Consider the following 72,089-nt stretch of genomic DNA (forward strand, 5'->3'; position numbering starts at 1 on the left):
GGTTGCTGTAAATCAGTCCCTCCAACAAATCTTCAGAGGCGAAGTTATTGGACGTAACTAGGAACATTATTGGCCAACTAGATCACCCGACTTACGCCTTCAGACTTTTTTTGTGGGGTTACCTGAAACAAAAAGTGTACCGAAGTAGACCATTCACTGACATACAAAATCTGGAAAATACCATTCGCGAGTGCTGTGCAAATATAAATCCCCGATTTATTGAAAATGCAGAAACAGATTTTAGTTGAAGGACCATAATTTATATTGAACGTAGAGGACGACATACTGAAATGTAGGCCATAAGTGTTTGACAACCTCATTTAGATCGATAAGTAATTTTTTGTACCCATTTGTATTTTCTATAATATTATTGTTGTTTAAAATTTATAATAATAATAATAGTTCTATGGAAATTATTTGCATTTTTTTTAGTTGCCTCTGTTTTTTCGAAATCAGTTGGCCGCATCATTTTAAGTTAAATTCAAAGCACAAACAAGTGCCGAAGTTAAATGCGCACTTTAATGGTGACACTATATATATATATATATATATATATATATATATATATATATATATATATATATATATATATATATATATATATATATATATATATATAAACAAACTTGGAAATTATTTTTGGCTGATCATTATTCCAATATTTCGATAAAATTTATTATCATCTTCAGGTAAAAGCTAAAAAATTTGTATGATGGTGATACAATATAAAAATTATATTGAAATGTTATGAAATTATATAAATGGAAAACCAGAATTATTGTTGGTTTGGAAATTATGTAGATTTTTGTCGATGTCTGATAAAAAGGGAAAGATTTCACTGAGGTGATCAATGTCTGATTTGTTATTAAGGCAATTATTGGATTGTAATGTGAATGACATTTCCAAAAACATTTTTTAGATGTATTGCTTTCAGTTGATAAACTTTTTGTTGAATTATAGTCCATTTATGACCTATAATTCAACAACAACATTCCAAGAAACATTTTAACAACAATTTTTTCCAAAACCTTTTCCTAAAAACTGAACGTTTCTCAAAAAATAATCCAAACCTCATAATTACCAAGTCTGATGGAGGTAATGTCACTGTGATACTTGACCGTGACCAGTATATTAACCTTTCTACAAACCTTATTGAAAATTGTGATTCTTACTGATCCTGCATTACAAGTTCAACTTAATTGTAATGATTTAATTAAAAAGTTATTTGAAGTCAGTCAGATTGACGAAGGTTCAAAAAAACGTATTCCCAATTATACTGGGACTTTACCCAACTTTTATGCTTTACCCAAAATTCACAATTTCACTCCCAAGATTTTACTTTCATTCAACAATACCTCTTCACTTGTTTTCCTCAAGACTGATGAGGATGTTGTCAAATAATTACCATATTTGATTTTTGGGTTTTTCTCATTGAGTTACTTACAGAAGAGCAGATGTCTCTAATCACACTTGCACCGGAATAGTTCCCTTTTGTTCCATAGTTTTATCATCTACAAACAAACACACCTTTTAAAACTGAATTACATGACAGCTGACATTGTCAATTGTTTTGTGTCTATCTTTGTTCTTCAACCACATGGCTTTTACCGGTAATCCATAATTTTGAAACAAATAACGATTTTTAGTAAATTTTAATTCAATATTCTACTTTGTATCCAGTGAGGTGTCAACCTCTTTTGATTAAATGACTTGTTTATTGTATTGACATGTTTCAATTGTTTAAATGTAACATTCTTTTCGACACGACCAACCTCATCAAGAGTAAATTGTAACCTTTCATAGTAATACTTTTTATATTGTATCACCATCATACAAATTTTGTAGCTTTGTATATCGTGGAAAAAGTGCTGAGGAAAAAAGGTGAAAAAATGTATTTTAAATGCTTGTTGGATAACAAACACAACGGTTGGATCGAAAACGTTGATTTTGTATAGAATTTCATGAAAACAAGCACACTGATATTACATTGGATGGGCTTTTTGTGAAGAAATATTTGTGTGCTTAACAAACACGTGACCACGTGATCAGAAGCTTAAAGAGCGCATGCAAACACGTGTAAAAAAACACAAAACAGAAAACTTGTTCTTAGTTACTATTTATCAACAGGTTAGGTAATTTCTGAAGGGCTCGGCAATAAACAAGGGGCACGCGCAAAATATTGCACGGCAACTCAGTCGGGTATAGGGTGGGTTGAACTCAATCAAACACTCTCTATACCGGATAGAGAAAAATTAAAAATATATATAGGGCGCCACCAACTTCAAAAAAAAATGAGCGAGTCAAAGTTGGAAGACTCCCACTAGCTAGATATGGTTCTGTTTCCCAGAGCCAACATAAGTTAAATAACTGCAAAGAGCCCTTGGATCTTTTCTTATTATTTGTATCTCTAAATTTTACGAAATAAGTATATACCAATTTCATGGAACAAAAATGAACAAGATTATATCACTAGTCCTCAAACACTTTTCATTAGGATCTTATCTAGACATGAATAACTCAAATTTCACCAACTGTTGTTACCTCTACGTGATCACGTTGAGTGTACACTTTTGATATTTTAAATATATGCTGAATATTTGCTTTCCAGAGAAAACTAATAAAATCATGCAGCTTATCTGAATAATTGATGACGAAGATGGTTCCACTGTCCAACGGCACACGGAATAGCAGTCACGGCCCTCCAACTCGGAATCGTCGTTACGGAACTTGAACGTTCAAATAATTCGCAGGGGGTTGCAATTTCTCCAGGCGGTCTCAGATATGGAACAGCCGGTTATGGAATATTGTAGAAATAATCGTTTGGGAGGCCAATTGAAACCCAATAATCGGACGATCACTGAATGGTCACGGTGATACCTGGGGTCATGGGAATCAGGACCAGGACGAAGACTAAGACTAAGAATAGAACTAAAACCCTTAAAAAAATTCCCCGTTATAATTATCTTTAGCCTCACCGGCTTCCTTATTTTCCCTTACCTCTTTGGTTGGTTGAGGGTAGTATCGATTGATGACGTTGTTATCGGCTTGCGTAAATCTTTCGTAACGAAGAGCAAAGTATTCGCTGAGGTCACAACAAAGGGACGAAACGATAAGCAATTAGTCGCTTGAAAGCAGAAGTGCAGTAATCCACAATTTTGTGAGAATTTTTAATTTGAAACACGACAGAAAAATTCCTTTACATCAGCACTGCTACTTCGCAAAATTCGACAAGTTTAATTTTTATCTCTTGAAAAAAGGGTTTTTTTTCTTCTCCGTACCGAGAACTAATAAATGAATTGTACTTCGGCAACCCGTGATTCTTTATGAATATGGCAACCATTTAGCAACCCATTTAGCATCCGAGTTAAATGAACTGTGGCTACGATTTTGAAGCCAACGATACGATTTTGAACCGTTACAGGGTATTCAGTTTGAAAACAAAAATGTCTCTCGATAATGGTTACGGAAGTGAAGTTGAAGTAATATTCGATAGTGATGGTGAAGATTACAAAGGAAGTTTGAATGCAGTAGACAGAGCACTGGAGCAATATGAAACGGCCGCTCGCGAATACCAATTGCTGTTAATGACATTCCCCATGTTATCTTATGAAATTCGATGTGGCCTTAGTCCATGCAGAGACGTCAACCCATGCATAATTTTCAATCAGCAGTTCTCCATTCGTTCAATCAATTTAATGAATTATGAATGGGCCACCATTATTGACATCCGGCAACAAATAAAAGAAAAGTTCTTTGAATCACAAATCGAAGAATATGAAGACGAGTATGATCCATTTACAACAAGTTGCGGGGAATACATTTACGTCACACAATACATCGGGAATAATACCAAAAAAAGTTTTCATTTTAAAGGATACCACGAACATGAAGCTGTCTCACCAAGATGTAAACGATGTCCTGAATACTCACCTTGATGTATTTCCTGACCGTATTGCTATGATGCGATACGGTAAGAGAATACATTCATGGTAATTCAATCATGGTTACGTAAAATCAACATTATTATAACTTCGGAAAAAAATATAGAAGGTTTTTGTCAAGCCTCAGCTTTAGATAATCTGTTGTTATGCCAATCTGTTTTAAATCTGTTTTTTCGTTAATCAGCTGTCGCCTCCATACGAACGACAACTCTCAGAAGTTGAGAAACTTGTGCGAGCTAAGGACTAACGAGGTCTTACCTTTTAACGTGTGATTCCTAACAATGAATATATATTTTATTTTAAAGAAAAAATAGTGTTTGGTTTATGTAATAAATGAAAAAAATTTTGCAACATGTGTTTTATTTCATGTACAAGATGAAAAACCTTCAACTTCAAAAAGTTGTATGATGTAATAGAATAAATTGAATTGGCCGCGGTGGTAGTGAGCCCGACTCACGATCGGAAGGTCGTGGGTTCGATTCCCACCTCGACCAGATATTTTTCTTGAAAGAATTTATCTGGTTGAAGCTGGGACGATTCTGTAACCGTGTTAGGAATCACACGCTATTTTGTTAATTGGTTTCGTCTCCACGACCGAAATCACATTCAATTTTTGTGAATTCTTATGTGACAAACCTCTCTCAACAAAATACAACACAATAAAATATATTCATACCCAAGTATACGTTTTATCCAACTAGAAAGCTGGCTACCAAATGAGTCTCTGGTAACAACATTGCAAATGTTTATATAGAAAACCTATGGTATTATCAAAGGTAAATAGGTAAAATACTCTTACTCAGCTCAAGGTAATTTTCGAGTAAAACTCATAATCATATTTTCCGGTTACGAGGTTGTCATCTAAAAAAAATCAAAACAAATTATACGATACAATCATTCATAGTAAATTATAGTATACGAGAAAAACTGTATTTCGGGATAACCGGTTTTAATCTTTTATTTCAATTATCGGTTCTTATCTTCTGATGTATACAGGATAAACAAAGTAGTCCAGGGTTGGCTCGAGGAATACCTAACTACTTCTGAACCGCTTCGTATTACAAATTGAACGGATTAAGCGATAACTACCAAAAAGTATGCATAAAAATATTCGGGTAAAGCAATTTGAGAATAATTTGGACTGAAAATTTTACAACTCTCACTAACTTTGGATTAAATTACATTAAAATAAATTCATCTGAGAAAAAATCAAACTCAAAACGAATTAAATCAGTGCATTTGTGAATCACTTTCAACTGATATAGCTAACTCATTTCGCCATGCAGGAGTTATTTATAGTGAAATAAGTGACTACATATTCAGAAATCAAACAATAAAACTAAAGAGTTGTTTTGAGAACTACGTATCTCCATATGTTGATTCAGCATTGATATTGATTTACATAAATTTGGATGTGGATAAAAACATAGGTAATGACATATTCTGATATGAAACAAAAGGAATTCAGCATTGATATTGATCCATGTCACCTTGGGTATGAATAGACATAGTCCCAATGAATATGTGAACCGTTGCGGTTTGCATATTTGCTGTCTAGCTTACCTCGACTCAATAACAAATTGTTTATTATATATTGAACTCCTACGTTTCTGGCTTCATAACAATAATTTTGCATGACTGTATCTATTATATATTTTTACCAACTTGAAATAAAACAAGAAATTTACTGTTTCACTCTGAGGCTAAATTATTCGCAATAGATATCTCATTGGAGATAATTCTTGATTGAATATCTAAATTACTCAACTGCTTCAAACATTTTTCTTTCTCTTGTAGAATTGAACATCTTCAGTCAATTGTTGGACACGTCTCTCAAATTCCTCTATTTCACCTGTGTATTCTCCGATCACGAATAAACGCACGTAAAACGACCAAAACGCACGCAAAATAACGTATTTTGAAATGCCATTGTTGAATACTTCGCTCTCTCATTGCCCCCATCTTCCAACGTTAACTTCACAACACGTAACTCCTCGACACCTTTGGGTCCCATTTCCATTTTCTTCTGATGATGCTAACATGCTGCATTCAAACATGTCCTTCTGACATATTGGAACGCACGTTAAAACTTTAAGAATCTTCTAGTTATCATCGTCGTCATCTCATTATAAAGTCCTATTTCTAACTCTTCATGCTTAATTTTGAAACCGGCAACTCTTCAAATGCTACATTGCCCCATAAACAACGATTTATTTCACAACCGACAACGTTGAACCTGTCATACTTATGTTGGCGACGTACCACCTCGATACCATCTCCATCTCCCACACGTGTATCTCACTCTTACAAACACATACACATACACAGAACTTTTTATGAAACATCAATTCTTCCTCAAATCTAAGGATATTTTCGTCTATACTACATGAAAATGACGTCAAAATTTCCCAAAAATTCTACGTCTGAGTCAATTTAGGTCCCGCCAACAGCATATGCAGGAATAACTTCAGTGAAGAATCCTACACAGCCAGAGGACTAGTTGTTTTCTGATAGGTGTCAGTCCATTAACCTACTGTGTAGGGTGTTGAGACTGGTCTGAACGAATTGTTCTTTTAGATGATTTGATTTATAGCCATTCTTCAAGTATGCCCAGTGACTATACGTGAAAAATTCTTCATTCTATATTCAGTATGAGAAAAGCCAGATTGATGACTCTGAAACCCGTGTAGCAGTGGGTTGTACCGCAGTTGCACGCAACGATTCAAATACCCATCTCTCAGCATTATATCAACGAAAAGCTATATGCATTGTATCAAGTGCCCAGAAATGTAATAAATTTGTAAATCAACTGATTCTTTAAGTTGTGTCCAAGCCATAAAGGGTGTATTTCCGAAATAATCACTCAAACCAGTTCGAGTTTCTATTTAAATGAAGAAAGGTTGGTTGGGTAACAAAATCAGTTTTTTCTTGAAGAAACGATTATTTTTTAGCCACTTTCGAATTTGATTACATTCTTCTTCAGGGCTCTACAACATTGAATTTTTATAAACATATCTCCCACAAAACTGATAGGATTATTAATTGAATCACTCACTGAAAAGTAGTTTTTTCGTACTATTTCAAAAACTATCAGACATATTAGATACATATTGAAAAAAATACAAAACATTGTAACAGACAAACTTCCCAGACGAATGGCTTTATCTGTTATTCTGACGAGGTGGTGTCTGTTTTTGAATCAATGTCAGAAAAAAAAATAATAAAAAAGGTAAATTTTTCAGGTATTTTACGTATCAAATTGAAATATGCAGTATTAAGGTCATCGACATCTCTTCTAGTTTTAACACTATCGCATTTGAGGATATGTATCATTTTGCTCGAAAGCCTTTTGGATAAATGTGGTTGAACGTCTAGAATAGTTGGATATTCAAAATAAAAATAATGTCCATATTCTTTTTCATGTTCAACAAGGCTGTGGGGTTTTTTATATTTGATTTCTTAGATTTCCTGATGTATTCTGAAACTCGTGTTTTAAGATACAGTTCAGTTTCTTTTTCAGAACAGCTATCGGTGAAATAATATTAGAAAGAAGTTTTGTAGACGTTAGTTCAGAGGATGTCCCAGGTACTGGAGAGATTGTCCTCTGAATTAGAATTCCGGATGGAGGAGATTCCGGATTAGGCTGATGTGGGAGACTGTCTTGGCCAATTGCGACTTGACTGTTAGGTTCCTGGCCACTTGATGTCAGATAACAATGTTCAGGAATTGCTGACATATCAAGTGGAATAATTTCACAGTGCTGGAATCCACTAACTGCATTTTGAACTGTTGCTGATGTCGCCCATGCTCCCCTCAATAGCTGCCCAAATTGAAGCCTTGTGATTTGTCTTGTGGGGTTATTTCTTACAAATGTATTGCAAGCACTGTTATAGTTGCTTTTCAATGATTTGAAAACACTGCGATCCAGAGGTTGCAGATAGTGGAAGGTATGGCTTGGAAGACTCAGCAAAATAATGTCATTAGTCTCTGCAAACTCAAGCATCTCAACAGATTCACAGTGGGACGTATGTCCATCCAGAATGAGCAGTACCTCACCACTGAGCTTCCTGGGAAAGAAATGATTTTTTAACCAATCAAAAAAAATGGGCGAATTAATGTAGGCAGATTTTTCATTCATAACGACTTGCGATCCTGGGGGCATCCCATCAGTGAACTCAGTTTTTTGTTTTTCCCTTTGAATATGCAGTAGGGTGGTATGTAAGTACCTTCACCGCTGAAGCAACTGACTACAGTTATTGTTTCCCCCTTTTCACCGGATGTTATCGAGTTCACAGTTTTAGTACCCTTAACAGCTATGACCTCTCCAGGCTTGTCATTTAACTGCAAACCGGTTTCGTCCATATTAAAAATATTGCATGGTTTACCTATTGGATCATTATCTATCATTACAGTTTCTAGCAATTTAAAATACGAGCCAACTACGTCTTTATTCATTCCAATTGGTCTATTTTTAGATACCCCTTCTGATTTTCTAATAACCAAAGTCGGGTTATGAGTCATAAATGAGACCAACCAGCCATAACCTGCTGTTTAAGAGTTTGCATCAAAATTATGTTTGATTTTTAATTGCTCGGCTAATTCATTAGCCATTGACCTCACGCAAGGTGTGAAGCTACGAGCTTGCAGCTTTTGTATGTGTAAAGTTATCTCCTTTTCATCCTCTGGCTCTAAAACTGACTGTGGGCCAAGAGAGATTTTTAAGGAGTTGTTGCATTTTATTCTTCTTTTAAGAGTTATCTTAGGAATGTTGAAATAACTGGATGCCTAATTGATACCCATAATTTTATCCTTCACAGCTCGTATCGCCTTGACCAGGTCCTCTTCAGCCCAGCTGGCCCTTGTAGAGCCTGATTTACGCACGTACCTAGTTGGCATCTGTAAAAAAATAAACATTGTTAATATTATGAAAGTATCAGCGTTTCATGTTAAATTCATGTTAAATATATATATATATATATATATATATATATATATATATATATATATATATATATATATATATATATATATATATATATCAGTTACAGAATATTATTTGGTGAAACAGATTTTAACAGGTTGGCAATTGAACTACTACAAAACTTTTCACTTACCTTGAAACAATTTTCAACGATAAATTCAGAAGTAATTGGTGAAATCGAGCACGATCAACACAGCTCAACAAACTAGTCAGCCATGATACCGGCACGTTACCAGGGTGCGATCTAGTGGCTAGTTTTGGAAATACGCATGGTGGTCCGTCTCACCCGAGGGGCCATCTCTCCCGGAATTACCCTACACATATTCAGTTTTGATGACAATACAATTTAATAAATTCTATATCACTGTAAATCAAAGTTGGCCGCAGCTACAACATGGTGTTTCACGACTACGTCAATAACATGAAGCAAATCTGTTAAATTATGAGCACTATTATTATGTTTAATTTTTGAACATTTACTATAGGAATATACTACTTCATTTAAATTGATTTTGTTATTGTAAAGAGAGCTAACACTATGATATATTGATATGTCACATGCTACCAGAATTTTCGGGGATTGAATATTAAGTGTGGTGATTTTTTTTTCAGAGGTATTTTAGAGAGTGACTTTGATGTAATAATTGCCGTTGAGACATGGCTGCAAGAGGGGATACTGAATGGCGAAATAGTAGATTGCGATATATTTAATTTAATCAGAGCCAATAGAGATCTCAAACTCACAAATAAATCAAGGGGTGGAGGGGTTCTGATAACTGTGAGAGAAAAATATAAAACTTTAAAGGTTCAAAAAAACAGTACAACTTTTGAAGCAGTTATAATGGAAATCAAGGTGAGTGTAGTGAAATATACCTTATGTGGCCTTTATGTTTCTCCAACATGCTCTTATAGCGCATTTGACTCGATGTTTGAGTTTATAAAAAATAATATATCGCAGACAAGTAACACTAATAATTGAATATCAGCTCTATTAGTGGTATAAATTATTACTATAGTATTTCAAATACTGTAATATCTAGTTTTCAGGATGAATTCAATAGTTTTGGGTTAATCAATGATGTAAAAAACTTCCAGAACAGAAAATTAGATTTGGTAATCAGTTCAGAAAGTAACACAAATGGATGCAAAGTGAGCAGGGACGAATTACCTCTAATGAATGAAGATATGTATCATCCTACCTTAAGTATATCAATTGATAATGATCTTGAAAATAAACCTGTTATAAATACTCCTAAAGTATTCCTATATAATTTTAAATAATCTGATTTTGAAGTTATGACTCACTGTATCAGAAAAGCTAACTGGAGTAAGATTTTAGGGGAAAAAGTTGATGTAAACAGAGCTTTAGGTGAATTCTACAACGTTTGGAATGCAATAGTTGAAGTTTGTGTACCTAAGTACACAGTATATGAGAATAAAAAACGGTTTCCAATATGGTTTACAGAAGAGATCAAAGATCATTTGAAAGAGAAGGATAGGTATAGAAGATTACGATTTATTTCTGATTTCTATAATGACAGATATAAAAATTTCAGACATACAGTTCGGAATCTGATAAGATTGAAAGAAAAAAAAATTCAGAAACCTTAAATGAAATTTAATAGAAAATATGGCATATTTTTGGAATCACGCGTATAATAAGAGAACTGCCTCTTTCGGTAATGGTGAATTCACATATATGAAGGCATTGAAGTAAAAGAGATAGAAACAGTAGGTAGGTTTGCAAAATTGTTCTTTTTAGTGTTTTCCATTACCGGATCTAAATATGATATGAGTTTTGAATTAAGTAACAATAAAAGTAACGAAAGTTTTTCATTGCATGTAATTACCGATTCAGACTTTGTCTACGTCTTAAAAAAACTGAACCCTAAAAAATTAGCGGGAGTGAATGGCATACCACAATACATTATCAAAGCTTGTAGTGACTGGTTGAAACAACCACTGATGCACATATATTCAATACACATCATTATTCTCTACAAAGTTGGAAACATGCTTCCGTATTACCACTACCGAAAACTTCCCGACCTACAGAATTGTCACACTTGAGGAGTATAAGTATATTAACTGTTTTGTCCAAGGTATTGGAAAAAATAATTGAAAAACAGATGAGGAAGCATATAGAAATCAATGAAAAATTACTACCAAATCAGTCTGGTTTCAAATCTGGTATGCCTTGGATAAAAATGAGGTGAGTGTTTTGGTATCGATTGATTTTTCTAGGGCACACGTTGAATCATCAAATATCAACTGCAATTTTACATTTTATTGGTTTGAGTACTTCTATTTGTTCTTTTCTCAAATCATATTTATCAAACCGAACTCAGTGCGTTGAAATAGAAAATGAAATATCAAATAGCATAGTGGTTCACCAAGGGGTTCCACAAGGTAGTGTACTGGGACCACTTTTAGATACATTGTATACCTTCAATTTTTATAATCATCTGACATATTGCAATTACCACATGTTTGCTGATAACAGGCAAATTTATTGTACATTTAGATTGGAAAATATGATGAAAGCTAATATAGAAATCAATCGTGATTTAAAAATCCTCTTTAATCTTTCTAATGATCATCTTTTATCTATAAATTGTAATAAATCTTTTGCTGTATTATTCGTTAGCGATACTCAGAAACATAAAGCTTCGAGTAAAATGCAGATAATCTTAGCTGATATGCTGACTTTCAGAGACAGTTGCAAAAATTTGGGTTTACTCATAGATTCTAAATTACGTTTTAAAGCACATGTTACGGAAAAACTTCGAAAGGCCTACGCGTCGTTGGTATATCAGCAGAGAATATATTTAAGTTTGGAAGTGAAGACAATGTTGAGGGATACTATGATATTGTCCCATTTCAATCACTGTGACATTGTGTATGGTTCATGTGTAGATTGTAGTGACATACGTCGAATCCAAAAAGTTCGAAATTGTTGTCTTCGAATGATGTATCACATTAGGAGGAGAGAAAGAATTTCCCATAAGCTGAAAGACGCGGGATGGTTGAGTATGTATAACAGACGCAAATTGCACGCTCTCACTTTTTTACTATAACCAGATATCTCTTCACGACAATCTCTTGAATGTTTCCGATTTCTCTACATCAAATCACATTTTCAAAAAAAATGCCAAAAAACATTTGTTTGAGAAGCAATAAAACAGGATATTTTTTTAAAGAATATTTCCTCAATTATATTTGAGTTCTATTTATATCCTGGTGTAGCTATAACTAGAATGTTTATTTATTTTCGTTATGGTTTATGTGGGAGAATTAATTTTGAGTCCTAGCATAATCTATTTATTTACCTCGTTATGTGATCTGAAGAATATTTTATGTTGTGGTAAATAATAAATCATTATTATTATTATTATCATATTTTCAATTTGATTTTATCTACTAACGTGTTTTCTTCTGCATGAAAAACATCATTAGTATCTCCAATTTTCAAATCTGACAATAAAACGTCTATTGAAAATTATAGGTCAATATTTTTTATGCGTGCTCCAGCTAAAATTTTTGAACAAATTTATACAACAGAGTATATCAGTTTGTTGAAAAGTATATCAGGGCAGAGCAAAACGGTTTTGTGAGAAATAAAAATCTATAGAGTCAAACTTGTCAACTTTCACTCACAAAGCAGAAGAGGTACTTGAAAACAAATCTCAACTGAATACTGTCTATACAGACTTTCAAAAAGCTTTCGTTAAAGTATATCATGACATTTTATTGTGAAAGTTGATTCATTATGTGATAACTAAAAATACAAAAGTTATTTGGAAAACAGAGATTCACTTGTGAAATATGCCTGGAGTTCCATAGGGATCCAATTTAGGTCCCTTATTTTTTGTTATTTTTATAAATGATTTGCCAGGAGTAATGAAATCCTCAGAGTGTCTTATGTTTGCCGATGACCTAAAAATTTATAAACAAGTAGAAACAGTGAGGGACAGTGTAATGCTACAAAAGTATCTGGACAGGGTTTATGAGTGGAGTTGTGGGAATACATTATTTTTCAATGTTGATAAATGTTCAGTAATGTCGGTTACGCGCAAGAAAGACCATATTCTCTTTAGTTACGATTTGAATAGGGTCCCTCTTGAAAGAAATATAGAAATAATAGACCTAGAAATTACATATAATACATTATCATTCAGGACTCGCATAAGAAATATTACAAGAAATGTAAATAAAATGTTAGGGTTTATTACCAGGCAAACTAGAAATTTCAGCAGTATTCATTTGATCAAAATACTGTACTATACATTGGTTAGAAGTAAATTGGAATTTGGATCAAATATATGGCGAGTATCACTCCACATTATATGGATTGAAAAAACTCCAGAACAAATTTTTAAGATATTTTTACTTTAAAAATATCACGTATGGCCAGACTACCGATTAGTGAGAACATCTCATTTGAGGAATGAATTCAAGATACTGTCTCTCCAAAATAGGCGCAAAATAAGTGTAATATCATTTCTCCACCGGCTGCTTAATAATAGACTAAACTCACCTCATTTAATATCATTAGTTGATTTTTACGTTCCAACCAGAAGAACAAGATCAAATACGATGTTTTATATACAGAATTTCCGCTCTATAGGTGCCGTACTTGCAGGTTTGTTACGTCTCGCAAGTGAACTATTATGTTATAGTCGATATAGGTTGGACAGATTCTCTAGCAAATTCAAGGAAAAAAGTTATTTTACAGATAGTGGCAATGTCTTTCGACCCCGTCAGTAACTGACTTATTTTGTTATGTGATTTTTTTAGTGTAAAATATTGTATGTAATGAGGTAATCCTTGTAATTAGACCTATGTGGTCTGTTGGGGTAAATAAATAAATTAATGAATAAATAAATATAAATAAATATGGGTACAAATAACAGGGCTAGAATAGTAGTACACTTGAAAAAGATGCAAATTCAAGATGGCCGTAGCTACAAAATGGCGGAATACATATTTCTTACAACTACTTTGATATGGGTATCAATTGACAGGACTCGACTAGAAGAATAGTAGGACACTTTGAAAAACATCCAAATTTAAGGTGGCTGCAGCTACAAAATGGCGGATTACATGTTACCTTGTGATACTGAGGCACTGAATGAACAGAATGAATAACTAAAAAAGGTATATATAAAATGATTTTATTAAAAAAATGAATGTACTGAAAATTACATAGTAATTTGGAATGTCCTAGATAGCAGTCATTATACCTCCTCGAATCAGATGAAAAATAATAAAATCGTTGGGCATCTTTTTTACATATTCACTCAGGTTACACTACGCCCAACGATTTTATTATTTTTCATCTGATCAATACCGTAAATTGCTGAGGCGAGTGACGTGATGAACGCTACCTAGGACCTTCCAAATTATGCGTCAGTTTCTAGTATATCATCTGATCATATTTTTTTTCAATGAAACCGTTCAACTTAATTTTTTTAAATACATTTTTCACAGTATCAACTCAGTGTGACTAGGAAGCAGGAAATAACTTGTTATCACGCAATATAGAAGAAATTATTCAACTCAGTTTCTAGTATATTATCAACATCATTATTATTATTTTTTTTCAGTGAAACCGTTCAACTTAAAAATCATTTAAATAATTTTTTTGCAGTATCAATTCAGTGTGACTAGCAAGCAAGGAAATAACCTCTTATCACGCAATATAGAAGAGTTTATATAACTCAGCCAATAACTTAATATGAATTTTATTGATTATAAGGTGGTATTATGTTCGCCGAACCCGTCAGTTTCAAATAAAATTGAAATTTATTCAAAAATTCTAACATTACTTCTAACTATACTACTGAAAGTAATTTCGTATATTTCATTCCTCCAATTATTATAATGAATAAATACGAATTTAAAACAATCATTTTGGAAACTATATGATTAATGACAGTTGTGAATATTTCAATGTGATGCATGTTCATTTATGTTTCATCCTAAGCTCTTAGCTTTTTATTGACTAACTTGGTTGCCAACTTCCTAGGATAGCTCTCATTCAGTAGCAGATTACAGCCGTTTCTGTGCCTCCCCCCACCACTATGACGTATTAATTGTTTTTTTGTTTTTCAGTAAAATAAAGGCGATGTGACCTTACCAGTCTGGTGCATGGATCATTCAGGATTTTTTTCTTATGTGATTTTATGTGTGTGTGTGTGTGTGACATAATGACGTAATTACATTTGGTTGGTGTGTGTGTGTGTCTGTGTGTGTGTGAGAATGCACGGTACAGGGTTTCATCATGTGCTTGTCTGTGTACAAATATACGTCTTCATACTTCAAAGATCCTCCAAGTAATGAATGTTCCATCGGTGTGAGCTCACCAAGTTAGTAGTGGTGTGACGTCACAGCAGCAACCGTTCAACAGTAGGAGAGCGAGATGTTTACCCCACGACGTGTGGCCGAGTAATGCGTATTCATCGGTGTGTCCTCACCTCTCTCTCGTGACGTCACGCATCGCTCTACCCTCGCCATCGATGGTGACGCGCAGGTGGCGAGGACTGTGTTAACGTCTGCCGTCTACGAGAGCGTAACGACCACTGTCTGTTCGTATCGACATCTGTTAACGTGTCCAGTTGGGAGGTTGGGTTGGCGCATGTAGCTGAGAGGTGGGGTTGGCTATGGCGTCTTGACAAACCCGATCAGACTGTATTTAAGAAGCGGATGAGTTTTGGTTATGTGAGTTTACATCAAGTGAGTTAGTGAGAACGTATCATAGAAAATGTATTCATTCCTGTGACTGTGGTAAATCTTTCACTCGTAATGATGATCTTCGTCGGCATCAGCTCCAGAGTTGCCAAGGAGGGCCTTCAGTGAAACGGATGAGAGTGGACAATGCAACACCTATGTATACATGCAATTGTTGTAATGTGACAATTGCAATGACCCAAGTGAATTCTCACCGGAGAACCATGAGTCATAAAAATAATGCATGTGTTCAATTGTCTGAAGGTGTTCAAATTATAACGAATGCATTCAATTGCCGCATTGCTACATACAGGGTGGAGAGTTCGGTTGTATTCACTGACTACATGTCATTTTTGAATGAGATCCGGCAGAAGGTCATTGAATTACTGGAATCGGCCATCAGGATCCATGAAAGCATCAAAGTGAATATGGAAGTTTTTGGAAATTATATTCTTCAGACTCAAGATTTGAGGGACTCGAAGTCATTCAATTCCCAAAAGAAAATAGTGGACCAATCTTCAGATTTGAATGCTGTTTTTGATGGATTTCGCGATGTAATTGTGGCTCAAACGACTGAATTCCAGGAACGTGACTCAGGTATTTATTTTTTGTGAATTCCAACGAGATTGAGTAGTAATATTTATTTTTTTGTAATTTAGGTTGGACTTGTGAAAAAATAATATTTTTCGAAGTCATAAATACAGTCTACTGGGAGGATGTTCATATGTGAAGCTGCCCGAATGCATTGAATGGAGGAAAGCTGTCGTGAATGTTCGTAACGAAGATCAATACTGTTTTACTTGGGCTATAACATCCAAATTTTTCCAATGTTTTAGATGTCATAGGTATGGATTTTCCGGTTGAAGTTAATAATAAGAGTATCAAAAGATTCGACGATGGGAATGATATTTCAATTAATTTTTATGGTTCAGAGACTAAATTTGAGAAGGGTAAAATAAAGTATGATGTGATTGGTCCATTGCGATACTCACAGAGAAGACTCCGGAGACATGTTAATTTGTTACTGATAACTGATGACTCCGGTAATAGTCACCATTGTTGGATCGAAGATCTGTCAAGATTAGTTTCCAGTCAACTATCAGCTCATGAACACAAAAAATATTTTTGTGATGGATGTTTGATATATTTTTCCAGCGAGAGATTGCTTTTACGTAATAATATGAATGATTTCAATCTCGTTAGTACTATAACACTAACCACCAATTTCAAGATCAATAAATATGGTTAGATGATTGCGGAAAATAAATTGATGTTTGAAAATTTTGATAGACAAATGAGGGTGCAAATATGCTGATTTTGAATCAGTACTTGAAACGATTCACGTGAATGAGCCAAATCCCGAAAGTTCATACACGAATCAAACATTTAAACATGCCCCTTATTCATTTGCTCATTTTATAAAATGTTCATATAATGATGATTTGTAAAAATTTGTTACATATAGGGGTGTAGATGCAGCTCTGAAATTTGTGAGTAGCATTGAAGATGACTTGAAAAAGATATATGAAAATCATCTCAGATACCCTATACCAATGAATGCACAAACCCTCGAAGAAGAGGAACAATTTGCTGCAGCCAGAACTTGTGGTATATGTAATAAACCATTTATTGATGGTGTAGTCAAAGTTAGAGATCATTGCCATGTCACAAAAAAGAAAAGATCAGATGACGCTCATTCAAAATGTAATTTGAATTTCAAAATCCCTAATTTTGTACCTATAATTTTCCACAATTTAAGTGGTTATGATTGACATTTATTCATGAAAAAATTGTATAGGAATGAAGAGAAAGTTGATTTCATCCCACAAACAGAAGAGAATTATATATCTTTCACGAAGCATCTCTTCACACACACCTTTACCGATAAAGATGGTAAGAAGAAATATTTCAAAATGAGATTTATCGATAGTTACAAATTTATGACTAATTCGTTGGAGAAGTTGGGTGCTAACTTGACCTCTGATCAATGTTTGGAGATGCATACACATTTCTCACAGAAAGGTGTATTTCTATATAGTTTCGTTAATGACATTGACAAATTGAATTATCCATTACTTCCAATACGAAAATCAGTCTCAAGACAAACTCAGTTGTGAACATATATCAGAAAATGATTATGATAGGGTTAGAAATGTGTAGAATTTATTCGAGTGTCAGAATTTGGGTGAATACTCTGATTTGTACTTGAAGTCGGATGTATTGCTATCATGTGATATTTTTGAAAACTTTCGCACCACAAGTTTAGAGATTTATAACTTAGATCCAGCACATTATCACACTGCACCAGGATTATCTTGAGATGCTATGTTGAAGTATACGAATATTGAATTGGAATTACTAATTGACATTGATATGATTCACTGTTTTCATAAAGGTATATGAGTTGGAATTAGTCAGTGTAGTGAGAGGAAACATATAGCAAATAATAAATTTTTACCAAATTATACTCCCGATGAACCTTTCATTACATATTTAGATGCAACGAATCTATACGGTCATAGTAAGTCACAACCTCTACCAACAAGTGAATTCACATGGTTAACACCTAATGAAATTCTTAATCTTGATGTGATGAATGTGAGTGCTGATAGTCCGTATGGGTATGTGTTTGAAGTGGACATTCATTATCCACAAGAGTTGCATGATAAACATTCTGATCTTTCATTTTTAGTTGAAAAATTGATACCACCTCGTACACAATCGAAAATTCCCAAATTAATTCCAAATTTTAATGACAAAAGAAAATATATTGTTCATTATAGAAATCTATAGCAAGCCATCAAAAATCGTTTGATTGTAATGAATACACATAGAATATTGAAATTCAAACATTCACGTTGGATGGAACCCTATATGGATCCCAATACAGAAATGCGTAATAGGGCTAACAATAAATCTGTTGAAGATTTATATAAACTAATGAATGATGCGGTATATGAAAAGACAATGGAGAATGTAGATAACAGAATTGATGTTAGACTCGTTACACATTGGGAAAATATAAAGAAAAATATAGGTGCCAGCACTCTCATATCCAGACCAAATTTCAAAAATTGTTTAATTTTCACAGATAATTTTGTTGCCATTCAATTGGGTAAAGTTGAAGTCCATTACGATAAACCATTATATTTGTGATTTTCTATATTAGAATTATCTAAAACAGTCATGTATGACTTTTTCTATGGATGCATCAAACAACACTTTGGTGAAAATGTCTCTTTACTTTACAGATATACCGACTCGCTCATTCTGAAAGTAAATACAGAAAACTAACATAGGTAGGTTTGATACATCCAATTACAGTAACTAATTCAATATTCCAGTAACGAGTTCAATCTTGGGTAACTTCGAAGACGAATTTCCGAATGATCCAATCATGAGCTTTTATGGTACAGGTGCAAAAGCGTATTATGTGAAATATGTTGATGGTGAATTTGAGAAAGCTAATGGGGTGAAACAATCGGTTATAAAGAATGAATTGACATGCAAAGATTACCAAAAAATCGTCGAACATGGTGGTATGATATTCAGAAAGATGAATTCATTTAGAAGCGTTTTGCATGATATGTATACTGAATTGAAGAATGAAGTTGCATTATCATACCATGATGATAAACGATTTATCATTCCGAATACTACCCACACGCTTCCTTGGTGTCATAATGATATTGAATTTTGTCAAAACGACCCGAATGATATCATTCGTTGGATAACTAATATCATTCAACAGTCTCACTGGATCAATTAATCAATTTTTTGTCTGCCGAGATCAATGACTGAAATACCATTCAATTTCTTCAAAACCGGAAAATCCAATATTGATGTTTATGTAGGTATTCATAAATAGAACTGTAATGTGATATCAGTGTATCTGTATCAATTTGATGAATATAAAAATGATAAAAAAATTATTTGTTTTATTTCTATTTTCCTAACCAATTATTGCAATGTATATAGCATAAAGTGAATGAAAGAAATATCAGTTTGAAAAGAATCATCGTGGGTGCACAGTGTCTAAAACAATCGATAAATTCGGTAGAAAAAGAAAAGGGGGTGGTAATGTCATTCGAGGTCCTCCCGGTAATGGATTTAAATTAACAAAAGATAGTCATTATGACATGCAAAGAAAAACTTTGAAAAATACAAGCGAACCAATTGACAAAAGTGATTGTGTAACTGTATCATATCTTGAGGGGAAAATTAATGGAACAAAGGATGTCATACTTCTAGCCCTACAAGCTGCAATTCAATTCACAAAAGGTAATGTTGCTCGCGATGCACGTCAAGCATTCGATGATAAAATTGCAGAGGCTCGGATAACTTTGACTCGTAAATATGACAATCTCAAAAGTGATGTAGAAATAAAAATTTCTGACATAACAACATCTACAATAGAAAAATATGACGCTTTGGAACAGAGAGCTGTAGTTTTGAAGAAAATACATGAAGTCAGTTCATCAGGTGGACCATTACTAGGGTATCCAGTAATGCACATTAATCCAAATGTTTGAATAATAGAACCAAAACCAACAGATGACGTATTGATTGAACGAACATGGTGGATGTATGTATGGATGACTTTCGTGAGTGTCAGGAGGAACACAGGGTTGTGAAGAAAGCACGTCGACAACCTGCAGCAAGGCTTGGTCGTATTGAAAAGTACCGAGTTACTTGCAATAGGACTAATCCTTATGCAGGTAGTTGGCCGACCGCTCGTAAGAGCGGCTGTTGCGCCGCCCGCAACAGCAGCACCAGCAGGGGAAACACCTAGGGCGCCTTCTCCGGAGTGCGTCGTATCGACCCCGTTGGCGGTGCCTCTTTCACCGCTGCTATCAACACCGGCGAATCCCCAAGTGATGGTGCCACACGTGCGACAGCCTATCGGAGAGGTGAGGGAAGAGATGGAGCCTTCCCTACAGAGGTGCAGGGAAGTTGAACTTGCTTCCCGATCTAGTGTGGCCGAGTTGGCTAGCATTTCCCGCCAACAGGCTGACATTGCTAGCCAACGAAGCAAACTAGAAAAACAGATTGCCGAACTAACAAAAGATTTGTCCGAACTAGATCGGAAGCAAACATCTCTGGAGCAAAGGCGACAAGTAGCGACCTCTCCCCTAGAGCGATTTAAAAAATTAAAGACAATGTTGGGAACATTTTTTGTAGAATAATTGTAAATAAAAGATTAGTTTTAGGTTAATTAGGAATTTTAAATTATAGTAGTTTTAAGTTTATATTTGTAAATTGAGAGAAAAAAAAATTAAAAAAAGAAGTGAAATGAAGGGTGTACATTGTTTTGGTACACATTGAACAATGCGATGGTTGGGGCATTGTTCTTCATTTCGTTATATTATTATTATTTTTCATTTCAATTCCAAGCTCTTCTAGACAAATATCTCACAACAATTTTTGTGTTCTCTGATCACTTGTAGATAATCTCTTGGGAAGAAAATGAAAAAGACATGTTTCATAATGAAATCAACGAGTATAATTTCATATAATTCATATTGTATTCTATCCATTCAATTATCTCTTTCATTGAATATAGCTCATGTCATTTTGCAATTCACCCCCACTTCGTCCCACTCCTCCCCCACTCCCTTTCAAAAGTATAAAAGTAGGAATTATCTGATGGAATATTAAGTTGATCACCCACCTTCAACATGGAACCTGATTCAACTACTGAGCCATACAGATTCCCGGAGCCTCAGGTAGCTTACTACATGTCCCTTCAAGAAGGTTTCGTTTACACCCACCACAGCACCTCATGAGCTTGGGTTTGAATATATGAATAATGATTATAGAGTGCAGGTGCAGCATGTTACCGGCGAACCTTTCTGATGGCGAGTATCCGGATCCTAACGGATGGTGGGATCCCGATTATGATGACTCACTGCCCTGGGAAGACGATGACGATGGGTCCGAGGAAGTCGAAGATAGTCCTTCACTATCCCCAATCCTCATCGAGGATAGTCCTCCACCATCCCCCATCCTGTTTGATGAGATCCTCAATTCTGATGACGATATGTAATCGTTTCTCTCACCCTCAATTATTTCCTTCCACGGAGTACACACTTTTTGGTTGGTGTACACGGGACACTGCGAGGTTGGGGCAGTGTCTTCCTCCCTCTCCCTCATTAGTTTTTTTTCATAATAATCACTCAGAGTTTCATGAAGATCGTCATTCTTGTTGCTTTCGAATTTCAAACACTGAATTGTTCTACATTTACACTTCACCTCCTCCATTTTTTCCAATATAAATATAGCATCAATCCCAGTTCTACATCATTCTTCCACCGAACCGATGAGTGTACCAGAGTATTCTATGTCGAGTACAGGACCCATCCAGGTACACGAAATAGATTCAACGCTCGATCATTTCACTATAACCTTTGCATAATGTCTGCAACGCATCTATGATCTTCCTGATGATTTTTCGGAACGTATAGAAGAAGGTATGCAGTAGGAAGTAGATGCAGAGTTAGAGATGGGTGTCGACGAGTTAGACAATCTAGATGATTATGCGGACGATGTCATTAGTATATCGTCTGATTCAGATGATTATGAGGACGACATCATTAGTATATCATCAGATACAGATGATTCAGATGACGACACCATCATCATTGTTTCTGATGATGAGGAGCGTTAGTTCATACCATTGCATGGATTCACAAAAAAAACAGCCCTTTTTAAGGCTACAATTGAAGACTAAAACAAAAACAGCTCTTTCCAGAGCTATCATTGAACTTTCAAACAGAAACAGGTTCATACTATTGTTAACATAAGGTTAACGACATAGTCTTAAACATTATAGCCCATAGCCCTCTTCAGGACTACAATTGAGGACTGAAACAAAAACAGCTCTTTTCAGAGCTATCATTATACTTTCAAACAGAAAGAGGTTCATACCATTGGTAATAATAGGTTAACATTATAGTCTCGAACAAAGTACCATCATCCCACTCTGTAGTACTCATCATTTTATGCATAAATATTCAATGAATGACAAATTACCAACTTCAACTTTCAGTTAAAGTAGTACTCATCATATGCACAGATATTCAATGACTAGCAAATTCCCAACTTCGACTTTTCAGTCAAAGTAGTAATTTGTCATATAATGCACATATATTCAATGACTAACAAATTTCCAACTACGACTTTTTCAGTCAAAGTAGTCATTTGTCACATTATCTGTGAATACTTCTACTACTACTACTACTGTTTCTATTAATAATGTAGCCCTGAAAAGGGCTGTTGTTTTTTTGACCAGTACGTCCACGGTTATTGTGTCACAGGTTTGACATTATTGCATATTATACATGTCGACACTCGGGTGAAGTTTGTTAGGGGTCTCTCGCAAGCATCGCACCAATTCTGTCCCAGTTCCACCATAGAAACGGTGTTGTGGGTGTTGATATGATGATACCACCCTCCATTGTTGTTTCTAATGGAGTCAAAACAAAAACTAAACCAACATAGCTTTTTGATGTTGTCATGAATTGTTCTGATCAGCACATGTGCGTCTATCACGCAATATAAATCCGTGGGATCTTCTAATGTGTCGGTAATGTTGAGCAATCGGACACCGATTCTCAAACCACCATCACCTTCAGATGAATCAACTACAACCCCTTCATCATCGCCTTCATCATCCAAGACCCTCTCAAGCTCCATCATGTCATCATCTTCGTCGCTTTCATTAGCCTCGTTTTCATCTTCGTCGCTTTCGTTAGCCTCGTTTTCATCTTCGTCGATTCCAAGGTCAATCTCCTCTTCATCGACTCCAACATCTTCTTCAACTATCACTTCCTCTAGCGGAATGTTGGCATCCTCATCATCTGCAACTGTTTTTTCAGTTTTCATCTTGACGTTTTCACACAGTTGCAGAGTGAATGAATGAACTTCAGGATCGCAAGTCGACTTATATGATTATATAGGTATTGGTAGTGGTATGACTCCCACTTACCATTTGACTCGTTTTCAGTGGAAGAGAAGGATATTGCATCTCAAAACATAAGTTGGTATGATGAAGTCATGCTTGTGAGGACGAGAAGTTCTCCCACTATATATTCACATGGTGTTAATTTGTATAAATAGAGAATGTCGGTATAGGAGAGAGAAGTCAGAGTTTCTATAAGTCATCTCTTAATATTTCTGATCGAATTAGTAAAATGCCGTTTCCAAAAGAGTGGAATGAAAAACCAAATGTGTGCGTCTACCCAATGATGATTGCGGGTGCTATTGTGTGCTACTTTTGCCAAATAAGTAGATGCACTGGTATGTGCAATGATTGTGTGTCGCGGATTCAGCTATCGCCTCCATCTCATCCACCGAAGAGAACAAAATCAGAATATCGACAACAACAGTCACAGTGCCTGGAGTGTTTAGAACCTATAATATTCTGTAATAATATGGTCTGTTTCTGAAGACAATGAAAGGGGAAAGAAGAAACTGGAGGTTTCAAAGTTTCGAGTATAGGAGCTTTCTAGCTCGTTTCTCCTTCATTTATTTTCTGAAATGAATTTTAGCAGCGCTGTCACCAGATGCAGATTTCTCCGCATCAAATTTTGAATATTAAGGCAGGTCCAAAAAAAAGCTGTAGAGTTCGTGCCGATCGCACGAAGGCCGGTCATTTTTAAATCTGATCATTTGGTATACTTACTTATATTCTCTCTCATTGTGTGGTTCCAGAACTGAATTTTAATCTTAATTGAAATGCTTTTCACTCACTATTCTCTTCTCGGTAGATTGACAAAAGGTCTCTTATTTGTTTGTGTTCTCTTAACTTCATATTACTCTACTAGGATGGTATTTTTCTCAGTCCAAGAGAAAATGAAAGTCCAAAGGTTTCAAATATAAAGTATAATAGTAGAAAAATGACTCCATGGATAAAATAAAAACAATGTGTAAAATATTATATAAAAGGAAAATGTTAATTTCTATAAAATGAAAGAATTAGAACAAAAGAAATGCCGCCAATTTTACCATACTATTTACTATCAATCTAACCTATTTAATAATTACAAATGCGCCAACTCGGTACAAAAATACTCTTAGTTTTACTTTTACTTCAGGGAGAGTGGTGTATAACTTCAAATTTTCACCCCTTTTGTAATTGTATTAACAACTTTATCTTTAACAACAACAATCAGCGCTAGGAACCCCACAATATGCAACTTTCTGCAAATAGGAAGTGGACTCAGATAAAATATTATGTGAACTCTCTCTAAATATCAACTGGTTAGTAGAAAAAAATAACAAACACGCCTCTTTGTGTGGTTTGTGGTCAACCATAGGTTTCGTTGACCCGGTGTGTCTTCTACACCAACACTTTTAATTTAAACTCCCCTGTACCCCATACCGGCTTAAGATTTCACTATCGTTTTCTCTTAAATTTCGCCCCACGTGCTTACAAACAAAATATCTCCCCTATTTAGGCCACCTCCCTCAGCCTCAAAGGCTGAGGGATGAGACCCCCGATCTCGTCTCGACGAGATCCGGTGACCGACCTTTTCTGTCTCTCGCAAGCAACTCCCAAGCCCTCGCGTCAGCTACGCTATCCACAAAACCCTCATATCAGCGTTTTTTAAACCTTCCCAAGTGTATGATCATCGGCAGGATGCAATACATTTATTTGTTTAGTCTAAATAAATTTAAACATGACCACAACGACGCTCGAAGGTTCGACAGTCATAAAGTAATCCAGCGCTTTTTCAACTGGAAAAATATCGACACCGAAGAAACGGGTGATCGACCGCGATCTCAATGAATAAAATAATATTTTATGTTACTCTCGCAATGGCCGTTAGTACAATTCAATAATATAGGTATTCGTAGAAATATTTGTGGTACCTGTGCTGCTGTTCCAGCTCCGCTGCAACGTTGTTTGCATTTTGATAATACTCTATGAATTGTTGGAATCACGTATGCACTACATGTAGAAGTACTTGGGATCTATTTGAGAACGTTGGTCAACTCTACCCCAATAGGAGAATTTATTTTTTTCAATGTTGGTGTCTTACACATGAACAACAAATATGGAGGAGGAGAATCAAAGAACGTTCCACATCAACAGAGACACATTAACACTTTTGATTTTTACTGTCGTTATTGTCTTCTGTTAATAAAAATATATATTTTTTTGAAGTTATTTGTATTATTTTCTCACATTTTAAAATTGCATGCAACACAAAGTGTTCCTCTCAAATGACAATGATCGTTACATGCGTGAACAGTTTAGTGAAAGAGCGCATGTGCCAGTTGATGAAAGAGCGCATGCGCTAGTTTATTTTCTTCTATAAAAGGTGAAGTATCAGTAGCATCATCACCTTTCCTATTCACATTCTATTGCTATCACATATCATTCCTCAGACCTAAATAATTATTATCATGAGCTCTATGCCGCTATCGATTGCTGAAGATGTTTCACCACTTGTCTATATCGATCGCACTGATTTAAAAAAAATATTCCAGTATTACATTTATCGAATCAAGATTCGATAAATGATTTTGATATTAACCACTTCGTTAACTTTGCAGATGTGCCGGAACCAAATGAGCAAATTGTTGAAAATCCAATCGTTTCGCAATTATCACCACTCAAATTCCCTTCATCTACCCTTCCTCTTGGTGTTGATAAGAGATCTAGAACAATCAAGAGGAAGGTTACAAATGCATCTTCATCGATTGTCACTGACTTCAAAGAAAAGAAACAATCGAAAAGTGTTGTGCGAGAGAAAAAACCTACAACGAAAAGTGACAGATCGAAAAGGAAGCCAAAACGTGTACCTAAAGAAATGAAGGGTGATTTGGAAGCTGAATCGCTATCTTCTTTCAGTCCACTACATCGGTTTGGAGAAATGAAAATAAAGCAAAATGGCACCTTGTAAAGGCACAGATGGCTATTGCTGACCACGAAAAAAGTGAGCGAGCTGTTAATGTTGATAAGGAAACTCTTCAAGCATTAGATGTCGAAATTGCATTAGCGAAGGTTGAATTGGCTAAATGTATAAAATGTGTTCAAATATTGTGAAAGATAACCAATTCAATCAACGGTCGAGAATGCTAGCTCAGGCACATCTTGAGGAGTCGACTCAACTTTATGAGACGGCATTATCAGTGAGAGATAATTGGTGGATAGAGTTGGAGAGTGCATTTTAAAGTGACACCAATCAGGTTTGGGAATGGTAATGTGTTTTCAATATTGTGAGTTGAAAAATATAAGCGAGAATGGTGTATACAATTAATTTGGTTTGGTATACACAGAACGTTGCGAATGGTTGGGGCAACGGCATATTTTTCAATTTACATACATATAATTGAAATGAAAACAATAATGAACTTTAACATTAATTTATTCATAAATACATTAGTAGATAGTTTCAAACTATACTTGATTCATCAATCCAAGATTTTTTTTCGCTAGGAAGGCCTAACCACTTTACGTATACTTCATTTTTTCTTCTCTTCAACACCTTCTTAATCAGATATACATCAGGATTTTCGCTTCGTAGTAACTCTTCTTCGTGAAAACATCCTTCAATAGGTTATCCATTCATATCTTCAAGATTATAGGTCGTGGGGGTGGTTTCATTAATTTTAACAATCTTGACTTTTCAAAAATATTTTTGTACTTGCTTAAACGTACAAAATCATTCAATTGGAATTTGGGTTTACTTTGTTTTCCTCCAACTCCTTTGAATTTCAATTTTGTTGTTGAATCAACATTCATGGGTGCCATACCTATTGTACGATGAACTTTATTGTTATATCTACTAGTTAAAGTTGGAAGAATATCAAGCCATTTGTGGTGAAATCTCATCGAAAATTCCTTGTAGAGCCATGCCTCTATTGTACGAATCACTCTTTCTGCTATAGCCGCCTTCTATGTGCTAAATGTTGAATAATGATTGATATTATATTCTCCCATGAGAGATGAGAAGCTTCTATTGAAAAATTATATCCCTTGATCGTTTTGTATATGTTTGGGGGAAAATTTGGCTTCCTTTAGTACATGTTTCATTGCATTGGTTATTGAACTAATTGATTTATCTTAAACTGCTATAGTCCACAGATATTGTGAGTAACAATCAATCACTACAAGTATATATCGGTATCATTTATTACTTTTTGCACAAGGTTGTAGTTCAGCTAGATCTATTTGCCATAGATCTGCAAAACCTTTGCTGGTGTTTATTCTTCTGCGAAAATTACGTCTTGCAGATCTATGTAATTCATTAACATCTTGTCGTTTGACATCACTTATTTCAGTAGTCATTCTATTTCAATATGATTGAAGAGAGAATGTGATAATGTTAATGCATTGAATGATGATGTGACAGTGATCATTACTTGTGGGTTTATTAATATATTAAACCTTCTTCACGTAATTCTTCAATTATTGAAATTATTTCATTGTCATGTCCAGTATGCCCAGCTGACTTTGAAGCTATCAATAGTCATAAGCGAGCAACTAACTCTTTCGGTGAATTCCAGTACACATAATTCACAGGTTGAGAATTATATATTTTCTCCATTTTCACTCGTTTAAGTGCTCCACCAATTTTACTTCTACTTCTTATTGGATATTGTGGTGAGTATAATAGAGGTTTGATAACTTCACGAAATATTTTTAGAATTTGTCTTTTCAAAACCATTCTTCAAATGATATTGTTTATATGAAGCATTCGTTATTTTCAATATTCTGGAATAAACTTGACGAATTTCTTCATTATCAACATTTTGCAGATTCTTCGAAAAGATCATATCGTACAAGTCTGGACTACCTGCGCATTCATATTTTTTTCACTTTATTAGCATCCCAAAATGAAATGTTTCCATCTTCGAAATGTACCACTAGACTTCCCATTTTCAGCTTTTGTGTAATGGGATCCACACGTACACCAAATATTCCATCATATGCTGAATTTCTAGATTTTACATTATTCAAATGTTTCGCCAAAACATCTTCACGACTTCCATTCCTATCAGGTGAGGAGTCACGATCCGAGGAATCGATGTGGGACGATAATGGTGTTTCGAATAGAGTTGTTCTCATCTTGAAGTATGCTCGTGTCACTATTCGCAGATGATACACTCCAAAATATTGTTTTTTTCCTATTGGAGTACTCATGGGATAATTTGAAGTAGATTGAACATTTCCATGGTTAGACGATAAAACTGATGATTTCGAAGTAGCGTTTGATGATAAAACATTCAATGGTTTCATTATGGGCTCATACAATTTTTCGAGTGTCGTACGATTTTCTATATTATCATTCTTGATATAGTTGATTTTCTGCCTGACAGCTTCTATTGTCTCTACTAGTTGACGTTTCAAACTCATTTCATTGTTTGTATTTTCAGAATCATTTTCTGTATTCATATTCCCTTTTTCAAATTATAGCTTAATTCGCTGATGAAGTGACCTCTACAATATTAAGTGATCGGATAAATTTGAATAACAAGATCATGGATATATAAAACTATCGAATCCTTTGCGATATCTATTTTCATCTATTTTTCTGTCCTTATCAACGACTAGAAATCCATATTGGTCCTCCCGGCATTTAACACACATCAATTGCAATTGCTTGAATGTTACATCGGATGATACATTATCTGAATGAATGTGGTGTAAATTCGTCTCATCTTGTTTGAACATTATGATAAAATTGGTATCGTCACGCACTGATTGTTTGGGTACCCGTGAATATGTCTGTGCGAGATAAAAACAATCAACATCCTTATGACGTCCCATACAGAAATATGATCTAATAATATCCTGCTTTTCACATATCACATCGTCGAAAATAAAAACAGAATTAGGCTTAGCGTCGGAGGGTTCCACTATTTCTGTATTATTGCTGAATGTATAAAAACCTAATACTTTTATAGGTTCCAAAACATTTCGCAAGTACTGATATTTAGGTTGATTGAATGATTTCGAATAGAGATACACATTTCTGAATCTCAGTCCTTGTGGATGTGTTAATAGCTATATCATTGCATTCGTCTTTCCACAATTTGAAGGTCCTATAATGAGTCCTCGAACTGATGATGGAAGTAGTGGACCATGTCTGAATATCCTTTGTCCATTCAATCCACAACCAAATTTCTCATCTAGATTATCTACAGCAAACTTTTCTTTCTGTTGAACAATGCGTATCGTGCCATGGTTGGAGACTATATGAATGTTATTAGCTTATTCATTCCAATGTGTACCATCAAACGATACGGACGTATTGGAAGTGCTCGTAAAATTGAAAGAGGTTGTGGTTTTGTTAATGATTTAATAAACAAACTTTCTTTCGAATTACATATACCCGGAGGTTATATGTATATGTATATGGGATAGGGTTAAATCGAAGGACGCGAGTATTGTGGAAAGGGCAGCTGCATTACTTGTCACCAACATTATGAAAGCAAAAAGACATATGGGCATGGGTTGTAGCACCAACAAGAAAAAGAGTGAGAGGAAACAAACGAAGAAAAATAAAATTAGAAAAGTTGCATTTGGTGCTGGGATAGTTTATAAAGCGCGAAATGTATTGAAAAAAGCTGGTAGGGATCAATTTGTGACGAATAATAGCAAAAAAGCTATCACTGTGGCATTGCAGGCGGCACGTAAATATCTCAAAGCTGCCGGTGAAAAGAAGATTCATGACACAATAAAACGTTGGAGGCTGTAGCGATGGGCAAACGCGGAAGTGGAATATACCTTAAACCGTACCGTTAAGGTTTAGGACTATAATAAAAACCATACAAACCCGTAGATAAAACGAAAAACTAATTGATCCCCTACCTCAGAGGCCTCTCACTGATATCGATCTCAGTAATTATGCACAAAAAATGAAAACTACACATTTTCGTGGTATTTTCATGCGTAACAGATTGCCCTCTCCAGGTCCAAGACAAAACGAGACAGCAATTGTCAATTTGGATGGAAAAAGTGGACCAGGAACACATTGGGTGGCATATAAAAAATGTGGAAAAGAAGTTACATATTTCGATAGTTTTGGAGATCTACTCCCACCATTGGAATTAAAAAAAAAAAATCTGTTTTTCCGTTAACCAGCTGTCGCACCCCTACGAACGACAACCCTCAGAAGTCGAAACTTGTGCGAGCTAAGATTAACGAGGTCTTACCTTTTAACGTGTGATTCCTAATTGACTCGATTCTTTCGAAAATGTTCGAATGTAAAAATCAAATATAACTATGATCGTCAGCAGAAATTTAATACAGTTCTCTGTGGTCACTTGTGCTTACAGTTTCTCTCTGAATAATTTTCCAAATAAAAATGGATACAACACCAAAACTGGATCGAGAGGCTATCAAGGGAATGTGGTTTGAATGTGGAATGATGTTTTCAAAATATGGTACCTTGAAAAAAATGGATGAAGTGATTTTTGCAAATATGCCCAAGGAAGTGATACTTGCATGTGTTGCACATGATATTGCATATGTTTGTGAAAAGTGAGCCAAACATCTACAAGATGACATCGAAATAATGAAATATAGATATTGTTACGAACACCATCCCGATGAAAATTCAGATTCGGATGTGAATGATGGTCCTATACCTCGATATGAATATCGGTATCAATAAAAATGATATATACTACATTACAAAACCTTCGAAAAAGTGTAAATTGTCTTAAAATATGCTGTTCTTGTGCACAACAATAAATTGAAATGTATTTCAAAATATTCATCAGTCATGTCACGAAAGTGCGAGCTACCAGCTGTCGGGACAAGTGTCTTGAGTGCGGATTTTTTCCACCTATTGAATTGGATAGGAACAGCCATTATGGATTAGGACTTTTGGGATTCTATGGATGCAATACAATCAATAATATATTTGAAGCTGATAATTTAGTGAGTTTCAGAATTTGTAATGACAATTCATCGATACTCCAAAAGAACACAATTGAAATTCCATGTGATGCTTACGAAATAGAAGAGACCAATGCCGTTATACAGAAACATATTATGTACAGGTTGTTTCATGATAAACAACCAATTGATATCGTTGCAGATGACATTTTCTATCTATGGAATCCAAATTCCATAGCAGACATGATGGGGTTCGCACATGGCATATTTCCACCAAATCAGATACATGAATCCTCAATACCAATAAACATTACAACTGTGAGACTTATCCGCTTAAATTGCAATATAATATCTGGTTCATATATAAATGGTGAATAATCCCATATTCTTTTCTCATTCGATATTGATGTTGAACTTGGATACAATCTTACTAAAGAACCACACAGTATTATATATATGTCTGTTAGTCCAGAAGGTCGTCAATTGATTCACAACATTACAGTGCGTATTTTGGATGAAAAGATCATCGAATAACTATTGTTATGGGTTTCATTTACAATAGACAAAATCGTATTGAACATTCCCAAACCAAAACGAGCTGCACTATCAAAAAGAAAAGTGTGTATAAAAAGAAAAGTGTACATAAAAAGAAGCTCATTCCACAAGTGTATGCTAAACAGTTAGAACATAACGCTCTGTCTATGAGTGATCTTAAATATTTGAAATCGATTGGATTGAAAGTGAGAAAATAACAATGGTGTTCGAAAGACACAGTGAAAAGTTGAATATATTCGATGAACCAGTGCTTGATCATTCTCTCATAAGTTTACATGATCACACATATAAGCCCTATGGATCACCGCTGTTCAGGAATTCAGATAAAATTAAAAATGCAATCAATAATCAAGATGTTGTATTAGATATTGGGGAGAGCTTCATTCACATAGAAGGTAAATTCACCCCCAAAGACGAAGCGAAAACATGCTATCTTTCGAATAATGCAATTGCATTTCTCTTCAATGAAATTCGTTACGAAATAAGTGGTGAATAAGTGGCCGTTGTTAGAAAACCCGGGATAACATCTACAATGAAAACCATGATATCATTTGGACAATCACATGCTAACACATTATTGACATTTGGCTGGGGACTTTCACATTTGAAACAAGATATTTTGGATACAAACAGTCATGTATTTAGTGAAAAACTACCACTGAAATATTTGATGGATTTTGCTGGAGATTACAACAAAAGTATCTTGAATGCTAAACAGGAGTTGATTTTGAATATCGCTCGATTATTCAAAAACTCATATATAGGTGAGGTTGATGCTGATTCAGAAATGAATAAAATCGAATGGAAAATAAGACATATTGTACCAGATGATAAACACAAGCTCAAACTTTTGAGTAGAATAAACAAAAGCGGTCTGAATGCCAAAATCAAGTTGGCTTATCGTAAGTGGGACCTCTATGAACTACCATCATTACGTGGGACTCATTCAGACGTATGGGCCATCAAAACAACTAACGCTCTGTAAACTCCTCGTTTTGTCATCATCGCATTCCAAAATACTACCACATCTGATGATAGAACACACAATATTACAAAATTCACAACTGCCGATATCAATAGTATTCGAGTATACTTGAATTCTGATGTTTATCCATATGAGCGTTGGAATTTGATTTTCGATAAAATTCTTGATGCTCCTGCTTATTATGCTTTTGAGAGTTCCCAGCGTAGTTATGATAAAGATATGAGTGAACCTCTGATGGACATTGGACGATTTAGAGAGAATCCACTATTCATCATCGATTGTTCCCATCAACCGAATGCAACAAAATCATCGACTATTGATATAAAGATTGAGTTTGAGACGAGGAAGACCAAGTTTCCAGATAACACTAAAGTATATGCATTAATTTTGCATGATACAGTTTTAACATACAATGCATTGGATGGTTCAGTTCACAGCAGATATTGACACTCTTTAAATTATTCATACTATTTCATTTTCCACTCTATCTTGTTCAGTTTTATGATCTTTTTTATTTGTAACTGACTTATATTGTGTATTGTAATTTTTTCTAATTCATATATATCATATTTATTGTTTTGTTATCATTTTCAATTGTATATATTGGGATTCAAATGAATAAAACATGAAAATAATGCAAAGTATTTTATTTGACATTATTCATGATTTACAGAAACATACAAACTATCCAAAATAACTTCTTCCTCATAGTCATCATTTCCGCGACCATCTTCAATTTCCCCTCGATTTTCATCATTCAATTCAAAGTGATGAATAATCCATTCAAGCAAGTATGGTTGGAGACTATACAGGAATCTTCTCAGATTCAGTTCAATCATAACCTCACGAAGTTGACACAATTTCATTGTATTATCCAAAAATTTGTTACAAACTTCTGCACCACTCCGATAGTTCTCAGCATCACGAAGACATAATTCGATTTGTTTTTCATCATAGCATACATTCATATCATAATCGCTTGCATGTTCGGCTCCATTACCCAACACCTTCAATTCAGACGACAAATGTTGAACCGATGATTTGAGATCTACAACATCGATCCAATCTTGACTTGCATTCTGCATCCACATCTTTGAATGGTGGAATTGAAATCAAATAAAAAACAATAAGCAACCTCCAACTTGTTTTCATGATATAATACTTACATTCCCATTTCACTTGTAGATATAAAGTGAGTGTATTCAACCAAGTTGGTAATGTTCATATTCCCATATAATTATTATCATCTAAATCATCTTATATATGAATATTATTGAAACAAAAAGAAATTCACTATAAATGATTACTATTATTATTCAATCATATTGAATTTGACAAGAGATCGCGTTTTCATGCCTGCAAAACTTTGCGGGCTCTGACTTAAATACATCACCGTATATTTACCACCCGATGAGTTGATACAAGTTATATCGTCATCACTGAATTGCAACGAAATTCGTTTTGGTAGTCATGTTTTGAATAATTTATCATTGCTTACATTTTCCAAAGGCCTTTTGCTATAGTATTTCAACCTCCTGTACAATCAAATTATTGATTTTATTCAAGTCTACTTTTGAAATGGACATGATGGAAATATGTAAGAAAATATAAACAATTTCCAACAGAAAAATACACTCACCATCTTCCTTCTATTACGAACTGAATAACACTCTACCAATTGCTAACTGCTGCAGATATATTCGTCTACTGATTTCATAGTGTGCCAGGCATTTCTTTTATGTAAAACTGCGCGAGTCACCCCCACCATAAAAACGTACTACATTTCAAAAAGGTGCACACTGCTAGTTGCTATCCACTAGAGATGCCTGATGTCACAGCCAAGCCCACCTCTCAACTGGACGCGTTACCTGAAGTTGATACGCACAGACAGTGGTCGCTGCGCCATCGTAGAAGACAGATGCTAACACAGTCCTCGCTGCCTACGCGTCACCATCGACAGCGAGGGTAGAGCGATGCGTTACGTCATAGACTTCGCGCATCGAGAGAGGTGAGGACACACCGATGAATCGGCTTTACTCAGCCACACGTCGTGGAGTAAACATCTCGCTCTCATACCGTTGATCGGTTGCTGCTGTGACGTCACACCACTAATAACTTGGTGGGCTCACACCGATGGAACAATCATTACTTAGAGGATCTTTGAATTATGCAGACGTATGTTTGTACACAGACAAGCACATGATGAAACCCTGTACCGTGCATTCTCACACACACACAGACACACACACCAACCAGATGTAATTACGTCATTATGTCATACACACACACACACACAAAATCTCATATGAAAACAATTCTGAATGATTCATGCACCAGACACAAGGTCACATCGCCTTGATTCTACTAAATAACAAATAAAAAGCAATTGATACGTCATAGTGGTGGGGGGAGGTCCAGAAACGGCTGTAATCTGCTACTTCAGTCCAACTTGAGTTTCATGAATCTTAATTCTTTGTCTTAGGTAAACTACGATTGTATAAAATTCAACTATTTTTGCGACTCAGCTAGAATTGGATAATAAGCCAAATCACTTCTAACTTGTAATACAAATATAGATAGATAGATACATTTATTTGACTGCAATAAGTTTACATCATGCCATATATCAAAAATGGTCATAGAGAGATGTGGTATATTTAAATCAATTAAAAACTTTCTGTTACATTTAGTTTTGAAAGGACAGCACAATATAGTATAACATACACATTTAAAATATGTTGTAAAGTAACATACTTCAAAAATATGAATATATCAGTGAAGGATTATTGTTCAATTTATTAATCAATAGATTATTAACTATTTAAAAATTCATTAATACTATAAAAACAGTGATCTAAAAGTACATTTCAAATTGCCCTTTTGAATTCAGAATTTTTCAGTGATCGCATCTCTGAAGTCAACTTGTTGTAAAGTTTCAAATCTATGAAGTTTGTTTTGGATTTTGTTAAACGAAATCTCGGCAACGCTATTTGGTTAGCAGATCTAGATCCAGTATGTGAATATCAGAGGTGTAAGAGTAGTTTCTTTTATTTTCGCGTATTTCACAGACAGTTTGGAAAATGTAAATACATGAAAGCGTCATTATTCTCAGTTTGATAAATAAGTCACGGCAGTGCTCTCTAGGACCTACTCCGGTTATCAGGCGTATGGCCTTTTTTTGAGACCTGAAAATTTTTGGGGCATGGCAGGAATTACCCCATAATATTGTGCCATCACTAATTCGGGAGTGAAATAAACCAAAATATGTATTTCTCAAAATTTCTGGATTGACAATACATCGTAGCCTTCTTAGAAGAAACAAGATACTGGATAGACCTTTGTTTAAATTTTCTGTATGCATGTACCAATTAATAGTCATCGATTATAATATCAAGAAATTCACAATGTGCACCTTCTGTATAGTTGTTGTTTGTTGAAATGATTAATTTTTGAGTCTACTGATCATTTAATTGCATGAAGTTGGCGGACAACCAATTTTTTGCATTTTGAATGGATTCCTCTGCCATTTGTAAAAGTGTAGATAGATTTGTAGAGGTGTTGATAAAAGAAGTATCGTCAGCAAAGATAATAGTAGAAGTATTATTGGTAGTATGTAGACAGATGTCGTTTATATATAAGATAAACAATAACAATCCAAGTACCGAGCCTTGGGGAACTGCATATTTGGTGGTTCGGAGATCAGAAATATTTGTACCTATTTTTACTAGCTGTTGTCTGTTATTTAGATAGGATGATAATAGTTTGAGAAGTACACCTCTGATACCGTAACGCTCTAACTTAAGCAACAGAAGGTCATGTGAGACGCAGTCGGACGCCTTGGTCAAATCGCACATGGTGATAATTGCATGTTGCTTGATCTCAAGACCTTTGACAATATCTCCAATGATCTTCAGTGAATCCCTTATTGTTGATTCATTCTTTCGGAAACCATATTGGGTGTTAAACTTATTTTTTTCGAAATAATCTCTCAGCCTATCTTTCAACAATACCTCCACCATTTTGGAAAAAATATTCATGATTGAAATTGGGCGAAAGTTGCTTAAAATATTGTGATCATCTGTTTTGGATATCGGTAAGACTCTAGATATTTTAAATATGTCACTCCTGAGGTGAAGTCACTCCTGAGGTGATTGTTAAGGGTTCAAGCAGTAGTTCCGAAATCTCCTCAACGAGCAATGCATTTGATTTGAATTTTTATTGAAATTGATATTTTTTTTGGTTTTAATAAATTATTTTATTCTTTTATTAGTGATAGTTATTGTTCAATTTTTAATGTTATATGTAGCTTGATAATATTCAGAATAATTTTATCTTTATTCAGCTGTACATTTCTGACAATTAAAATGAAATTTAAAAGCATCTACTGAACTAGAATTTTTCAGCTGTTTGATAGCTGAGAATACTTCAGTTGGTGTGGTTGGGGATAAAAAGAAACTATGTTTATGTGATGGTAATTTTCTTAAGAGATCAGTAGGAGATAAATGGGAGTTCGGTAAACTCTTGATAATGTTTTCTCCAACGGTACTGAAATAATCAAGGAATTCGTCGGGATTATGATCTGAATAATCATTTTTATTGCAATTTTTACGGTATTCAAAATTTATAATTGTTCAGCTAGGTTGGTAGATCTAGTGAGAAAGTTCTCATAGGCTACCCTTTTTGTATATGTAATCGAATTTCTGTAGTCGGTTTTCAGTTTTTTGTAAAATAACCAATATTCCGGATTGTTAGTATCATTGCAAATTATTTTGATAGATGATAGAAATTTTCGCTTTTTTTCCAAATCTTCATTGAATCATTTTACTGGCGCCTTATTTGGGGGACATCTTTTTAGGGGAAAACAATTCTTTACAATGTTATTGTAAGTACTAACCAACCACTCGGCAGATTTGTTCACATCGTTACCAAAATATTCAAAAAATAAATGCCAATTTGCTTTTCTTATCAGGTCACTGAACATTGCTATTGATTTTTTCGTCATCTGTCTTCTGTAATCCACTATTGTTCACGATCCGTTTAAAGGCACGCTTATGTATTGTCCCATGTGGTCTGACAGACAAGGATCATATATTCCTACGGTACGATTTCCGTCAATACCTGTAATTATGTTATCGATACAAGTTGCAGATTGGCAGGTAACTCTTGTATCTTCTTGAATAGTAACTTCTGAATCAAAATATTTTAAGAGGGATAAAAACAGTAAAAATTCAGAAGATTTTGATTTAAAATTAATATTAAAGTCACCAGTTAGAATTCAACTAAATTTCAACTAAAATTTTTAGTTGAAATATTTGATAACAATTCCTCAAGGTGATCAAGATAAAGATGAAAATCACCAACTGTTTTATTGCTAATACGAATATGGTGATGCGACCTTTTCAAATAAAAAAAACCATTTTTTCTACCAGTTATCTCGGAGACAATGACCAAACCTAATGAGGTAGTGTAAGAGAGAAATTTAGTCATCCTCACAAACTTGCTAACGGCGACGTTATTAAGGGAGTAACCAGATTGGAACTTTCTCAAACCTCCCTTTTCGTGTTCTCTCTCATTCCATATTGAAGTGAAGGGAAGTAGTCAACTCACCAGTTAGCTTTTGAATTGGATTTCTCCAAAGTGGGCGATATAGTAAATAATCATGTCGAAGGACATGATACGTAGGTACCAGGCAAGTCTAAAATGTTATTTTGTAATTTTCATATGAAAATATATGGATTGAGATATCAAAAATTGACAAAAACTTATTTTGAATTCCTTTTCAATATTCAATCCTGAATTGAATAATACATTCAGGGCCACTTGAGCCTGAAGCTTTACCTACAAGAATCAAAAATGAAAGTTTCCTCATCATGAACAGTTCCATTAGTAAAATTATAATCAATGATTTCACCTGACTGGCGCAAAATCTCAATTGCTTTACTTCCTATGATCTAATTTTCGACATAATGTGAATGGATTCATATAATCAAATGAAATACATAGGGAGGAGAAATATTCCTGAGTATGCCTAGATACTAAGATATTGATGATTTACCAATCAGTTTCATGGACATGGAGATATAACAAATATCTACATTTTGATCGATCAGAAAAAAAGAAGATTTTTGAAAATGAGAGTTCACATTTATTTGTCAAAAGCCTGCAAAAAACTTTAATATGTTTTTTCATATTCTGATATATGAAATGTTCTGTGACAACAATAAATTTGACGTTTGAATGAAGACTTGGCTTTTGCTGTCGAAAATTTTCTGTTACTGGAAGGTTTGCAGAAGTGCAAAAAAAGAGCAGAAATGGATGCTGACAAGGTTAGTCAAGCACGGGATAGAAACTTAGTTAATGAAGATGAAGTAGCGTCGAATGAATGTCAAACTGTTCCGATTCCTGAAAATCTAAATGAAAAGACCATACCTGATACTTGCATCTTCACTGAATTTTTTATATCCTCGCCTGAGTCAAGAGGGCTCAACGGAAGTACATAAGATAGTGATTTATCAATTCATTTGGATTTTGTTGCGAAAAATAATAGTCAGAGAAGTTGTGGTACCAAATTGTGCCATGTCAATATTTAGGACTTATTGAATAACTTCATTTCTGTTGAATTATTTGTACATAACCATACTATCGAAATAGTTTATTCATCAGAGAACTGGTTAACTGGGAGAAATTATAGATATCATTTTTTTAATAATTTTAAAATGGCAACTAGGGCAGAGTTATTTCAACAATAGACACCACGCTGTACATTCATATTAAGTTAACATCAACTGGTAATGAACTTTGGGATGAACTTAAGTCTGTATTTGCTGATACTGCTGATTCACAAAGAAGATTGATTGTCATCATGCCCAAAAGCTTGTGTCTTAGCCATCTTTCGTAATATTGTACCACCTGTATCACCTAATATAATCATCAATCGGAATTGAATTTCTTGAACAAAATTATTTTCATTTCTTTCCTTTCTGATATGCACATTGAAATCATCACCCAAGTCATAATTGGAAAGTATCAAATTCATTCACATGATCAATATACAGAGTGGTTCAAAGAAAAGTATGCACCTTGCTTTTCTCCTTTTTTTTGTAACTTAACGCAAAAATGCTCGAACAGGTCAATTTTGCTTTTGAGGGGGACACATTTTAGATGTATTTTTCTACCTGTGCCTTCAACACCCTAGCGAGGGTGAGTAACAACCCTACAATTTTAAATGGAAAGTGGGGTCGAGTGATATATCATTTGAAAAGGCACTAAATTCTCTTTTCAATGATACCTAATTTGTTGTATTTACTTGAATAGTTATAAAAAAAGCAAGAACATTTACTCGATATTTTTGGTGTTAATGAAAATGCGGGAAAAACGGCATTTTTATCACTACTACATTCCTCAATTTCTCTCGTGCGTTTTTTGGTTCAAATAACAACAGCAGATGAGTGTACAAAAAGAATTTAGGCAAACGGTCATTGATTCAGTTCGGTTGTTTTTGAAATAATTTCAAAAGCAACAGGTGGTTTATTCCATTCTTGAACGAGTTGAAATTGTTAAACTTTATTATCATTTTTAAACCATTTTTACAGTAAAGCAAGGTGCAAACTTTTCGTTGGACCACTCGATATAATTTGATATAACTCTAAAATGAAATATTTTAAGTAATTTGAAATAATAGGTACACAATTCAATCAGTTCATTTAGGTACTATATTTCATTTCATAGGGTTCAAATAGCTGGGAGAACAATTTTCTTTCATTTTCATTAGTATATTTCGTTATATTTTTCTTGAAGTTTTGTTTATTGTTATATTTTTTATTTCTTCGGGCAGGGTATTTAATAGTTGCTCTTTGAGTTATAGATTTTGTAACATGCGGAAGGATGTGTTTGTTGCGGTTTCGTGTATTGTATTCGTGGTTGGGAATCTCAACTTCATGTTTTTGAAAGTGGTACCTCATGTTTTTGAAAGTGGTACCTGATATTCACACAAAGGTAGAATAATTGCCTGATATCCATAATTTATATTTTTTCATAGAGGCTATTTGAATTGATTTCAAGAACCGTCTCTGTATTGTATTACCTCTAATCGAATGAGATGAGTTTTGAGCCCACAACCCCAAGCTATAATACCGTAGTGGATATGCTTTTCTACGAGGGCGAAGTAATAATAAATAATAATATTTATTTACATAGGAGAGAAGAATACGAACAATGTAGTAAATAGATAAAGGTGAATAAATGAGTACTCGATAATTGTTTTTCACACTTGTTTCGAGAAAATACAAAGCAATAAAACTCATAAATAATAAACATACTGACTGACAATTGCGGAAATATGAAAAAATCCAATGATTATCAAACTTGTCTAAATCTAAAAATAAATATTTACAAATCATTCGCACACACGCATATACATGTGTAACTATAAATGAATATAATGGTTGATGCGTGTGAGTGGTATCAGATTGTTTGTATGATATTCAAATGGCACAAATGTTTAAGCGGTGTGTTAGAAATTATAATAAATGAATAATAAGGTGAAATGGATAATCCTGATGTAGTAATATATAATATTAGGTTCTATTGTAAAGTAATAACAATTTTGTTCTTTCACACACTTTTTTACATTGATAAAAACTTAATTTCAAATATTTTTTTTGACAACAAAATCAGAAATCATTTGTCTTGGCTGTCTGCATATAAATTGCGTCAATGACTCTTTGTAGTGGTGAAATATATTAATTTTTGTATTATTTTGAGAAGAGTATTGAATAATTTTGGAGATAGATGAGTATATGTATGCTGTAAAAGTGATTTTTGTGTTAATGGAATTACATGATAACTTTTTTCGGGTGTTATGATAACTTTTCTTCTTGTGGTACGTTGAAATTACATTGAAATAAAAGACTTGACGAATGTCAAAAACACCGGCTTCACAAAGCAAATTGTCTGTAGGAAAGCGTGAACTTTTTGAATGTATCAATTTCAGAAACTTGTTCTGTAGTAGGTACTTCCAGAGGACGAAGGTGTGTTTGAAATGCTCCGCCCCAACATGCTGTCCCATAGCGTAAATGACTTTCTACTAGTGCGAGGTAAATAATTTTCAGGTGGTGGGTGGGGAATATTTCTCTTGAGGTTTCACAGCTTTTTGCAAATGAACTTTATGTGCTCATTCCATTTGAGATGTGAATTAATAATTCACATCCAGGCAATCACTTGTTTGATTTGATTGCCTGAGTCTATACAGGTGAAGGGTGGTTTGTTAGTGCTATTGCAGCTGAATGGCATATACTGGGTTTTCTTTAAATTTATGGGTAATAGCTTATATTCAAGCCAGCCATGGAGCAATCTTGGTATCCTTTCTTTCGGATATTATATGAATACTACATTTTTCTATGGAATCGAATAGAATATTCATAAATGTATCCGTTGCGGAATCGGGAATGATGGTTTTGAAAACATCGGCCCAAGATATATTAGTTATCAATTTTTTGAGTTTGTTGAGATTTATATGCTTATTGATATTTTTGACATTTGTGCTTTTGTTAAATTGTGGAGAATCTAAAATGATTTGAAGGGCAGTCATATAGTGGTGCGTTATATTTGTTCTTATGATGAGTGGTATCATTTTGTCCAGAACCTCAGGTTTTGCTTTGATGAAAATGTGGTCTATGCAAGATTTGCTTTTACCTTGAACTCGGGTGGGGTTGTTGATTGCTGATGAGTATCCAAATTCACTAAGTGTATTCAGATATTCATTGCAGATATCGTGTCTTTCTTCAATATTTCTATTTCAATGTCTCCTAGAAGAATCGAGTATGCTGATATATGAGGATAACTCGATTGGAAATAACTATATAAATGTCTCTTGAATTTGTATGGATCTGTGGATGGAGGTCTATATATTGCAACTATGGCTTCATTATCTCCCAAATTAACTATAATCTCTATACTTTCAATATTACTTATTTCTACTATCTTGTAGGTATATTTGTGTTTTGAGTGTATATATCACCACACCATCATTTTGGTTAAGATTACCCCCGTTATATAATATATCGTAGCTTGGAATAGAATAAATTTATGGATTATGTGATAACCAAGTTTCAGTTGAGGCGATACCATCAATATCCGAATTTAGATTGCTGAGAAAATTTTTAGTTCGTCAAATTTTTATTCAGACTATGAATATCATTTTGGATGGTTTTGAAATGATTCGAATCTTTGTTGACATCCAAATAATTTTACACTCTAAGTAATCTTGTAAATTGAATGTTTCTATTGTTTTAGAATCAAAATCACCAATCAATATACCAAACACGAGTCTATAATTTTTGTTCTTCAGGCATTAGTTGTATATGACGTGAAATATAAAAATGTATAATATAAAAAAAAATGTTTCCGATTTATTCGAAAGAACGTGTTCTTAGTTCTCATTTTGTTTAGGTGCTAGCGTTTCAATAACTGAGATGGGGCCCCTGGAGGTCTTACCAACTGCCTTTCTAATGCAGGCTGTTTTATTACAGGTGTTGATGTAGTAGTAGGATGGAGTAAGCGCTATTAGGCTTAGCTGAGGGTTTGTCCAGTGGAATGTTTGCAAGATCTTTTGCTTTGTGAGCTTTTTCGTTCACAAACAGTATGTTGCCCGCTATGTAATAATCCTGATGGTTATCATGTTTGGCAATATATAGATGTCTTCTAAGAAGTTTATGTTCGCTTATTTATGTGTGCGTGAAGTCGTGAGCACCTGAAATGTTTTTACCATTTTTTTGCAATTTTGAAAGATTCGCTTCTTCTTGAGGTTCGATTAAAATTCTATTTTCATGGGACACTTTTCTGCTCTTCCCAATGGGTAACAATCGCTGAAGTCGGATTCATTCAGCTCAACGTCAAGTAGTCCGTTTATCGAGGTACAAATATTTTGAAGTAACTTCTTCTCTTTTTTTGCACAGTCCAAAGATTACTATATTTTTCTTCTTTTGTTTTCTTTTCAGGTGCTCCACTTTACCTTTGAGAAATGAATTCTCTTTTTCCAGTTCCGATACTGAATTTTTCAGTGCTTAGACTTTGAGTAGGAGTCGAGTCTCACTAGCTTCAATATAATTTTTTATTTCGCTTCTATTTTTCAGTATCTTATCATATATTTCCTGCAAAAAATACATACAGGTCTATATGTTATCAGTTGTTGTTATCTGTTTTTCGTTGCTTCACTCACATGTTGATACACAAATCACAGTTAACCATTGCACTTCTTAAAGCATGTTGAATCAAATGGACACTTATTAAAGGAAACTATATATCACTTAAATACTCAACAACTACGGAGCAGTACGTTGTCATAATTGTCATCAGTACGCCTTTTACACACTTTTGGTGCGCCTCTGGTAGTGTGCTATCTATCCACTTGTAGTGGATAACTTTCATTTGTTCGATGGGTAAGTCTGTTTAAAATCTGTTTTTCCGTTAATCACCTGTCGCCCCCATACGAACGACAAATCTCAGAAGCTAGGTTGGACGATAACAAGTGAAAATAGATCGTTCAGCCTGGGGCTTGAACCACCGACCAACACGGCGGTCGATTTGAGTGAGTGAACAAAGCACACATGTCGAATCGACCGGTTACCGACCGACCAATATTTTTCCATCTATATTTATTTCTGGTTGGTGAAAGGGAGGGACGCCAGATTTGTTGCAACTGTAGGAAAGAACGTGAGTATTTTCAAAGTTTACTGTTGATAGTTTGTTATCAAACCAATCTTTAATGAATTTGAAATTTATTTCCGTAGTATTTTTCAATTCCTATCATGTTGAAGCCTGATGAAAGATAACAGTATCATCAGCATATCTTATGATGTCCCCTTCACTAGCTATTGAGAACAGTTCATTCACATGTAGATTGAATAAAACTGGAGCCAGAACTGTGCCTTGCGGTATTCCATACTCAATGATTTTCGAGTTGCTCGAGTCATGACCAATTCTTACTTTTTGTGTTCTTTCATTCAAATAGCTCTCCATGAACTCATAACACTTTTCTCCTTTTTCTATTTTTCCAAGCGTCTCTAGAAGAAGTTTATGGGGGACAGTATCAAATTCTTCTTTCAAATCAATGAATGAACATAGACATGGCTTTTTGGGAAAGAAAGTTTTTGGCTTTCTACTACTCCATGTGATACAAAAAAGGGGATAAGAGAATCTTCCAAAGAAAGGAAGGAAGTAATCAATTTGAAACTCTATACATGAATCTGTAGATCATGCAAAGAAGTAACTTTCAGACACAAACTGAAAGAAAGTCCTCCTGAAACAGCTACTTTCATATAAACATTGAATTACACGAAAGAAAATAATTCTTTCGAAACAAATACTTCTATATGAACACTGAATTATACAGAAGATACTTTTCTCTACACAGTTTGTATTTCAAACATTTGTTGTGGAATAAGAATCAGATATCATTCACATGAGTTCTACTTTGAATGAATGGTAATAAATTGTACTCACATGGAACACTGTCACCCTCACTGGTATACACCGATGTTTCGCCTTAAGACACTTGCCCTAAGGCTCTTCAGTACCAAATTGGATAACATTATATAAAATACACACACTTCATTCATGAATTACGATTTTGAATGTCACGGAATAAGCTTGATCTGCTTATGTCATCGATGACATCGTAATGACATTCATTCACCTATTTGATTTAATCCCAGCCAAGAGGAATCTTATTTGAATTGAAGGGGTTATATTTTTAGGAGTGATTAATTTTTTGGGAAAAAAAGTTTTTGGCTTTCTATTACTCCATCTGATACAAAAAAGGGGATGAGAGAATCTTCCAAAGAAAGGAAGGAAGTAATCAATTTTAAACTCTATACATGAATGTGTAGATCATGCAAAGAAGTAACTTTCAGACTAAAACTGAAAGAAAGTCCTCCTGAAACAGCTACTTTCATATAAACATTGAATTACACGAAAGAAAATAATTCTTCCGTGTAATTCAATGTTTATATGAAAGAAGCTGTTTCAGGAGGACTTTCTTTCAGATTGTGTAATTCAATGAATTACACGAAAGAAAATAATTCTTTCGTGTAATTCAATGTTTATATGAAAGTAACTGTTTCAGGAGGACTTTCTTTCAGTTTGTGTCTGAAAGTTACTTCTTTGCATGATCTACACATTCATGTATAGAGTTTCAAATTGATTACTTCCTTCCTTTCTTTGGAAGATTCTCTCATCCCCTTTTTTTGTATCAGATGGAGTAGTAGAAAGCCAAAAACTTTCTTTCCCAAAAAATTAATCACTCCTAAAAATATAACCCCTTCAATAGACATGGCGTTTTTTTTCCAGAGCTTGGTGTATTTTCTCCGCAATGTATAGGATAGCATCTGCTGTGGAGATTTGCTCTCTAAAAGCCAAATTTTTTGGGATAAAGGAGATTGAATTTGTTTATAAAAGAGTCTTTTCTCAATAATTTTTCGAATACTTTTGATACGTTCGTTATCAGTGGAATTGTGCTATAATCGGTAACGATATTTTTGTCCCCACTTTTGTGTATTGGAATGACAACCGAGTTTTTGAAAGTAGTTGACCATATTCCCTTATCTAGACATCGATTATGATATGAGTTCAGAAAGTAAATTCGAGAAGGGTAGAGTAATGTATGAAATAGTTGGACCATTGCGTTACTCTCAGAGAAGACTCGGGAGACATGTCAATTTGTTACTTATCACAGATGATTTCGGTAATAGTCACTATTGTTGGATTAAAGATCTTTCAAGATCAGTTTCAAGTCAACTATCAGCCCATGAACATAAAAAATATTTTTGTGATGAATGTTTATTATATTTCTCCCATGAGCAATTACTATTACGACATAAAATGAATGATCGTAATCACTTGAGTACTACAACACCATCAACCAATTTCAAAATCAATAAATATGGGAAAATGGTGCCTGGAAATATACTATCGTTTGAAAAATTTGAAAAACAAATGAAGGTATCGATTTTGAATCAGTACTCAAGCCGATTCAAACCACTAAGCCAAATCCTGATCACTCGTACTCGGTCAAGACATTCAAACATGAGCCTTATTCATTTGCTTATTGTTAAAATTTGTATCGTACAGGGGTGCGGATGCAGCCCAGAAATTTGTTGGCGGAATTGAAGATGATTTGAAAAATATTTTTCAAAATCATCTCAGATTTTCTATTCCTATAGATGCTCAAACTCCTGAGGAAGAGAAATAGTTTACTTCTGCCACAAATCGTGGCATTTGTTTTAAACAATTCAATGATGGCGAAGTTAAAGTTGGGGATCATTGTCACAGGAAAAAAAGGTTTCCTGCTGCTCATTTATCATGTTATTTGAATTATAAATTCATTTCTATTATTTTTCACAATCAGAGTGGATATGATTGTCACTTATTTATGAAAGAATTGTATGAGAAGAAAGATAAAGTGGATGCCATCCCTCAAACTAATCAGAAATATATATCTTTCACGAAATATCTCTTCATACACTCCTATATGGATAAAGATAGTAGGGTGAATAATAATTATTTGAAAATGAAATTCATTGATAGTTTCAGATTCATGTGTAGTTTTTTGAAGAATTTAGGTACAAATTCAACATCTGATCAGTGAATCGAGATGCGTAAACATTTCCCACAAATGGAAAAATTCAATTTATTGAGGAAGTAAGGTGTATTTCCCTATAGCTTTGTTGATGACATCGACAAACTGAATTATCCAAGACTTCCAACCAAAAATCAATTTCATGATAAACTCGATTATGAACATATATCAGATAATGATTATGGGAGAGCCCAACTTGTATGGAATTTGTTCGAGTGCCAGAATTTGCGTGAATACTCTGATTCATATTCAAAATCAGATGTGTTACTATTGTGTAACATTTTTGAAAACTTTAGAAATATATCCGTTGATAAATATAAATTGGATCCGGCACAATACTTCACTGCACCCGAATTATCATGGTACGCCATGTTGAAATATATGAATATTGAATTGGAATAACTCACTGATATTGATATGGTTCACTTCTTCCAAAAAGGTATACATGGTGGAACTAGTCAATGTAGTGAAAGGAAACATTGAGCAAACAATAAATTTTTACCAAATTATGATCCAAATGAACCATCATCATTCATTTCATACTTGGATGCAACAAATCTATATGGTCACAACATGTCACAATCATTACAGTTGAATTTTCATAGTTGACACCTCATGAAATTTCAAACTTGATATATTGAATGTGGATGTTGATAGTCTTTATGGATATGTATCGGAAGTGGATATTCATTATCCCCAAGAACTTCACGATAATCATTCTGATTTTCCATTCTTAGTTGAACATTTGATACCTCCATGTGCAAAATCGAAAGTTCCCAAATTAATTCAAAATTTAAACGATTAAAGAAAATAAACTGTTCACTATAGAAACTTACAGCAAGCTCTTAATCATGGTGTGATAGTGATGAACACACATAGAGTATTGAGGTTTAGGCAATCATGTTGGATAAAGCCCTATATAGATTTGAATACTAAAATGCGTCATTGGTCTAATAACGAATCTGCAAAAGATTTCTATAAGCTAATGAATAATGCAGTCTATGGAAAAACAATGGAAGACATAGACAATAGAATTGATGTTAGACTCATTACACATTGGGAAAATATAAAGAAAACTATGGGTGCTAGTTGTCTCAAATCGCGACCAACTTTTAAAAATTGCTCCATTTTTACAGAAAATTTTGTTACTATTCAATTGGGTAGGGTAAAAGTTCATTATGATAAACCACTCTATTTGGGGTTTTCCATTCTAGAATTATCCAAAACAGTCGTGCACAATTTTTTCTATGGATGTATCAAACAACAGTTTGATACATCCAACAGTCCTTACTCTACACTGATACCGACTCACTTATTCTCAAAGTAAATACAGACGATTTTTACGAATTTATCAAAAATTGATAATATAAAAATTGCACACAAACCTATATTAACAATTAACTCCCTTTTTTCAAACTTAAAAGATAAAATCCCAAAAAAATTTCAATCTCAAGTGGTTTATAGTATCCCTTGTATAAGTTGCAGTGCTGAATACATTGGTCAGACTGCCAGATTATTAAAAGACAGAATATCTGCACACAAAAGTGACTGTAGACTTCATCCAGAAAGGTGTGCCCTTAGTGAACATGTTTATAATAATGGACATGTAATGGACTTTAACTCAGTAAAAATTTTGACCAAAGAGAGGAATGTTTCTAAAAGATTATTCCTTGAAATGACTTACATTTCGCAATCACAAAATTGTCTGAATAAAAAAACAGACTTACAACATTTAAGTGAAATATATTCCTATTTACTTTTTATAGACAAAAATTGGAATTCCTTCAAAGACAACTCATTTGACATTACTTAAATTCATTTATCAACTTAATAACAAAAATTATACAACAAAACTCTTTCTTCTGGAGGCAACTGTAACTCTTTGATTAATTGCACCAGCGGCAAATGCCAAGTCTACTTCTTCTTCAAAATTTAATAAATTGACAAGTGATGTGTTTCTAACCTAAGATCACCACGTTCATTCTCAAATTTAAAAAAACATTTTATGAATATTCCTCATTTAACGTATATATTTTGTAGCTTTCACTTACTTCATATGTCTTGTAATTTTACAGTTGTTACGTGTTTTTATCATGATCACAACGTTCATATTTTATTTTAACTCAAGTCAATTGCGACCAATCTCACTAACATTGTAAGTATTCGTCTGTTAACTTAAGTTCTGTATTAATTCAAAATCTATCATCTTAGCTCCCTGATGATGACAATAACCATTGTCGAAATATTGGAAATATAATGTTATAAGAGTACACTTGCGCTTCGCTGCTATCCCAAATAACTCAAGGAATTGTTCGTAACTAGTCAGCAAAGACTACCTCTCTCTCTCTCTCTCTATATATATATATATATATATGTATATATATATATATATATATATATATATATATATATATATATATATATATATATATATATATTTATTTTTTCTGATACTCAATCATCGCCATGTATGAAAAACAATATAAATAAATGATAGTTTGTAAAATCATCAGTGTAAAAAGTACCGTTCTGTAGGTATTATGTACAAGACAATTGATGAATTTGGTCGAAAAGGAAATGGGGTGGTGGTGACATTGTTCGAGTCCCACCAGGTATAGGGTTCAAATCAACATCAGATGGTCAATATGATATGCAAAGGAAAATATTGAAAAATACAGGAGAACCAATGGAAAATAGTGATGGTGTATCGCCATCATATCTCGAAATAAAAATCGAAGAAATTAAGGAGCTCACCCTCCTGGCTCTCCGAGCTGCAATAAAATCTACGATAAGTAATGTAGAACGTGAAGCCCGTCAATCATTTGATGATAAGATAGCTGAAGCGAGAATAATATTGACTTGAAATACAATGATCTGAAAAGTGATGTCGAAATAAAAATATCCGACGCTACTACTACAATGACACAAAAATATAATGCATTGGAAAAAAGGGTTGCAATTTTGGAGAAGAAACATCCTGGCCAAGGGACAGATCATTATTGTGGTATCTAGGTATAGATATAGATCCAGGTGTTAAAAAATAAATATATCATTGTATTGGGTGACAACAAATAGAATGCTATGTATTATATGAAATGAACTGATCCATACTATACACATTGGGATAACTGTAATTCATTTGTTTCCGCTCACTATACAGTATACCGTTAGATACAGAGAAAGAATGAATAGGGTGGTGATAGAGGGATAGTGGGTTGGACTAATTGGAGTGGGAAGGGTGGGGGACTTGGCTACAAATAATGACGAGAGTGGAGATAGAGAGTGGGGGCTGGAGTGTTTAAAACAAGGCTCCATTCAGAATATCTTCAGTGTGACTTTCAGCTGCCGATCAGTTACATTGCCTGTTCCCGGACCAGGGCCACTTCATTCACTACGTATTTGTATAACAATTTGCAAAACAACCACCATTAGGTGATTTTGTCTTGATTGTATGTTTTCTACGTGTTTCAGATATGGATTCCTCCAACTTCGAGGTCAACGCTACCATTGATAGCATCATGTCGGATTCTGTGGAGGCTGTCACGACTGCTCCCATCGAGCTTCCAGATCCTAACTACGAGGATGTCATGAGTATGCTAGGTGAGGGAATCATCCCGGATATGCTCCTCCAGATCCGGAATGATGAAAATCCAGACTCAACCACGGAGATGGACAAGGTAGTGGCTCCAACCCAGGAGGCGTGTACATCATCGGCGAACTCATCGACATTGTTGACGACCCCATCGACTTCAAAGGTGCCATCCCAGAAGGCGAAGGTGCATCGCCAGAAAAGTGTAGGTGGAGTTAAGGAAGGTGATACTCAACCAAAAAAGGCGGAAACTTCTTTGGAAAATATCGACAGTAACGACGAGTTCGAAAACCCGAAACCCTCGGGCAGTCGGTTAAACGAGCGCCAAAAGCTAAAGTTGGTGTCATTGCGAAATATCGCAAAATTTGCGATGAAACCAATTCTAAAGCTGGAAAATGGCCTGCATGCAGAAGATCACCATCCAACATATTGATTCCACTTGCTGCAGCCTCCAGTGTCATAGCGGCTTCACCACCACTTCCTACACCTCCTGCAGCAGCCGCTACCATACACAATACACCCGCTGCGCTTATCGAAGGGGTTGACTCTTCAGGAGAGGAGGACATTCGAGTTGAGCATATCTCCATTTCTCTCTTCTTACTAAGAGTGACCGGTTAGAAGCTGAGCGTCATAAAGGGAGGTATGCTCGATTCAAACGTATCAAGAGGATAATGTCCAAGTTACTTCTTCCCTTGGGCGACCTTTTCGATGAGTTGAAGTAGATTGAGTTTATGATCTGTTTTTTGATTTACTAGTTTCAAGTTTATTTGTATATATATATATATATATATATATATATATATATATATATATATATATATATATATATATATATTGCTATAATGAATAATTTGAAAAAAATCAAATATGAAATGAAAAAAAAGAGTGTACATTCAATCGGTTTGGTACACATTGAACAATGCGATGGTTGAGGCATTGTTCTTCATTTCACATTCTTATTATTTTTATCGGGTTGAGAATTAATTTTGATTTCAATTCCAATGTCTTCTAGACAAATCCCTCACAACATTTTGTATATTCTTCTCATGTAAATAATTTTCTGAAAAGAAAATAAAAAAGAATTGTTTCGTAATGAATCACAACAATTTGTATGTTCTTTCATTTCATGTACATATTGAGGAGAAAATAAAACAAACGTATTCTATAATGAAATCAGCAAATATATTTCTTAGAATTCATATTAGTTTTTTCTGAAGTACTTGGAAGTTCTTTCCGAAGTATTATCCAGACTATATAGAGCCGGACTTACGTTGAATAGACAGAAGTGTCATTTTTGTAAGCCGGGGCTACGATATCTCGGGTACGTAGTTAACTCGTCGGGGTTATTAGTCGACCCAGAAAAGGTCAATGCCATATTACAGATACCAACTCCTCGTAATGTGACTGAAGTACGCCGAATCATTGGATTAGCGTCATATGGTATCGACATTTTGTACTTGGATTTTCAATCCTTATCGCTCCTTTGACCAAAAAGGCGAAGAAAAACCAACTCTTCAGGTGGGATGATAAAGCCGAAGCGGCTTTCCGGAAGATCAAATATCGGCACCTGTTCTGTCCTATCCTGACTATAATCTTCCATTCATAGTCCAGACAGATACGGGCCTCTGACTACGGGTTTGGGGCTGTATTTTCGCAGACCCACCCGGAGGAGAAAAAAGTCATATGTTATATAAGCCGTTCCTTGACCTCTGTAGAAAGAAAATTTAGTACTACGAAAAAAGAGTGCCTATCGGTCATATTTGCTATTGAGAAACTAAGATCTTATTTGGAAGGAATTCGCTTCACTGTAGTGACGGATCACTATAGCCTGAAATGGCTCAACTCAATACGAGACCCGGTCGGGAGAATTACAAGGTGGTGAGTGAGGTTACAACAGTATGACTTCGATATCGTACTTCGAAAAGGTCGGGATCACCTCGTACCAGATGCTTCATCTCGATCTGCACCGACGTGTCGAATTGATCTAGTTGATTCAGAGCCTACTACTTCTATCATCAAGGATCGATGGTTCCAAAGTATGGTCGCCACAGTAAATAACGATCCCTCACGTTTTCCTTTGTGGAAATTTAAGGAATGAATATTATTCAAACGCGTGGATAGGCGTTATCCAGACCTCGGTGATGAAGGAGATGGTTGGCTACAAGTGGTACCGAAAGAAAAGCGAATTGATCTCATCCGCCACCATCACGATCCGCCTGCATGCGGACATGGAGGTATTTTTAATACTTTCGCATGGCTCAGTAGGGAGTACTACTGACCAAAGATGAAGGAAGATGTCGCTAGGTACGTTCGTAGGTGTCTGGTATGTCTTCAAACCAAACCCACACAACAGGCTCCAGCAGGTCATTTACTCAGTGAATCTCCGTTGACTACTCGTCCTTTCGAGTTTATAAGTGTCGATTTCGTAGGACCTTTACCTAGATCTTCATTGGAATACTCCTATATTATCAGTCTTAGATGTTTTTAGTAAGTTTGTCCTGTTTTTCCCGTTACGAGAGGCGACTGCCGGAATTATATTGCGTATTTTAGAAGAACAAGTTATTTTAGTTTTTGGGGCACCTCGGAAGATAATTGTTGACAACGGAAAACAGTTTACGGGAGGTAAATTCAGGGCTCTCATGGAAGATTATGACACCGAACTTGGTTTTACAGCTAATTACCACGCACAGGCCAACCCGGTTGGGCGAACCCACCGTGATCTTAAAACTATGTTGGTGTCTTATGTCTCAGATAATCACCGCACTTGGGATCAGTTCCTGCCTAAAGTTTCATGTGCGATTCTTTCCGCTAAGCACGAAGTGACACACTCAACACCGAACTTTGTGATATTTGGTCGAGAGATTAAATTATCAGGAAAGAAAAACGGCCTAATGATAAAGACTTGGTATTCAATTCGATGACTAGATCTAAAGCTTTGGAAAAAGTATTTGAGGACGTTTCCAAATGTATCAAGGAAGCCCACTAGCGTCTTAAGAAGTACTACAATTTGCGTAATAGGGACGATGAATTCAGTCTTGGACAAAAAGTTTGACGAAGAAATTACGCCCTTTCTGATAAAGTCAAGGGTATCACCGCCAAACTACCGGTTAAGTTCAAGGGACCCTTTAGAATTGCGAAGATTGTTTCGCCTTGGTCCTACGAACTAGAGGACGACACGGGAAAATCGTATGGGATCTGGCACGCAAAGGATTTGAAAGCTCATCCTCCGGACAGTGACGAAACATACCATACCTCCGACACGGAATCCAGCTGAACCAATTGGTTCGGTCACTTTATCTCTATGTTTTTTTTTATTTTACGTTAATTATTTTTTTCAAATAAGATGACTGATTCAATTCAAGCAAGAAGTTCCGAGGTAGGTTTTATCAGCCTTTGCATGTATTGCATTCAAATTTATGTGAACTTTACATCAATTTGCCTTCACGTAACGGTTCAGTTCAGCTTGGTTTTACTTACCATTGAAGATAAGGGTCGAATACCTAGTTGTAGATAGCCCGGGGTAGTATCCATCACCCAAGCCTGGATCATTGGTTGGAAAATAAGTTCGCCCAGGAGCGCAATCACTCCCCAACTTGGAGTGATTACGTAGCGAGTATTTTGGATGCTTCGTTCGAACGCCTAGGCCTACCCTGCTACACGGTTACTCTCGACGAGACAACATCCTCCTACGAAGCTGTACCCAGGGTGGAAAACAATAACTATCACAAGTGAGCTGTATCGTTATTCATACTCTTTTTCTGGCTAAAACTAAATCAAGTTTTTTTCTACCACATATATCTTGTCCTCCTATTATATACTTACTTTTGTGAACTTTTGGTATCGATACCTAAAGGGGACTCCTTACTTTATATAAACGATACCGGTTACCCCTGGCTATTTGTTTGAATAACGTTGAAATAAAGAGGTAGAGCTCGATTCAATTTGTGGTCCTATTTTCACACCGAAACATAACCGAAGTGTAGTTTTTTTATTGTTGTAAATTATACAACTCCCTACAATCACTCATCATAGTGTTTGAATCTTAATCCACCTACTCCTTGAGATATTTTCTTCGAGTATTCATCTACCTTGGATTCTCTATTGCATAATTTCGAGAAAATGAAAGTGTAGTAGAAGATAAGAAAGGTAAAGAATAGTAAGAATAATAAACAGTAACATCACAAGGTACTGTGTTAGGCCCTATTTTATTAAATCCATACATCAACGAACTATTCAAAATAACAACACAAGGCTCCACTATCGACTTTGCCGATGATACTGTGATCTTCTATGAAGACTCATCCTGGCAATCTCTGAAAGCCAAAGCTGAAAAAGATTTCATAAATGTGATAAACTTCTTTCAAACTCAACTACTCACCATCAATTTTCAAAAAACCTTTTCAATTCCTTTCACATGCTACAGCAATAATCTCCCAACATATAGGCAATTCGAATTCAACAGCGGCCTCACAAAGATCCCTTTAGCTTCCCACATTAAATATCTGCGAATTATGATAGACTGTCACCTCAGATGGAACTACCACGCAGACTATGTTTCAAAAAAATTAAAGAGCATGGCCAACAGGTTTAAAGTCTACAGAGAAATATTTGACTTGAAATATATGTCAATTCAATATAACAACTGATTCAGACACATATAACATACGGTATAAAATTTTGGGGTGGTATCGCAGACACCTATTTGAAATCACTAGAGACATCACAAAAATGGGTCTTAAAGATCATACCCCGTAAAAACTATAGATACCCAACGGAAAAATTATTCACAGGAGCAAAACTCTAGATGCCCGTCAACTTTACTTCCAATCACTAGTTCTCCACCTCCATAAAAACCAGCACAAATACGAGCCTATACAGCACAGACATGAAACACGCTTTAAAGCCAAAACAACAACAATTCCAAGAGTCAATACACGAAAATGCCAAAGTTCGTTTACTTACCTCTGTCCAGGCTTATATGCTGATATACCAGATGATCTCCGCAGAATACATTCATTCGGCTTGCTAAAAAAAACCAAAGAATTGGCTTCAAAGCTAGCCAAGAGAGAATATACAATGATCAATTGATAGGAAAAACTTGAAGTGAGGTACACTATGCCTTGCCTACTTGTTTATATGCAAATTTGTATCTATACTGTACACGAACATAATTATATTTATATGCTTTCTTGTTTATAAAATCTATGTTATGTTTTTTTGTTATCTATACCTATCTATCTTCTTGTAATATCTATGTATATATTGTATAATTTAATAACTATAATTCTATAAACTGTTCAAGAACTTAAAATACTTCCGCCAATGCACAAGGGAAACCTTCTTTTGGGCGCTTCATATTTATTTACCACAATTTACTGTTAGCAATAGTTGTATTCAAACTCTACTTATATGTTTGGTGAATAAATTGTATTGAATTAAGTGAGAAATTTTCTTGAATATATTTCAAAGTTCAGAGTGTAGAAGGTTTTTGCATCACAAAGTGCATATAACTTGATGCCATATTTTGCTGGCTTGTTGGGAATATATTGCTCAAATCCACAACGTCCTCTATACCCATGGAGCATCTCATCAATTGTTACATATTCACTAACATGTAAATTAGTTATGCAATTACTAACAAACTTTTCATGAAATTCACGAATCGGAGCAAGTTTGTCGCTTTCTTTTCTCTCATCTCTAGTGAGCAGATTATCAAATCTAATGGCTCGAAGCAGAAAACTGAAACGCTCATAACTGAAAAGTGCTCGTAAAAGAATCATACCTGTACCATCTGAATTCCACAGTTCAACACAGTTCGTATGGCTTCCTTTTTTAAGCCAATCAAAAACAGGGCTCCTAAAACAGCTTTGAGCTCCGCTTTTGTCGTTTTCTTGCAGTCCCTATCTCTAGTATATTCCACTTTAACCTGTTATCTGGTCTGGTTCCGAATCACTATCACTAGGGTTTTCATTGTTCTCTAGTTTCCTTTCTTCCGATAACTCTCTCAAAACATCGAGAAGAGCTCTCTCTAACTCTTCTTCATTCAAAATTTTCCGAAACCTGAGAAAACGAGAAGTACGAATAAAACAACATGTCAACATGTCAACATTAGGGGTATTTTGGATGAAACATTGTGACTGAAATATTATAGATAAAGTGTTACTTACATGGTGATGCTATTTTTCCAAAATATTGAAAATAACGAATGCTCCATATAAACAATATCATCTGAAGAATGGTTTCAAAAATACAAATTCTTAAAAAATTTCGTGAAGTTATCAAACCTCTATTAGACTCACGACAATATCCAATAAGAAGTAGAAGTAAAATTGGTGGAGCACTCAAACGAGTGAAAATGGAGAAAATATATAATTCTAAACCTGTGAATTATGTGTACTGGAATTCACCGAAAGAGTTAGTTGCTCGCCTACGACTATTGGTAGCTTCAAAGTCAGCTGGACATACCGGACATGATAATGATCACTGTCACATCATCATTCAATGCAGTAACATTATCACCTTTTCTCTTCAATCATATTGAAATAGAATGACTAATGAAATAAGTGATGTCAAACGACAAGTTGTTAATGAATTACATAAACCTGCAAGACGTAATTTTCGTAGAAGAATAACCACCATCAAAGGTTTTGCAGATCTATGGCAAATAGATTTAGCTGAACTGCAACCTTATGCAAAAAGTAATGAAGGATACCGATATATACTCGTAGTGATAGATTGTTACTCCAAATATCTGTGGACTGTAGCAGTTAAAGATAAAACAGGTAGTACAGTAACTAATGCAATGAAACATGTACTGAAAGAAGCCAAATACTCCCCCAAACACATACAAAGCGATCAAGGGAAAGAATTTTTCAATAAAAGCTTCTCATCTCTCATGCGAGAATATAATATCAATCATTTTTCAACATTTAGCACAAAGAAGGCAGCTATAGCAGAAAGAGTGATTCGTACAATAAAGGCATGGCTCTACAAGGAAGTTTCGATGACAGGTCACCACAAATGGCTTGATATTCTTCCAATTATAACTAGTAGATATAATAATAAAGTTCATCGTACAATAGGTATGGCACCCATCAATGTTGATTCAACAACAAAATTAAAATTCAAGGGTATCAATGGAATTGGAGGAAGACAAAGTAAACCCAAATTCCAATTGAATGATATTGTACGTATAAGTAAATACAAAAATATTTTTGAAAAGTCTTACACTGCGAATTTTACCACGGAGCTATTCAAGATTGTTAAAATTAATAAAACCATCCCAACGACTTACAATCTTGAAGATATGAATGAACAGCCGATTAGAGGATGTTTTTACGAAGAAGAGTTATTACGAACCGAGAATCCTGACGTATATCTGATTGAGAAGGTGTTGAAGAGAAGAAAAAATAAAGTATATGTAAAGTGGTTAGGCCTTCCTAGCGAACAAAATTCTTGGATTGGTGAATCAAATATGGTTTAAATGTATATAATAGTGACTTTTATGAATAAAGTAATATTAAAGTTCATTATTGTTTTCATTTCAATTATAAGTATGTGAACTGAAAAATATTGCAGCGGTAAACATTGCCCCAGCCATTCGCAATGTTCTGTGTATACCAAACCAAATTAATTGTATACTCCATTCCCGCTTATATTTTTCAACTCACGATATTGAAAACACATTATCATTCCCAAAACTAATCGCCGTCACTTTGAAATGCAGTATCCAACTCTTTTTGCCAATTATCTCTCACTGATAATGCTGTCTCATAAAGCTTAGTCGACTCCTCAAGCTCAGCCTGAGCTTGCATTCTCGAACGTTGATGGAATTGCTTATCTTTACCAATTCTTGAACGGAGTTCATCAGCATCTTTAGACATTCTAGCCAATTCAACCTTCGCTAATGCAATCTTGGCATCTAATGCTTCAAGAGTTTCATTATTAGCATCAATAGCTCGCTCACTCTTTTCAAGTTCAGCAATAGTCATCTGTGCCTTTACAAGACGGCATTTTGCTTTCCTTTTCATTTCCCCAAACCGATGGAGGGGACTGAAAGAAGATAGCGGTTCAGCTTTCAAATCACTCTTCATTTCTTTAGGAGTACCTTTTGGCTTCCTCTTCGATCTGTCACTTTTCGTTGAGGGTTTTTTCTGTCACACAACACTTTTGGATTCTTTCTTTTCTTTAAAGTCAGTGACAATCGATGAAGATGCCTTAGTAACCTTCCTCTTGATTGTTCTAGATTTCTTATCAACACCAAGAGGAAGGGTAGATGAAGAGTGTTTGAGTGATGATAATTGCGAAACGATCGGATTTTCAATAATAATTTGCTCATTTGGTTCTGGCACATCTGCAAAGTTAACGAAGTCGTTAATATCAAAATCATTTATCGAATCTTGACTCGATAAATGTAATACTGGAATATTTTCAAAATCAGTCTGATCGATATCAACAAGTGGTGAACCATCTTCAGCAATCAATAGCGGCATAGAGCTCATGATTATTAAGGTCTGAGGAATGATATGTGATAGCAATAGAATGTGGATAGGAAAGGTGATGATGTTACTGAGACCTCACCATTTATAGAAGAAAATAAACTAGCGCATGCGCTCTTTCATCAACTGGCACATGCGCTCTCTCACTAAACTATTCACGCATGTAACAATCTTTGTCATTTAAGAGGAAAACTTTGTGTTGCATGCATGTATTTTTAAATGTTAGAAAATAATACAAATAAATTCAAAATATATATATATTTATTAATAATAGAGGACAATAACGATAATAAAAAATGAAAAATGTTAATATGTCTCTGTGGATGTGGAACGTTCTTTGACTCTATTCCTCAATAGTTGTTGCTCGTGCGTCAAACACCAACATTGAAAAAAATGGATTCTCCTATTGGGGTAGAGTTGACCAACCTTCTCACACAGATCCCAAGTACTTCTACATGCATTGCATACATGATTCCAACAATTCATGGAATATGTATCACAACGCAAACAACGTTGCAGTGGAGTTGGAACGGCAGCACAGGTACCACAAATATTTCTACAGATACCTATATTGTTAAATATTATAGGTTCGGAACACTTCAGACACTGTAACTGTTGTTGACGATAATCCGATTTTGTTCGCTTCGGTGGATGAGAAGGAGGCGATAGTTGAATCCGCAACACGCAATCACTACACATACCAGTACATGGATTGATTGACTCCTTAGGTCTACTTATTTGACAAAAGTAGCACACAATAGCCGCTGCAATCATCATTGGGTAGACACACACTTTTGGTTTTTCATTCCACTCTTTTGGAAACGGCATTTTACTAATTCGATTAGAAATATTAAGAGATGACTTACAGAAACTCTGAATGCTCTCTCCTATACCTACGATCTCTATTTATACAAATCAACATCATGTGGAAGTATAGTGGGATAACTTCTCCTACTATTCCACTCTAAACGAGTCAAGTGGGAGTCGCATCACCTCCTATATAAGTTGACTTGCAAACCTAGAGTTCATTCATTCACTCTCTATAACTGTGAGCAAACAACAACAAGATGAATTCTGCAAAAATAAATGCTGCATTAAATAGAATATCTGCTGTTGATGAAAACAATTGGATAGACGAATCAGATGATGAGGATGTCAATGTTCCGCTAGAGGAAGTAATAGTTGAAGCAGAAGATGTTGGAGTCGATGAAGATGAGATAGACGAAGTTGAAAACGAGGCCAACCAAAGCGACGAAGATGATGACGTGATGGAGTTTGAGAGGGTCATGGATGAAGAAGGAGATGATGAAGGGATAGAAGCTGACACAACTGAAGGCGATGGTGCTTTGAGGATCGGTATGCGAACGCTCAATGTTAGTGAGACACTGGAAGATCCCTTGGATTTGTATTGTGCAATGGATGCATACGTATTGATCAACACAATAGATGGAGAGAACAAAAAACTATGTTGGTGCTGCTTTCGGTTTTATTCGCATAGAAACAATAATGGAGGGTGGTATGCCCATGTCAACACCCACAACACTGTCTCAATTATGGAAATGGGACAGAATTGGTGTGAAGCTTGCGAGAGGCCACTAACAAACTTCACCCGAGTATCTACATGTATTATATGTAATAATGTCCAACCTGTGGCACAATAACCGTGGACCTACTGGTCAAAAAAAACAACAGCCCTTTTCAGGGCTACATTATTCACACAAACAGTAGTTAGTTGTATAAGTATTCATAGATTATGTGAAAAATGAATACTTTGACTAATAAAAGTCTAAGTTGGAAATTTGTTAGTCTTTGAATATCTATACATTATATGACAAATAAATTACTACTTTGACTGAAAAGTCGAAATTTGGAATTTGATAGTCATTGAATATCTATGCATATGATGAGTACTACTTTAAATGAAAGTTGAAGTTGGCATTTTGTCAATCATTGTATGCATATAATGATGAATACTTTCACATACATATATTTCGTTTGAGATTATAATGTTAACATAATGTTAACAATGGTATGAATCTGTTTCTGTTTGAAAGTATAATGGTAGCTCTGAAAAGAGCTATTTTTTTTTATTGTTTCAGTCTTTAATTGTAGCCCTGAAAAGGGCTGTTATTTTTTTATTAATCCATGCAATGATATGGACTAACGCTTCTCATCATCAGAAACAATAATTATGGTATCGTCATCTGAATCAGATGATATACTAATGATATCATCCTCATAGTCATCTGAATCAGATGATCATCATGATGTCGTCGTCGTCATAATTATCTGAATCAGATGATATACTAATCACATCATCCGCATTATTATCGTCAACAGCATCTATGTCGTCCTAAATACCTTGTTCCACTCGTTCTGCGAAATCATCAGGAAGATCATAGATTCGCTGCAGAAATTGAGCGAAGGTTGTACTCAAATGATCAGACGTTGAATCTATTTCATGTACTTGGATGGGTCCTGTACTCGACATTGTGGAAGAATGATATAGAACTGGGATTGTTGCTATATTTATATTGGAAGAAATGAAATGGAGGGGGTGAAATGTAGAACAGTGTTTGAGATTCGAAAACATCAAGAATGAAACTCTGAGCGATTATTAGGAGAAATTCTTAGTGATTATTATGGAAAAAAAACTAATAAGAGGGGGAGGAAGGGAGAGGAAGGGAGGAAGACACTGCCCCAGCCTCGCAGTGCCTCGTGTACACCAACCAAAAAGTGTGTACTCCGTGGAAGGAAAGGAAAGGAAATGATGGACGAGTAGATGATTATATGTCATCATCGGAATTGAGGACATCATCATCGATCAGGATTGGGGATGGCGGAGGACTATCCTCGATGAGGATAGGGGATGGTGGAGGACGTCTAACGTCAAGCTCGTCATCAGCATCATCGCCAGAGTCGTCGTCGTCATCATCGTCGTCGTCGCTGCTCATTGGGACAATGTCATCATAAGCAGGGTCCCACCATCCGTCAGGATCTGGATATTCCGAATCGACCAAGTGTCCTTCGTCACTGCCACTGACATGTAGAACTTGCATCCTGATGTCGTGATCCTGGTATTCATATGGCGGACTGTGGGGTTCCGTGGTGGAAGAGACTAGCGGTACCTGGCTGTTATCCCAGTAATTGAAGTTGTACCCCTGATCCGGGCAGCTATAGGGTTCGGAGGTTGAATCGGGTTCCATCTCGATGCTAGCTGATCAACTGAATGTTTCATCAGATGATTTCTACTTTTATACTTTCGAGAGGGAGTGGGAGAGGAGTGGGACATTGAGTAGGGGTAAATTGCAGTGTGACATAAGACATATTCAATGAGTAGGGGTAAATTGCAAAGTGACATAAGACATATTCAATGAAAGAGATACTTGAATGGATAAAATACAAATGAAATATACTTGTCGATTTCACTATGAAACATGTCTATTTTTTTATTTTTTAAATTTTCTTCACATGAAATTATTTACAAGTGATTAGAGAACACAAAAATTGATGTGAGGTATTTGTCTAGAAGAACTTGGGATTGAAATAAAAAAATAATAATAATAATAAGAGGAAGTGAAGAAAAATGCTCCAACCATCGCATTGTTCAATGTGTACCAAACCAAAAAACAGTGTACACCCTTTATTTCACTTCCTTTTCCTTTATTCAATATAAACTTAACAAATATAAACTTAAAACTACCATAATTAAATATTCCTAACTAACCTAAAACTAATCTTATATTTACACCTTATCTACAAAAAGAGTGTCCATAACTGTCACTACTTTTTTGTACAGCTCTATCGAAGAGGTCTCTGCTTTACACTTTTCCTGCAGAGATGCATAATTCCGATCTATTTCGGCCATTTCCTTTTGGATTTCCCTCCGTCGGTTATCCATTTCAGCCATTTGTCGCTTCATGGTAACCAACGCGGCCTCGCTAGATCGGGAAGCTCGTTCTGCTTCCTTACATCTCTGCAGAAAAACACTCAACTTTTCACTAACCTCTTCGATAGGCTGTGGCACCAACACCTCAGGATCCGCCGGTGTCGCTGGCAGCGGTGGTAGTCGCACCACCAACGGGGACAATATCACAAACTCCGGGGAAGGAATCCTCAGAGTTTCCACTGCTGCTGGTGCTGCTGCTGGTGTGGAGGCCCTCTTACGAGAGGTCGAAAAACTACCTGCATAAGGATTAGTCCTATTGCAAGTAGCTCGGTACTTTGAAATAGGACCAACCCTTGCTGCAGGTCGTTGGCAAACCTTCTTCACAGCCCTGACTTCCTCCTCCTCCTCGAATAAGTCAGGGCTAGAAGATCTGCACCTAACTCGCGAACGCGAAGTGGTTGCCTGGTCACCCGTCACCGCTCTCGAAGATGCTGCCTCCTCCTGGTCAGCGGACACCGGCAGAATAGACGCCACAGCATTATTCACCTCCTGTGTATTGGTTGCCATTCTGAAAAAGAAGAAATAATACAAAGTTAGTTGATATAAAAAAATAACATTCTTAATTTACTTACTCAAATGTCAAGTTAGTCGTTGGAAGCTACTGCCTTGAAGTGGAGTGGACTGCTCTCGATGAGATGACTTCTCGAACTGAATGTTGTAGAGTGCTCTCCGGAGGGTATCGACTTCGATGCGTGAGTGGTGGGAAAATGGTGGGAGCGCACATGCGCGTTGAGGGTAGGGGTGTACATGCGCAAATGTTGGGAGTCGGGGGCGGGGCTTCGGGGAGGGGAGGGGCGGGGCTTCGGAAAGGGGGCGGGGCTTCGGGAAGGGACGGGGTATCCGAAAAGTTGGTGGCGACGGGGATGGGGGGGGCGTGGCCCGTTAGGGCCACGCCCAGGTGGGTGGGGCCTCTGGCCCCAGGTAGGCGGGACATCTGGAGAGACATCTGCGCCCGCTTCGCGCGCGCGTTCCTAACATAATATGCAACCAAACACCTAACCTAACGTGTCGCGCGCGTTTCTAACATAATATGCAACCGAACACCTAACCTAACGTATGTATTAACGTAACCTAACCTAGTACGCTAACCTACCGTAAGTCATAATCTTACCTAACCTACAGTAACTATTAACCTAACCTAACCTAACCTAACCTAACGAGGGAATACTAACCTAACACCTAACTTAACGTAAGTATGCAGCTAACCTAACGTAACTATTAACCTAACCTAACGAGAGAATACATTCACCATGTTGGTTCCATTAATACATCATCAGTTGGTTTTGGTTTTGGTTGTATTATTCTATGATTTGGATTAATGTTCAGTCCTGGATATCCCAGTCCACCTGATGATGATGGCCTGACTTTATAGTTTCTCTCCAAAACTTCTTTATGGTTTTTCTCCAATAGTTCAACTCTCTGTTCCAGTACATCATACTTTTTCATTGTAGTCCCTGTTATGTTTGACATAGCATCAAATTTTTTATTTGTAGACGCTGTTATGTCAGACATTTTTATGTCTACATCACTTGTTAGTTTGTCAAATTTACGAGTGAAAGTTATCCGAGCCTCTGCAATTTTATCGTCAAATGCTTGCCGGGCGTCACGAGCAATATTGCCTATTGTGGATTGTATTGCAGCTTGTAGGGCTAGAAGTATAACTTCCTTTGCTCCATTAATTTCCCCCTCAAGATATGATACAGTTACACAATCACTCTTGTCAATTGGTTCACTTGTATTTTTCAATATTTTCCTTTGCATGTCATAATGACCATCTTTTGTTAATTTAAAACCATTCCCAGGAGGACCTCGAATGACATTACCACCCCATTTTCTTTTTCTACCAAACTTATCGATTGTTTTAGACATTGTGCACTCTACGATGATTCTCTTCAAACTGATATTTCTGTCATTTACATTATACTATATATTGCAGTAATTGATTAGGGAAATAGAAATAATACAAATGAAATTTTAATCATTTTATATTCATTACAGTAATACATATACATACATACATAATACATTAATATCACATTACTTCTATCATATATTATTAATTATAAATGGCTACATAAATATCAATATTGAATTTTCCGGTTTTGAAGATATTGAATGATATTTCAATCATTGATCTCGGCAGATAAATAATTAATCAATTGATCCAATGGAGTCTCCTGAGATTGTGATTGTTGAATAATATTACTTATCCAACGAATGTTCTCATTTGGATCGTTTTCATAAAATTCAATATCATTATGACCCCAAGGAAGAGTGTGGGTAGTATTCGGAATGATAAATCGTTTATCGTCGTGATATGATAATGCAACTTTATTTTTCAATTCAGTATACATATCATGTAACACGCTTCTAAATGAATTCATCTTTCTGAATATCATACCACCTTGTTCGACGATTTTTTGATAATCTTCGCATGTCAATTCATTCTTTATTACAGATCGTTTAACTCCTTTGGCTTTCTTAAATTCACCATCAACAGATTTCACATAATATGCTTTAGCACCTGTACCATAAAAACTCATGATTGGATCATTTGGAAATTCATCTTTGAAGTTACCCAAGACTGAACTTGTTACTGGAATATTGAATTGGTTAACTATACTGTAATTGGATGTATCAAATCTACTTATGTCAGTTTTTATGAATTCATAAAAATTTTCTGTGTTTACTTTAAGAATGAGCGAGTCGGTATCTGTGTAAAGTAAAGAGACATTTTCATCAAAGTGTTGTTTGATGCATCCATAGAAAAAGTCATACATGACTGTTTTAGATAATTCTAATATGGAAAATCCCAAATATAATGGTTTATCGTAATGAACCTCCACTCTACCCAATTGAATGGCAACGAAATTATCAGTGAAAATTGAACAATTTTTGAAATTTGGTTTGGCTATGAGAGTGCTGGCACCTATATTTTTCTTTATATTTTCCCAATGTGTAACGAGTCTAACATCAATTCGATTATCTACATTCTCCATTGTCTTTCCATACACCGCATTATTCATTAGTTTATAGAAATCTTTAACAGATTTGTTGTTAGACCTATTACGCATTTCAGTATTAAGATCTATATAGGGTTTCATCCAGCATGATTGTTTGAATTTCAATACTCTATGTGTATTCATCACAATCAATCCATTTTTGACAGCTTGCTGTAGATTCTTATAATGAACAATATATTTTCTTTTATCATTCAAATTTGAAATTAATTTGGGAATTTTCGATTGTGTACGAGGTGGTATTATTTTTTCGACTAAAAATGGAAGGTCAGAATGTTTATCATGCAACTCTTGTGGATAATGAATGTCCACTTCAAATACATACCCATACGGACTATCAGTACTCACATCCATCACATCAAGATTAAGAATTTCATTTGGTGTCAACCATGTAAATTCACTTGTTGGTAGAGGTTGTGACATACTGTGACCGTATAGATTTGTTGCATCTAAATATGTAATGAATGTGGAAGATTCATTGGGATTATAATTGGGTAAAAATCTATTATTTGCTATGTTTCCTCTCGCTACATTGACTAATTCCACCTCGTATACCTTTTTGAAAAAAGTGAATCATATCAATGTCAGTTAGTAATTCCAATTCAACATCAGTGAACTTCAACATGGCATCTCATGATAATCCAGGTGCAGTGTAATATTGTGCCGGATCTAAGTTATATATCTCTAAACTTGTGGTGCGGAAGTTTTCAAAAATATCACATAGTAGCAATACATCCGACTTCAAATACAAATCAGAGTATTCCCCCAAATTCTGACACTCGAATAAATTCCAAACATTTCTAGCCCTATCATAATCAGTTTCCGATATATGTTCACAATTGAGTGTGTCATAAAACTGATTTTTTGTCGGAAGTAATGGATAATTCAATTTGTCAATGTCATCAACAAAACTATATGGAAATACACCTTTCTGTCTCATCAAATTGAATTTCACAATTTGTGGGAAATGTTTGTGCATCTCCAAACATTGATCGGAGGTCAAGTTTGCACCCAACTTCTCCAACGAATTAGTCATAAATTTATAACTATCGATAAATCTCATTTTGAGATAATTCTTCCTAACCACACCATCTTTATCGGTATAGCTGTGTGTAAAGAGATGCTTCGTGAAAGATATATATTTCTCTTTAGTTTGCGGGATAACATCAACTTTCTCTTCATTCCTATACAATTCTTTTATGAATAAATGACAATCATAACCACTTAAATTATGAAAAATGATGGGTATGAAGTTTGGTATTTTGAAATTTAAATTACATTTCGAGTGAGCGGCATGTGATCTTTTCTTTTCTGTGACATGACAATGATCTCTTACTTTGACTTCACCATCAGTAAATGCTTCATTACATATACTACAAGTTCTGGCTGCAGCAAACTGTTCTTCTTCTTCGACAGTTTGTGTATTCATGGGTTTAGGGTTTCTGAGATGATTTTCATGTATCTCTTTCAAATCATCTTCAATGCTACTCACAAATTTCTGAGCTGCATCTACACCCCTATATGTAACAAATTTTGACAAATCATCATTATATGAACACCTTATCAAATAAGCAAATGAATATGGGGCATGTTTGAATGTTTTAATCGTGTATGAACTTCCAGGATTTGGCTCATTCACATGAATCGGTTTAAGCACTGATTCAAAATCAGCATACACTACAAATGGCACCCTCATTTGCCTCTCAAAGTTTTCAAACATTAGTTTATTTTCCGCAACCATTCTACCATATTTATTGATCTTTAAATTAGTAGTTGGTGTTGTGGTACTAATGTGATTACAATCATACATATTATGACGTAAAAGCAATCTCTCATCAGAAAAATATATCAAACATCCGTCACAAAAATATTTTTTCTGTCTATGAGCTGATAGTTGATTAGAAACTAATCTTGAAAGATCTTTGATCCAACAATAGTGACCATTACCGGAGTCATCAGTTATAAACAACAAATTGACATGTCTCCGGAGTCTTCTCTGTGAGTATCGCAATGGACCAATCACTTCATACTTCATTTCACCCTCCTCAAATGTACTCTCTAAACCGTAAACATTAATTGAAATATCATTCCTATCTTCGAATATTTCAATACTCTTATTATTAACTTTAACCGGAAAATCCATACCTGTGACATCTAAAACAGTGGAAAAATGTGGATATGACGTAAGTTCGGACACTCGACTATCTGCAGGATATAATGCTGATGTTATAGCCCAAGCAAAACAATATTGATCTTCATTACGAACATTCACAACAGCTTTCTTCCATTGAATACATTGAGGCAGCTTCACATATGAACGTCCTTCCAGTGGACTGTATTTATTAATGTTGACCTCGAGAAACAATATTTTTTCACAAGTCCAACCTGAATTATAAAAAAAAATATTACTATTCAATCTTATTGAAATTTTTAAAAAATAAATACCTGAGTCACGATCCTGGAACTCAGTCGTTTGAGCCACAATTACATCACGGAATCCATCAAAAACAGCATTCAAATCTGAAGATTGGTCCACTATTTTATTTTGGGAATTAAATGACTTCGTGTCCCTCGAATCATCAGTCTGAAGAATATAATTCCCAAAAACTTCCATATTCACCTTGATGCTTTTATGGATCCTGATGGCTGATTCCAGTAATTCAATGACCTTCTGCCTAATCTCATTGAAAAATGACATGTAGTCACTGGTTACAATCGAACTCTCCACCCTGTATGTAGCAATGCGGCAATTGAATGCATTCGTTATAATTTGAACACCGTCAGACAATTGAACACATACATTATTTTTATGACTCATGGTTCTTCGGTGAGAATTCACTTGGGTCATAGGAATTGTCACATTACAACAATTGCACGTATACATAGGTGTTGCATTATCCACTCTCACCCGTTTCACTGCAGGCCCTCCTTGGCAACTCTGGAGCTGATGCCGACGGAGATTATCACTACGAGTGAAAGATTTACCACAGTCACAGGAATACATTTTATATAATAGTTCTCACTAACTCACTTGATGTAAACTGACATAGCCAACACTCGTACGCTTCTTAAATACACTCTGATAGGACCCGTCAAGACGTCATAGCCAACCTCACTTCTCAACTACATGCGCCAAGATTACCTCCCAACTAAATGCGATAACAGATGTCGATATACGAGCAAGCAGTGGTCGTTGCGGTCTCGGAGAGGATAGACGTTAGGCAGACGGTCCTCGGCTGCCGTGGTGTCACCATCGATAGCGGGGCTAGAGCAATGCGTTACATCACAACCTTCATCGCTTCGGGAGAGGTGAGGGCAGACCGATGAATACGCATTACTCTGCCACACGTCGTGGAGTGAACATGTCGCTCTCTAGCCGTTGAACGGTTATTGCTGTGACGTCACTCCACTACTAACTTGGTGCCCTAACACCGATGGAGCATTTATTACTTGGAGGATCTTCGAAGTATGCAGACGTATGTTTGTACATAGACAAACAAGCACATGATGAAACCCTGTACCGTGCATTCTCCTACACACACACACACATAAACACACAAAATCTCATATGAAAAAAAAAATCTGAACCATCAATGCACCAGACACTTCAAGGTCACAACGCCTTGACTTCACTGCACAACAAAAAAAAGCAAATAACAAGTCATATTGGTGTGGGGAGGATTAGAACCGGGAAAAAATTTCTGAACGATCCATACACCACATCCTTCAAGGTCACATCACCTTGACTTCACCAAACAACAACCAATAAAAAAAGCAATTAATACGTCATAGTGGTGGGGGGAGGCCGAGAATCAGCTGTAAACAACTACTGATAAGGTCTCTCATCTCATTTGATATTGGAAAGAACGTAATCCAACTCATATTCCACACGTACATAATCGGTGTTATTGGAAGTGACCGCGTGACTTGACCCTGAGTTTATGATGCAGCCTTCTCGCAACTCGCCCCTACGTTACCCGGATAACGGGAATATTTTTCGTCTACTGGTACATCCTGCTGGGATTTCCGCAGTGGTGACATCTAATAACCTTTGGTAGTTGACAATTCATTGAGATGTGTCACAATTTTCTATAATTGAAACATATGGTGTTTTGCATTGATCTGTCTCCTTGATGAAAAGCTGCTAGTTTGAACGCCGAGTACGATTCTTTGCCAACATTATCTTCTGAGTCTGGTTCAAGTTCAGTTCCGATCGCATTCCGTGCGGTGCCTCCTGGAATTATACATGAATTCCGTTTCAGTGACAAAATTTATATTTGTTGAAGGCTGTCTCATTCTTTGCGATCTCATTTGAATATCCTCAATCCATTTATCTAGTTTTAAAAGTTAAAAAAGCCTCTAGATAGGACCTAACGGCAGCCTAGCTTGTATAATGGGTAACATGCGCTCTCGAATGAGTCTTACTCTTTCTGGTTCTGATGGTTTCTCTTGCATCTTACCGAAAAGGCTTTCCATATTGATAATGTAAGTTATCACTTCTTCGTGTTGACCCTGAGTACGACTCTGATATCATTCCAGATGTCTTCATAATATATTGATAGGTATAATTTTCTCAAATGGTAAATGATATCTTCCCAAGAATACACATTTTCAGTATTCGTTCTGAACCAATGAAGATGTGTACCTCTCTGAAGTATTGAAGTAAATTTTATGAGTTGACTCTTAGGAATATTACAGGCACTACTCAATTCTTTAACTCTCACTATGAAGTTTGTGACGCTCATGTTCTAACCATCAAATATGGATTCCAGTTGGAAACGGTGTTGAAGATTCTAGCGGTTGCATCTTCTTCCGTGCTACCATTACACCTTAGACTTTCTTGGCCTAATCGCAATTGTAGAATATTATTATTATTTCTGCCGTCATGGAATGTGTTATCATTTCTCATTCTGCTGGCATCCTATTTTGTTCAGTAATTATCACGCATCTCTGTATGATTTTCAATTCTGGCTTTGCCATCCTCGACTCTTCTTATGTAGTCGAATCTTGGATTTTTCAAACCTGAAACGTTTCCGTAGTAACCCCTTTCGTTGCCGTTTCGATTCTTCTATAACTAACTTCACGAACAATCAAATACCAAGTTTGCACCGGTTTCCCCAATAAATGTACATCTTCAAGATTTTCTTTAACCTTTTTCCTTCGTTCCAGTTGGACGTTCTCGTTTTCCAGTTTCATGTTTTCTAATTTTTCACATAATTTTGTACTTTCTTCAAGAAGATTTTCATTTCTTTTCTGAGCACATTCAGCCGTTATTCGACTGAGTTGATTCGAGACATGTAATAGTCTGGACATGATACGACTTTTTTGGTATTTTGCCTTGTTCTCATCAA

Source organism: Leptinotarsa decemlineata, unplaced genomic scaffold, assembly GCF_025532065.1.
Source record: "Leptinotarsa decemlineata unplaced genomic scaffold, Ldec_3_MD MMD2_tig00000035_RagTag_RagTag, whole genome shotgun sequence".
In the NCBI taxonomy this organism is placed as follows: domain Eukaryota; kingdom Metazoa; phylum Arthropoda; class Insecta; order Coleoptera; family Chrysomelidae; genus Leptinotarsa; species Leptinotarsa decemlineata.